General features: G+C 42.3%; 1 pseudogene; it reads right to left on the bottom strand.

The window, feature by feature from the left end:
* Window positions 1-19441: 19441 nt before the first annotated feature.
* LOC134355859 (uncharacterized) lies at window positions 19442-53055 on the bottom strand (annotated as a pseudogene).
* Window positions 53056-72089: the final 19034 nt, after the last annotated feature.

Genomic DNA, 72089 nt, shown 5'->3' with positions numbered 1-72089 from the left:
TGAATAGTCCTTTGCATTTTCTAACTTCATGATTATAACGACAATATTGCAATTCACCTCTTATTTTCAAGAACCTTTATTATACAATCATGGGTTACAGTCACAGATCAGTACTGAGATAAGTTACACACCCGAATGACCGAAGCAAGCTGTGATAATTTGCATCTCACTCATTTTATTCAGCACCCAACTTTTATTTCCATTGCTCATTCTCCTTTGAGACCTTTGTACAGTGACTGGAAATGTTCATGCTAGTGTCTCTTTTTCACTCCATTTCTACAAAATAGGACAGACAGGGGATTCTGCGGCAGCAAAAGAGACAGCAGGATAGTGTGTTGCCTCCTGTGTGCTAGGGTTCAGGATGTCTCAGAGTGGTTGAAGAATATTCTTGAAGGGGAGGGTGAGCAGCTGGAGGTCATAGTACATGCTGGTACCAATGACATAGGCAGGAGAGGGGTAGAGGTTCTGCGTCGTATATTTAGGGAGTCAGGAAGGAGGCTGAAGGGTAGGACCTCCAAGGTGGTCATCTCCAGATTACTCCCGGTGCCACGAGCTAGTGAAGGTCAGAACAGGAAGATAACACAGATCAATGAGTGGCTGAGGAGATGGAGCAGGGGGCAGAGTTTCAAGTTCTTGAATCATTGGAACCTTTTCTGGAGAAGGGGTGACCTGTACAAGTGGGATGGGTTGCACCTGAACTGGAGGGGAACCAATATCCTGGGAGAGAGGTTTGCTCATACTATTGGGGAGGGTTTAAACTAGATTTGCAGTGGGGTGGGAACCGAAGTGAAGAGGCAGAGGATGTGGTAGTGGCGCAAAAGTTGAGACAGCCTGTAGGGTGTTTGTGAGGGAGGAGAAACAGATGATAGAGCAAAGATGCATTCAGCCAGATGGTTTGAGATGTGTCTATTTTAATGCAAGGAGAATTATAAGCAAGGCAGATGAACTTAGAGCGGGGAGCAATATGTGGAATTATCATGTTGAGGTGACTACAGAGACTTGGATGTCTCAGGTGCAGGAATGGCTGCTGAGTGTGCCGGGCTTTAGAGGTTTTAAAAAGGACTGGGAGGGAGGCAAAAGAGATGGGGGAGAAGCATTGCTAATCAGGGATAGTATTACGGCTGCAGAAAAGGAGGAAGTCATGGAGGAATTGTCTACTGCGTCATTGTGGGTGGAAGTCAGAAACAGGAAGGGGGCAAAAATTCGACTGGTGTTTTTTATAGACCGTCACCCAATAGTAACAGAGACATCAAGGAGCAGATAAGGAGGCAGATTCTGGAATAGTGCAAAAATATAAGGGTTGTTGTGATGGGTGGTTTTAACTTTACTAATATTGACTAGCATTTCCTTTGAGCGAGGGGTTTAGATGGGGTGGAAGGAATTTGTTAGGTGTATTCAGGAAGATTTCCTGACGTAATACGTAGATAAGTCAACTAGAGAAGAGGCTGTACTTGATCTGGTATTGGGAAATGAACTGTCAGGTGTCAGATCTCTCAGTGGGAGAGCATTTTGGAGATAGTGATCACAACTCTTTCTGCTTTACCTTAGTGCTAGAAAGGGACAGGGGCAGACTATTTGGAAAAACGTTTAATTGAGGTAGGGGGAAATATGATGCTATTAGGCAGGAACTTGGGAACATAAATTGGGAGCTGATGTTCTCAGGGAAATGCATGGCAAAAATGTGGCAAATGTTCAGGGAAAATTTGCATGGCGTTCTGCATGGGTGTGTTCCATTGAGGCAGGGAAAGAATGGTAGGGTAAAAAAGTCACGGTGTACAAAGGATGTAGAAAATCTAGTTAAAAAGTAAAAAAAAACTTACAAAAGGTTCAAGAAACTAGGTTAGAGCCGATGAAAATTATGAGGGTGCCAGAAAGGAGATCAAGAATGAAATTAGGAGAGCAAGAAGGGGCCATGAGAAGGCCCTTGTAAACAGGATGAAGGAAAACCCAAAGGTGTTCTATGAATACGTGAAGAACAAGATGATGAGCCATGTGAGAATAGGACCAATCTGGAGTGATAGTGGAAACATGTGTATGGAGTCGATGGAGGTAGCCGATGTACTAAATGAATGCTTTGCTTCACTATTCACCAATGAAAAGGACCTTAGCAATTGTGGGCGTGACATACAGCAGATTGAAACACTTGAGTGTATAAACATTAAGAAAGAGTATCTGCTAGAGCTTCTGAAAGGTACTAAGTTAGATGAGTCACCAGAACAGATCGTGATATACCCCAGGCTACTGTGGGAAGCGAGGAAGGGGATTGCTGAGCCCCTATTGATGATAGTGTATATAAATTTTAGTAAGAATTTGATAAGGTTCCCCCTGCAAAGCACATTCAGAAAATATTGAGGCATGGGATCCAAGGAGACCTTGCTTTGTGAATCCAGAATTGGCTTGCCCACAGAAGGAAAAGAGTGGTTGTATATGGTTTGTATTCTGCATGAAGGAGGGTCACCAGTGGTGTTCCACAGTGATTTGTTCTGGAACCCCTCCTCTTTGTGATTTTTATAAATGACCTGGATGAAGAAGTGGAAGGGTGGGTTAGTTAGTTTGCTGAGGACACAAAAGTTTGGGGTGTTGTGGATAGTCTGGAGGGTTGTCAGAGGTTACAGTGTGATTACGATAGGATGCAGAACTGGACTGAGAAGTAGCAGATAGACTTCAACGCAGATAAAAAATGTGAGGTGATTCATTTCAGGAGGTCAAATTTGAAGACAGAATATAATGTTAACAGTAAGACTCTTGGCAGTATGTGGGATGTCAGGGACAGCAGAATTGTGCCTGATGACTACACCTGTAAAAAGTGCATCCAGCTGCAGCTTCTGACAAATCGAGTTAGGGAACTGGAGCTGGAGCTGGATGAACTTTGGATCATTCGTGAGGCAGAGGCAGAAGTAGACAGTAGTTTCAGGGAGACAGTCTCCCCTAAAAGTCAAGAGCCAGGTAGCTGGATGACTGTCAGGAGAGGGAAAGGAAGTAGGCAGAAAGAGCAGAGCGCCCCTCTGGCCATTCCTATCAGCAATGTATACCATTTTGGTTACTGTTGGTGGGGCAATCTACCAGGGACAAGTTGTAATGGTCACATCTCCGACACCGAGACTGGAACCTCAGCTCAGAAAGGGAAAAGAGGAGAGCAGTAGTGATAGGGGATTCGATAGTTAGGGGGGGCAGTTAAGAGGTTCTGTGGCAGAGATCAAGAATCCCGGATGGTCTGTTGCCTCCCTGGTACCAGGGTCCACGATATCTCAGATCGAGTTCTCAGCATTCTCAGGAGGGAGGGTGAGCAGCCAGATGTCGTGGTCCATGTAGGGACCAACGACGTGGATAGGAAGGAGGATTAGGTCCTGCAAAGAGAGTTTAGAGAGTAAGGTGCAAAGTTGAAGGACAGGACCTCCAGGGTTGCAATCTCAGGATTGCTACCCATGCCACATGCTAGTGAGGCTAGAAATAGGAAGATAATGCAGCTAAATACGTGGCTGAGGAGATGGTGCAGGAGGGAGGGCTTCAAGTTTCTGGACAATTGGGCTTTGTTCCAGGGAAGGTGGGACTTGTTCCAACGGGACAGTTTGCACCTGAACTGGAGGGGGACTAACATCCTTACGGGTAGGTTTGCTAGTGCTACTCCGGGCATGTTTAAACTAGATTTGCAGGGGGAGGGGAACCAGAATGTTAGAGCAGATAGTGAGGTGGAGGAGGATAAAGGTCATGCGAGGTCTGCATGTACAGCCAGAAATCAAAGGTTTGTACATGATAGAAATGTTCTCAGGTGCATCTATTTCAATGCAAGGAGTATTGTAGGTAAGGCAGATGAGCTTAGGGCGTGGATTGGCACGTGCGATTATGACATTATTGCTATTAGTGAGACTTGGTTGCAGGAAGGGCAGGACTGGCAGCTTAATGTTCCGGGCTTCCGTTGTTTCAGACATGATAGAGGGGGGAGGTGTGAAAGGGGAAGGATTGGCATTACTAGTCAGGGAAAATATCACAGCTGTGCATAGACAGGACAGCCCGGGGGGCTCATCTACAGAGGCCATATGGGTGGAGCTGAGGAACAGGAGAGATGTGACCACACTAATAGGGTTGTATTATAGACCACCCAATAGTCAGAGAGAATTGGAGGAGCAAATCTGTAGAGAGATAGCAGACTGATGTAAGAAGCAGGAAGTTGTAATAGTAGGGGATTTTAACTTTCCACATATTGACTAGGACTCCCACAATGTGAAAGGGCTGGATGGCTTGGAGTTTGTCAAATGTGTTCAGGCAAGTTTTCTAAATCAATATATATAGAGGTGCTAACGAGAGAGGATGCAATTCTTGATCTCCAGATTAGGGAACCAGACAGGTCAGGTGACAGAAGTATGTGTAGGCAAACATTTTGGGTCCAGTGACCATAATGTCATTAGTTTCAAGTTAATTATGGATAAGGAATGGTGTGGTCCTCGAGTTGAGGTTCTAAATTGGAGAAAAGCCAATTTTGTGGAAATGAGAAAGGATCTAGGAAGAGTGGATAAGTTGTTTTCTGGCAAGGCTGTGTTCTTGGAAGGCCTTCAAAGGCGAAATTTTGAGAGTGCAGAGTTCCTTCATTTTTAAAATCTTTTTATTGATATATAATCTTCTACAGCTATAAAAATTAAAAGTTCAACAAATTAGTATATATATAATTAATAAAGCTGATGAAAAAAAACATATATGCTAATGAAAAAAAATATAAGAAAAAGAAGGAAAAAAGAGAACCCCAACTGACTAAAAAAACCCCCCCAACTACAAAAGAAAAAAAACCATTAGGAACCAACTCCCGGAGCAATACGTCTTACAATCATCTATATATATAAAAGAAGAAAAAACAACAACTGCCAAATCACACTTATATAACATAAAATGGAAGGAAACCATATAAATTAATTCAAATTAAATGATTATATTTGGCAAAAGAGCCCCACTTTCTCTCAAAATTGAATCGGGGATCAAAAGTTCTATTTCTAATTTTTTCCGCACTAAGGCATAACATTACTTGGGAAAACCATTGAATTAGTGTAGGAGCAGAAGTATCTTTCCACTTCAAGAAAATAGCTCTTCTTGCCAACAATGTAACAAATGCAATTACATGTTGGTTTGAAAATGAAATACCCCCAAAATGATGTGGGACTATTCCAAATAGAACAGTCAATGTATTAGGTTGTAAATTAATTTTCAAAGCTTTAGAAATTGTAGAGAATAAAGATTTCCAGAAAGATTTCAATGAGGAACATGACCAGAACATATGTGACAAAATAGCTGCTTCACTTTTACACCTATCACAATAGTTGTCTATATTAGGAAATATTTTAGATAGTCTCTCCTTTGTTAAATAATAACGTTGAACAATTTTAAATTGAAGTAAACAATGATTGGCACATATCGAATAAGAATTAACCATTTTCAGAACTTGCAACCAATCTTTATTAACAAAAGTTATATTAAGTTCTCCCTCTCAATCTTATTTAATCTTTAGTGAGAGGTTATTATGATTATGATTATGAGGACACGCAGTCCTCTTTCATTGTCATTTAGTAATGCATGCATTAAGAAATGATACAATAGCAAATTTCGAAATACAGGGCTAGAGAATTTAAATTGTTTAAAACTAAAAGAGTTGCGAAACTGAAACCAAATCCGTAAGGACTGTTTAATAACAGGGTAGAGATTTAAATTGGGAGTTTTAGCAAGTTGTGAAGGTAATGGAGCTCCTAATAATGAAGTTTAATGAAATTGTTTAATAGCTTTTAATTCCAAATCAGTCCAAGCTGGTTTTTGGCTCTTATCGAGCCAATATAACCAAAAACATAGTTGTCGAATATTAACAGCCCAATAATACAATCTTAAATTAGGTAGCGTAAGTCCACCATCTTTTTTGGATTTTTGTAAATGAAACTTATTAATTCTTGGTTTTTTATTATTCTAAATAAAGGACGAAATAGTAGAATCAATTTGATCAAAAAATTTTTTAGTTAGAAAAATAGGTATATTTTGAAAAATATATAAAAATCTAGGTAAAATCATCATTTTCATGGCATGAATACGACCTATTAAAGAAAGTGTAAGAGGATTCCACCTAGAAAACAATTGTTTAATAGTGTCCAATAAAGGAACTACATTAACTTTAAAAAGATCTTTTCTTTTTATAATGATAATACCCAAATATTTAAAAGAATTCACAATTCTAAATGGGATATAATTATATATAAAAACAGGAACATTTAAAGGGAACAATTCTCTTTTATTTAAATTAAGTTTATATCCTGAAAATTTTCCAAAATCATTTAATAATTCCAAAAGATTAGGAATAGATTCTTCAGGATTCGAAATATAAACCAAAAGATCATCTGCATAAAGAGAGATCTTATGTGTGGTCCCATTTATAGAGATACCATGAATGTTTTTAGCTTCACGAATTATTATAGCCAAAGGCTCCAGTACGAGATTAAATAATAAAGGACTTAATGGACACCTTTGTCGAGTACCTCGTGAGAGTGAAAAAAAAGGAGACCTGAGATTATTAGTAATAACTGTAGCAATAGGGTTCTTATATATCATTTGAATCCACTTATTAAAGTTATTACCAAAGCCAAATTTCTCCAATACATTAAACAAATAAGCCCACTCAACTCTATCAAATGCCTTTTCTGCATCCAGAGAAATAACACATTGGGGTGTTTTGGATAATGGTGAATATATAATGTTCATCAATCTCTGAACATTAGAAAAAGAATAACGGCCTCTAATAAAGCCTGTTTGATCCATAGAAATAATTTTAGATAAAATGTTTTCCAAGCGATTAGCCATTATGTTAGAAAGAATTTTAGCATCCACAAATAATAACGAAATAGGTCTATAAGATGAGCATTCAGTAGGATCTTTATCTTTCTTAAGGATTAAAGAAATAGAAGCTTCATAAAAAGAAGAAAGTAAATTACCTTTCTCAAAAGATTCATGAAGTATTTCCAAAAAGTATGGAGAAAGTAATTTTTCAAATTTTTTGTAAAATCCTACTGAATAACTGTTGAGTCCAGGAGCTTTACCTGATTGCATTGACCATATAGCTTTCTGAATTTCACGCTCAACAATTGGAACATCAAGGGTCTGTTGATCTTCAACAGTAATTTGAGGAACTTGAATCTTATATAAAAATGCCTTCATTTTGGAGGGATCTGCAGGAAACTGAGATTTATAAAGATTGGAATAAAAATCCCAAAAAATATTATTAATATCTTCATAATTACTTACGATATCTCCATTATCTTTACAAATCTTTAAAATTTGTCTTTTAGCTCTAGCAGACCTTAATTGGGAAGCTAAGAGTGCCAAGTTCCTGCCTGGATTAAAGGCAAAGTTAACAGGCATAGGGAACCTTGGTTTTCAAGGGATATTGGTGATCTAGTTAAGAAAAAGAGAGAGGTGTATAGCAGTTATAGGCAACAAGGAACAAATGAGAAACTTGAAGAGCATAGAAAATGTAAGAAAATACTAAAGAAAATCAGGAAGGCAAAAAGAAGACGTGAGGTTGCTTTGGCAGATAATGTGAAGGTAAACCCGAAGGGTTTCTACAAGTATGTTAAGAGTAAAAGAATAGTAAGGGACAAAATTGATCCCCTCGAAGATCAGAGTGGTCGTCTATGTGTGGAGCCTCAGGAGATGGGGGACATCTTAAACAGTTTTTTTGCATCAGTATTTACTCAGAAAACTGGCATAGTGTATATGGAAGGAAGGGAAACAAGCAGTAGTGTCATGGAACATATAGAGATTAAAGAGGAGAAGGTGCTTGCTGCCTTACAGCGAATAAAGGTAAATAAATCCCCTGGGCCTGACAGGATATTTCCTCGGACCTTGAGAGAGACTAGTGTAGAAATTGCAGGGGCCCTGGCAGAAATACTTAAAATGTCCTTCGCCACGGGTGTGGTGCCGGAGGACTGGAGGGTAGCTCATGTTGTTCTCAGACTGGAGGCCTGTGACTAGTGGTGTGCCTCAGGGATCTGTGCTAGGACAATTGTTGTTTGTTGTCTATACCAATGATCTAGATAATAATGTGGTAAATTGGATCAGCAAGTTTGCTGATGACACTAAGATTGGAGGCGTTGTAGACAGCGAGGAAGGCTTTGAAAGCTTGCAGTGGGATCTGGACCAACTGGAAAAATGGGCCAGAAAATGGCAAATGGAATTTAATGCAGACAAATGTGAAGTGTTGCATTCTGGAAGGACAAATCAAGGTAGGATATACACAGTAAATGGTAGGGTACTGAGGAGTGCAGAGGAACAAAGGGATCTGGGAGTTCAGATACATAATTCCCTGAAAATGGCGTCACAGGTAGACAGGGTTGTAAAGAAGGCTTTTGACATCCTAGCATTCATAAATCAAAGTATTAAGTATTGGAGTTGGGATGTTATGGTGAGGTTGCATAAGATTGATGAGGCCAAATTTGGAGTATTGTGTACAGTGCTGGTCACCTAACTATAGGAAGGATATCAGTAAGATTGAAAGAGTGCAGAGAAGATTTACTAGGATGTTGCCGGGTCTTCAGGAGTTGAGTTACAGGGAAGGATTGAACAGGTTAGGATTTTATTCCTTGGAGCATAGAAGAATGAAGGGAGATTTGATAGAGGTTTACAAAATTATGAGGGGTACAGACAGAGTAAATGCGAGTAGGCTCTTTCCACTTAGATTAGGAGAGATAAGTATGAGAGGACATGGCTTTAGGGTGAAAGGGGAAAGGTTTAGGGGGAACTTCTTCACTCAGAGAGTGGTGGGAGTGTGGAACGAGCTGCCATTTGACGTGGTGAATGCGGGCTCACTCTTAAGTTTTAAGAATAAATTGGATAGATACACGGATTGGAGAGGTCTGGAGGGTTATGGACTGGGTGCATGTCAATGGGACTAGCGGACTAGATGGGCCGAATGGCCTGTTTTCTGCGCTGTTGTGTTCTATAGTTCTATAGAGTAAAACAATCTTAAGCAGTTCACTGCCAGGATAGGGTTAAAAATTGTTGCTTGTGCAATGAAAAGAAAACATTGTGAAAAGGTACCATACGATTGAGATCTGTGGAGGTGACATGTTGGAAATGGAATGCTAAAAAGAGCCAATGTCCTGAAGTATGGTAACATTATTTCTTCACCTTCATGAAGTTGATAATGAATGATAAGAGAAGTTAATTCTCCACAAATGTTAAATTTGCACAAATTCTGAAGAAGTATGAATATTTGATCTTGCTGCGAAATTCCAGCACAATCTGTGTGATCTAGAAGCCTTCAGTTTACCTTATAGACCAGTCTGGGAGGAGCTGATTCATCCGGCTTCTGTAAAAGGCAACGGTCAGATCATCAGACTCATCGACACTGGGAACTCTGCTTTAGAGTTGTATCTGGAGCTTGGACTCCAATATATTCACATCAAGCATTCTGCAGACATACAGTGTGTCAACATCTTGACAATATCATCTGCAGATAGCTTTGGATTGACCATTGGATAAGAAATAGTCAATGTATTTAAATGTCTTCCCTCAAGTGATCAGTATATTTGAAAGCAAATTCCACTGACGTCCAGAAGCCTACCTTAATTTCCCTTGTGAACCATGAGACTGAAATAGTGCAGATCAGCAGCAGAGTGAAGAGCAGCCAACGACCAACCTTCCATATCATGAAGCTGAGCAAAGGGGAAGAGATACAGAACTGATGAGACAAAACGAGATGGCTCTGTGTTTGAAACATTTACCTCCTGTTTCCTCTGTAACCTTAGTGGAGTGGAGCTCGGTAGATAAGCAGAGGCAGATGAGTTCAATTAGAAGAGTAAACTAGTGTTGACTGAACGATGAGTTGGAGAAAGGAGAAAAACCTGATTATCATTTGGAACAAAACCAGATTTTCTCGAGGCAGTGGCAACATCTTGCATTACAGTCATTCATTGATACTATTATGATTGTTGGAATTACTGTGTATGCCCGCGAGAAGATGAATCTCAGGCTTGTATAATAAATTTATTTTGAGCTTTGAAATCTTTTCTGCATTACATCTAGTTCAATTACATCCCTTTTTTTAGCAGAATACCAACTTCTCCTCTCATGTGTCATCTCTGATTATTATTCTTCCATATTGTTCACTTTGCCCATTTGTATTCACTAACAATGTGCTCTGGCGATCCCACATGTGGCACAAATACTTTGTGTGTGAACTGTATATTGGTGCATAGTGACAATCGATTGTGATCACTCCTCTTATTTTATCTTCTGCCCATAAAGCACCCAAAACTGAGGGAGAAATTCTTCAGAAAATTTACAGGTAAAATCAAATTTACACAAGTAGATTCAAGATTGTTTAATGTCATTTCTTGTATACAAATGTAAAGGAGAACAAAATCATTGTTCCTCTGGATCTGAAGCAGCACAAAAACAAAAAAATGATAAAGAAAGCAACAATATTAATAAAAGATGTTTTATTTAAAGCCTCTTTTGCACATTGGACATTTGTCGGACTTCGTTGTGTGTGGGTTGTCATGGATTCTATTGTGTTTCTTTCTTTCGTGCATGTGTGAAAGATGATGAATCTCCAGGTTGTTTATGGTATACATACTTTGATAATAAGTTTACCCTGAATTTTGAACTTGGAAAGCGGCTAATGGAATGACTGATGGAATTGAACTCAGGCAATGTGAAATGATGAATTTTGGGAAATTGAACAAGGGCAAAACTTACACAGTAGAGAACTAGGTATGCAACTACACAGGTACCTGAAAGTGGCAACACAGGCGGACAAAGTGCTGAACAAGGAATATGACCAGCTTGCCTTCATTGAATGGGGCATTAAGTACGGTTGCAATGGCATGTTAGAGCTATAAAGGACATTGACAAGATCTCAACTTGACTACTCTGTGTAGTTCCATAGGAAGAATTTGATTAAATTAGAGAAGGTACAGAGAGCATTCACAAAGATGCTGCTGGGACTGGAGGGTTTGGGCTATGGACAGGCTCGGACAGTTTGAAACTTGGATGTGCAAGTTCAACTATGTTTGAAATGCTCCACATTTGAATGGAGTAAGTGACAGATTATAACATTGCATTAAGGTAGTACAAGGGGAAACAGTAAGAGAATGCAGAATAAAGTGTTACGGTTACAGAGAAAGTGCCATGCAGTAGACAATAAGGTGCAAGCCCAGTTAGATTATAAGATCAAACACCCATTTTATCATACTATGAGAGCATGCAATAGTTTTGTAACAGTGAGAAAGAAGCTGTCCTTGAAGCTTGTGGTACATGCTTTCAGACTTTTGTAATTTCTTCCCAATAGGAGGGGAGAGGAAGAGAGTACGTCAGTGGCTAAAAAACGACTGCTATTGAGAGCTGAACGTCCAAGGATATACAGTATATCGGAAAGATAGGTTAGTAGGCAGAAGGGGTGGTGTGACCCTGTGTGTAAGAAATAATATTAAATCATTAGAAAGGGATGACATAGGATTGGAAGGTGTAGGTGTATGGGTTGAGTTAAGAAATGGCAAGGGTAAAAGGACCCTAATGGCAGTTGTGTACAGACCTCCAAACAGCAGCCGGGATATGGATTACAAACTTCAGCAGGAGATAGAAAGGGCATGTCATAAGGGCAATGTCATGATTTGGGGATTTTAACATGAAAGCGGATTGGGAAAACCAGGTCAGTACTGGACCTCAAGAGAGAGGATTTGTGGAATGTCCAAGGAATGGCTTTTAGAACATCTTGCTGTTGAGCCCACGAGGCTGTGCTGGATTGGGTGTTGTGCAATGATCCGCAGGTGATAAGAGAGCTTAAGGTTAAGGAAATCTTAAGGAACAGTGATCACAATATGATCGTTCACTTTGAAATTTGAGAAGGAGAAACTAAAATCAAATATGTTTGTATTTCAGTGGAATAGAGGAAGTTACAATGGCATGAGAGAGGAACTGGCCAAAGTTGATTGAAAAGGGACACTCGCAGGAAGGACAGCAGAGCAGCAATGTCTGGAGTTTCTGCGAAAAATGAGGGAAGTGCAAAGCAGATATATTCCAAATGAGAAGAAATTTTTGAGTGAAGAAGGACACTACCATGGCTGACAAGTGAAGTCAGAGCCAAAGTAAAAGCAAAAGAGAGGGAATACAAGGAAGCCAGAGCTAGTGGGGAGATGGAGGATTGGGAAACTTTTAAAAACTTGCAGAAGGAAACTAAGAAGGTCATTAGGAAGGAAAAAATGAATTATGAGAGGAAGCTGGTAACTAATATCAAAGAAGATACTAAAAGCTTTTTTAAGTATATGAAGGGTAAAAGAGAGTCGAGGGTAGATATAGGAGCAATAAAAAATGCCGTTGGAGATATTGTAATGATAGACACAGAGATGGCATATTTTGCATCAGTCTTCACAGTGGAAGACATTTGCAGTGTACCAGATATTCAAGAGTGTCAGGGTAGTGAAATATGTGCAGTGAAAATTATGACTGAGAAGGTGCTCAGGAAGCTTAATGGTTTGAAGGTGGATAAATCTCCTGGACCTGATGGAATGTACCCTTGGGTTCTGAAGGAAGAAGCTGGAGAGATTGTGGAGGCATTGGCAATAATCTTTCAAGAATAAATAGATTCTGGCATTGTACCAGATGACTGGAAAATTGCAAATGTTATTCTGCTATTTAAGATGGGTGGCAGACAGCAGAAAGGAAACTATAGACCTGTTAGGCTGACATCAGTGGTTGGGAAGTTGTTGGAATTGATTGTTAGGGATGAAATTACGGAGTACCTGGAGGCATATTACAAGATAGGCCAAAGCTAGCATAGTTTCCTGAAAGGAAAATACTGCCTGACTAACCCACTGCAATTTTTTGAAGAAATTACAAGCATGGAAAGCAAAAGAGATGCAGTGGATGTGGTGTACTTGGATCTTCCGAAGGCCTTTGACAAGGTGCCGCACATGAGGCTACTTAGCAAGATAAGAGCTCATGGAATTACAGGGAAGTTACTAGCATGGGTGGAGCATTAGCTGATTGACAGAAAGCAGAGAGTGGGAATAAAGGGATCCTATTCTGGCTGGCTCCCAGTTACCAGTGGAGATCCACAGGGGTTGGTGTTGGGACTGTTGCTTTTTACGATGTATGTACATGATTTAGTCTATGGGATTTGTGGCTAAATTTGCTGATGATACAAAGATAGGTGGAGGAGTGGGTAGCGTTGAGGAAACAGAGCCTGCAAAGAGACTTAGATAGTTTAGGGGAATGGGCAAAGAAGTGGCAAATGAAATACAATGTTGGAAAGTATGGTCATGCAGTTTGGTGGAAGAAATAAATGGGCAGGCTATTATTTAGATGGGGAGAGAATTCAAACTGCAGAGATGCAAAGGGACTTGGGAGTCCTTGTGCAGGATACCCTAAAGGTTAACCCCCAGGTTGAATCAGTTGTGAAGGCGAAAGCAATGTTGGCATTCATTTCTAGAGGTGTAGAATATAAGAGCAGGGATGTGATGTTGAGGGTTTATAAGGCACTTATGAGATCACACTTGAAGATTCATGAGAATGAATCCAGGAATGAAAAAGTTACTGTATGAGAAACGTCTGGGAGCTCTTGGGCTATATTTCCTGGAGTTCAGGAAAATAAGGAGAGGTTCTCATAGAAACATTCCGAATGTTAAAAGGCCTGAACAGATACGAAATGGCAAAGTTATTCCCATGGTAGGGGAGTCGAGGACAAGAGGGCATGACTTCAGGATTGAAGGATGTCCATTTAGAACAGAGATGCAGAAAAATTACTTTTCAGAGAGTGGTAAATCTGTGGAATGTTTTGCCATGAGCAGCTGTGGAGGCCAAGTCAGTCTGTGTATTTGAGGCAGAAATAGATAGGTTCTTGATTAGCCAGGGTAATCAAGAGCTATGGGGAATAAAGGGTATGGGGAGAAGGCAGGTGAGTGGAGATGACTGGAAGAATTGGAGCAGCCCATGATTGAATGGCGGAGCAGACTCGATGGGCCAAATGGCCTACTTCTGCTCCTATACCCTATAGTCTTATGGATAGTTGGGTCTTCAAGTTGATTGGCTGCTTTACCATGTCAGTGAAGAGTATTAAAATCGATTAAAAATATAAATTATTACAAATATCCATAAAGTATAATTATGTATGTATGAACACATGTGTATAACAATCAGGATGTGGGGAGAAGCTGAGGATCTACAGATCCTTCTGCACTCACAGTAAAGGATCTAAGAAAGGAAACACTGCATCTGCTTAAAACTAGCTCTCCTACAAAAGTCAACTCCCTCCATATCCCACACTGGTTTGGACATTGATTGTTGAGTTCTCACTGGTGTCATGTCAAAATCTTTTCTCCTCTGGACTGTGGAACATCTCCAACAGACCCAGCAGAAAGCCTGCAGTGAATGCAAGACCAAATGCTCTCAAATTGGACCCTATGATTAGCGCTAATCAGGCATCCGCTTAAGTAATACAAGTAACATGGAATTCCTGAGCCTATTAAAATAAGCTTAACAAGTTTAAACAGAAAGCACCAGGGTCCATATTACAAAGAGTGAGTCATTCAATAAACACCCAAGGATCTCTAAAGGATTAATGACTCTTGTCAAACTACAATTAAATAATTCAGGTGCTCTAAAAACTTCGAAGCTCAATGGTCTCCGGCTCCCCACATAGGCACAACGAGCTCATTACAGACAGAAAGGATTAATGAGAGTAGGGCAATGGATGTTGTCCACATGAACCTTAGTAAGGCCTTTGACAAGGACCCAGATGTACACTACTCCAGAGGTTTAGATCAACATGGGATTCAGGATTCAGATTCAGGTACCAAATTAAATATAACAGCGGCTTGGTGGAAGGAGTTAGCAGGTTGTAGTGGGGTTTTTCAAATTGGAGGTATTGGATTTTAATAAGGTAAACCAGGGCAAGACATACACAGTAAAATGGTAGGAGAATGTTCAGAAAAGAGATCGAGGCTTCCAGGTACCTTGTTACCTGAAAGTGGTGTCATGGGTAAACAGGGTACTGAAAAAGGCATTTGGTACATTTACTTTGTTGTCCAGGGTGGTGAGTACTGTACAAGATTATTTTATGATGTTATGGCTGTATAAGACGTTAGTGAGATATCATTAGACTCGAAAGGGTGCCGCAGAAAAACCATGAGGAAAATCCTGAGAATGGAGTGCTAGAGTTATAATGGAGGGTTGGATAGGCTGAGACTTTTGCCCTGGAGCTTAGAATACTGATGGGTCATTTAACAGAGGTATATAAAATCATGAGGGGCATTGATAAGGTGAATGATCACTGTCATTTTACAAGGGGAGGGGACAGTAAAGTGAGCAGGTGCAGGCTAAAATTGAGTAGGGAAAGGACCTAAGGAGCAACTTTATATACAGAGGATCTTGGGTATATGGAACAAGCTGCCACAGCAATCCATAGAAGTGGATACAGTTACAAAGGTTAAAAGACATCTTGACAGATATGTGAATAGGAAAGGCTTAGAACAGGGCTTCACAAACTTTTTTATGCCCTGGACCTTTCAAAACATAATTCAGGCACTTCAGTTTATTAACGTGTAATTAATCTGTAAATTTCATTCTCACTTTCATAGGTTATTAAGCATTATGTATACTGCAGTGCTTTACACCTTGGTTTGGAGAAACATTGCCTCACTGGACAGTATACATGTATGTAGTTAAATGATAATAAACTTCACTTGACTGGACTGGACTGGACTTGACCCCAGGTTGGGAGCCCCTGGCAGAGAAGCATATGGAATAAATAAAATTAAATGTGCTCAACTTAGATGGACATCCTGGTTGGCTTGAACGAGTCAGGCTGAAGGGCCTGTTGATCTAATATATAACAAAGACATTACGATTCTGTACATGAGCTTCAATTGCTATGCTTAAATTATTAAATAATTTGGGAAAAGAAATTTATCTTTGATCTCAGGCTTGACGCATGTTCAACAAAATCAGGAATGCTCAGTTTCCAAGATATGAGTTTGTTGAAGTTAATCATGTCAAATATGATAAACACTAGTTAAAGAGAAACAAATTTCTCTCCCAACTGATTCTACTTGGAAGCAGTAGCAGTGAAACCACCTGCAGAGAAAACCTTATACTTTACATTTGAGCTGAAGTAGTTTCTTCCCTTTGTGCAGTTGTCATCAATTCTGTCACAGTCTTTTCACAGAAATCAATTGGCCCAGTTAAAAGAAAATAAAATAAAATTTCATCTGCATTGTACTTGCAAGAACAAGAGATCACAATTGTTAGACCAATAGGTACTTGAGCACGATGGACCAAAGGTGATCTATTACCCGATGAACACTTAAAGATTAAAGATGAGATTTATTTGTCTCATGTACATCAGATCATACAGTGAAATGCATTGTTTACAACAGTGACCAACAGAGTTTGTGCTGGGGGCAGCCTGCAAGTGTTCCATGCTTCTCGCACCAAAATGGCTTCCTCAGGATTTACTCATCCTAACCTGAGTTGAGTCAGTAGTGAAGAAGGCGAATACAATGTTGGCATTCATTTCTAGAGGAATAGAGTATAGGAGCAGGGATGTGATGTTGAGGCTCTCACTGGGAGAACGTACAAACAACTTGCAAACAGTGGTGGGAATTGGACCCTGATCACTGATCGCTGGTGCTGTAATACTGTTACAGTAATTGCTGTGCTCCTGTGCAACCTATTACATTTACTGGTGACACACATCAAAGTTGCTGGTGAACGCAGCAGGCCAGGCAGCATCTGTAGGAAGAGGTGCAGTCGACGTTTCAGGCCGAGACCCTTCGTCAGGACTAACTGAAGGAAGAGTGAGTAAGGGATTTGAAAGTTGGAGAGGGAGGGGGAGATCCAAAATGATAGGAGAAGACAGGAGGGGGAGGGATAGAGCCAAGAGCTGGACAGGTGATAGGCAAAAGGGGATACGAGAGGATCATGGGACAGGAGGTCCAGGAAGAAAGACGGGGGGGGGGGACCCAGAGGATGGGCAAGAGGTATATTCAGAGGGACAGAGGGAGAAAAAGGAGAGTGAGAGAAAGAATGTGTGCATAAAAATAAGTAACAGATGGGGTACGAGGGGGAGGTGGGGCCTTAGCGGAAGTTAGAGAAGTCGATGTTCATGCCATCAGGTTGGAGGCTACCCAGATGGAATATAAGGTGTTGTTCCTCCAACCTGAGTGTGGCTTCATCTTTACAGTAGAGGAGGCTGTGGATAGACATGTCAGAATGGGAATGGGATGTGGAATTAAAATGTGTGGCCACTGGGAGATCCTGCTTTCTCTGGCGGACAGAGCGTAGATGTTCAGCAAAGCAGTCTCCCAGTCTGCGTCGGGTCTCGCCAATATATAAAAGGCCACATCGGGAGCACCAGACGCAGTATATCACCCCAGTCGACTCACAGGTGAAGTGTTGCCTCACCTGGAAGGACTGTTTGGGGCCCTGAATGGTGGTAAGGGAGGAAGTGTAAGGGCATGTGTAGCACTTGTTCCGCTTACATGGATAAGTGCCAGGAGGGAGATCAGTGGGGAGGGATGGGGGGGACGAATGGACAAGGGAGTTGTGTAGGGAGCAATCCCTGCGGAATGCAGAGAGAGGGGGGGAGGGAAAGATGCGCTTAGTGGTGGGATCCCGTTGGAGGTGGCAGAAGTTACTGGCAATTTGGATACAAGGAGATAATGGTTCAAGTACACTTTTTATCCAACAGGATAATGCAGGAGGTTTTCTCAATGAAAAAGCAAGGTCATTTTTTTCTCATGTCTCTTGATGTCTCAACCTCTGAGAAAAATAACTCAATCTTTCTTGAATACAGGTCACCACATTTTGGGAGAAGAAATCTTTCCTAATCCCAGTCTTAAGTGTCTCACCCCTCAGATTATTTCGAAGATTCCAAGCTTACTTACTTACTGTCCATTACACCACTGGTGTTTAGGGCAGCAGTGAAGGTCTCCTACCTCTGGCAGTGTTCGGGGCTTCTTTCATTGTGTCAATAGATTCCTCTCGGTTTTCATTGCTGTCAGTCATGCAAGTCCCAGGTAGAGACCGAGCAATACCGTCAAACTCTGATGGAAAAGGATTTTTCATTCCTGTTTCCATGACAATTTTGTTTAACCAGTCAGGCCTGTCAGTCCTGAGTGAATCCCCCGAATCTGGAGGATTGGGGGACCACTCTAAGTCTGGCCTCTACCCTTTGACCTCTTTGGCATGGGTGACCCGATGAACAGCCAAAGCATAAAGCCCTCACTCCAGCCAATGTAGCTCTCTGGGTCATTGAGGCATGCAAACCTCCAAATCTAACAACAAGTTTGTGGTTCTCTTGTGGTAAGACTCCATAGACTATCCTGTATTCCCTGGCATTGGAAGCATCCTACCTGCATCTGTATCACCGTGTTAAAATATTGCTCATTTCTATGTGATCACCTCTCAGCCTGCTGAACTCCATCAAATAAACCCAATCAACCAAATCTCTGATCTTGTGTCAATTGTGGCATTTCAGAAATCAGTCTGGTGATCCTTTGCTTGCCTTCTTTCTTAACAAGAACATCCTTCATTGAACCAAATCTGCTGACAATGCTGGTGGCCCAAGAGTGAGGCTCGAGTCAATGTTTGACCAATTTAAGCCTCAGGCCAGAAAGGAAAGATCGGGTATGGGCCAAATCGAGGCGGTGAGTCCCGGGCACAAGAGCGTGTCAAAGCAGCAAGAACCCCTACCATCCAAGCCATGCTCTCTTCTTGCTGCTGTCAGAACGAAAGAGTGGCAGGAGGCTTAGATCCCGTATCACCAGATTCTGGACCAGTTATTATCTTCAACCTTTAGGCTCCTGAATCATCATGGATAAATTCACTCACCAGCACTGAACTGATTCTGCAACCAATGGACTCACTTTCAAGGATTCTACAGTTCATCCTCTCAGTATATATATATATATATTTATTTATTTATTTATCTCCTTTACCTTTCCCCATTCCCCTTTCCCTCTCTCACCATTCTGCAAACCTGCCCATTGCCTCCCCCTGGTGCTCCTCCACTTTCCCTGCTTTCCATGGCCTTCTGTCCCCTCCTGTCAGATTTCCCCTTCTCCAGCCCTTTATCGCTTTCATCTTTACTTCACCCCTCCCACTCTCTTGATTTCACCTATCACCTATTACCTTGTACTTCTCCATCTCCTCCCACCGACTTTCTTACTTTGACTTCTAATCTGCTTTTCTTTCCAGTCCTGATGAAGGGTCTCAGCCCGAAATGATGACTGATGTCTCTTTTCAGTAGATGTTGCCTGGCCTTCTGAGTACGTCCAGAAATTTGTGTGTAGTGCTTCCAGCATCTGCAGGTATTCTCTTGTTATTTATTTATTTATTATTTGTTTCTTTTGTATTTGCACAATTTGTCTTATTTTGCACATTGATTGTTTGACCATTTTTGATTGTGTGTAGTTTTACATAGAGTCTGTTGTATTCATTTGTATCTACTGTGAATGCCTGCAAGAAAATGGATCTCGGGGTAGTATATGGTGACAAAAACGTAATTTATTTTCAACTTTGAAGTGGTTTAACTTGGAAGAACTATATTAATGAATGGCCAGAAATATTACCAGATGAGACACATTCACACTCAGCCAGCAAGAGTCAGATCAGAGACAGGAGACCCTGTGCCGAGAGACTCACATTTGAATGGCTGTGCCAAAAGCTTTTCATTCTCTGAAACATGGTGACAACATACACTTAATGCTGCTGAGTGAAGTTCCGACAACACAATATCCAGCACACATCAGTCATTCAGTTGTACTCCATCGACCATCATAAAGATTCAAACCCTCCAGCACCTACCCGTACTGTTGACTTCAATCACATTTCTGCAGGTGATGACACTGTTGGAGATGGACACACTGACCATTCCACTGGACTTTGTTCCATTAACATTTGAGGCGTTGCAATAATACATATGATTGCTGTATTTTATGGATTGGCAATGTAGATCCAGTTTATTTGTGTCAGAGATCTTTGAATCCTCAGATGGCATCTTTTCATACCATGAGTGCTGAATGGGAAGGGATCCATGGACAGACTCACAGGACACTGACACGGAGTCCCCACAACTTGAGCCACTTGGTGGTGAAAATCGAAGCAAAGGAACAGACACGGGTTCTGTGGAAAATAATCAGTGAACATCTGAAAATCAAACACACTAAACATTTCAGCAGTTCTGTATCTCAACCGGGAGACACCAGTTTGGAATCTCAGCAGCTCATCTACTCCACTGTGTCTCGTCATCCTCAGAGCTGCCAGAACGTCCATGTCTGTCAGTATCACCGAAAACAGCAGGACTCCTGATCAGAACAACAGTGATGACACAGAGTGTGTCAGTGTGAAAATCAGGGCTTCAGTCTCTCTCAGCAGCGGGGAAACACTCTAAAGTGAGACCTAACAGTTTGACTCTGGAATGGCAGCATTGGTGGATGTTCCGGAAAACTCTCCATAGGTTGAAAGCAGGAAATTGTCAGATACATACAAAATGAATGGTGACTTTAAGGAGAGAGTGATTGGTTTCAGTGACCTACAGCAGGAAGGGAATCTATTGGTATTGATATTGACATGAAGCCAACAAGGAATCATGTGAGACCTGAGAACCAGGAAGACGATAAACCATAAGACCATCAGACATAGGAGCAGAATTAGGCCATTCAGTCTATTCATGCTGCTCTACCATTCAATCATGGCTGATTTATTGTTCCTCTTCATATATTCTCCTGCCTTCTCTCTGTAACCATTGATGCCCTTACTTATCAAGAACCTATCAACTCTCCCTTAAATATACCCAAGGATTTAGCCTCCACAGCTTCCTGTGGAATTGAATTCCACAGATTCACCAGCCTCTGGCTAAATAAATTCCTCCTCATCTCTCCTTTAAAGAGATGTCCATCAATTCTGAGTCTGTGCCCTTTGGTCCTAGAGGTCCACACTATAGGAAATATCCTCTCCACAACCACCAGGCATTTCAATGCTGGATAATTTTCCATGAAATCCACCCTCATTCTTCTAAATTCCTGCAAGGACAGGCCCAGAAACTTCAAACGCTCCTCATACATTAGGGGAGTTTGACATCACCTGGACTTTATGAGGGGGTGACTGATAATTTCGTGGCCTAAGGTAGAAGGAGTCAATTTTAGAAAAGCTAGCACATTTATTTTTCAACATAGTCCCCTCCTACATTTACACACTTAGTCCAGCGATCGTGGAGCATACGGATCCGTTCTTTGTAGAAGTCGGCATCTTGGACCTCCAGAAAGTGGTCCACAGCAGGGGTGATTGATAAGTTCATGGCCTAAGGTAGAAGGTGATGAGTTGTACAGCTCTCATTACATGCACATGTAGTTCAACTCTTTGAGTGATTATGCAGAAAGTTAATTACTCATTTCCAGGATTGAAGTGTATTAGCTATGGGTTAAAGTTCAACAAACCAGAATTGTTTTTGCTGGTGTACAGGAGACTGAGGAGAGACCTGTGAGAAGTTTATAAAATAATTGAAGTCATAGGAAGGGAAAATAGTCATAACCTTTTTCCCAGGGTTGAAATATCAAATAATAGTGAATATAGTTTTAAGGTGATCTGGGGGAAAGTTTAAAGGACATTTGTAAAACAAGTTTTTTTACAAGTTTTTTTTTACACTAAGAGTGGTGACCCCATGAAACACACAGTCAGACTGGCTGGAAGAAAGGGATATCATAACAATATTTAAGAGGCTTTTAGATGAGGACATGAAAAAGGAGAGATTGGAGGGATATGGACCATATGCAATATGATGGAATGAGCTTAGAATGACATCATGATCAGTGCAGACATGCTGGGCCAAAGTGTCTATTCTTGTTCTGGACTGTGTTCCAAGTTCCCTCTAGTTCCATTGCTCCATTTCTCACAGCAACGGGTCAGATGGAGAGTCTGGCTGCCAGGAAGTGGATAGTCAATGGGTGTTGAGAGGTGGATTACTGGAGCACATTGAGGGGGACAGAGAGAAAGAGCACGTGGTAGGGGAGGGAGTGAGTGATACTTGAAGCAGGGATGGGAAGTGGGATAGCCTGTCCTGGGAGGAATGAACACAGGCTGTTTTGATCTGGATTTGATTGCCTTTTTATGATTTTTGAGGTATTTAGATCATGAGTAACACTTGTTTCTCATTGACCTGTTATTATAAGATTATTAGATTTAGTCTGAATGTAAACTTCTGAGAGTGTAACATTTCATACAGATCAGAGGCAGGAAAATGTGCCGAGCATCCCACTGGAAATCAGTGTCCAGTCAGTGGGTGAGAGCTATATGAGCGGGGTGTCCCAACCCTCACCCGCTCCCTGTGGGATTCTGTACCTCTACAGAGCCTCAGGATGTCGGTGCTGCCCTAACCATTCCCAGAGAAAACATGAATCGGACAATTTGGTGGAGACACCAAGTCAATCAAGGAGAAACCTACCGTCAGATACGTGTAGATACATGTCAAACACTGGATCATATCCAGATGTTGTAATTCCACATCTGTAAATTTCTGTATCTTGAGAGACAAGATTCTCCATAGTAACAGAAAATATTCCCTGGGATGTGTAATCTCTGATTGTCTTTCTTCCATACTGCTCATTTTTCCCATTTGTATTCACTAATGATACGCATAGGAGACCCCACATGCGGCACAAATACTTTGTGTGTGAACGGTACATTGGTGCATAGTGGCAATCAATTGTGATCGCTCTTCCCACAACTCCTCTTACATTATCTTCTGCCCATAAAGCACCTGAAACTGAGGGAGAAATTCTTCAAAAAATGGAAAGGTAAAAGCAAATTTACAGAAGCAGATTAAAGATTATTTTGTGTCATTTCCAGCACACGAGTGTAAAGGAGAACAAAAAAAAATTGTTACTCCAGATCCAATGCAGCACCAAAAAAACAGAAATGATAAAGAACGCGATAATAATGAATAAGGATGTTTTATTGAAAGCTGTTACTGTGTTGTAAGGAAACAGCCCACGCTGTCTATGGGTATAATTGAATTCCAGGGAAACTGAGAAGACAACATCATCATTCCTCATCATATACTCAGAGCTCTTCACAAGTTATTTGATTGGAGTCATCATTGTCACTGCCCACTAATGTCTCAGTGTGTTTCCACATTTCTGAGTCAGTCCCAATCCAGGCAGGTGAGGAAAAGATCAGTCGGGGGGTAACTTACTGGAGGCAATTGTGTGAGACAGGATTTGCCTGAATTTGTAAAGACAAGATCTGATTTGGGATAGCCGACATGATTTTGTGCATGAGAGAACCTCTCTGAAATGAAATTGACTGAGCTTTTTTGAAAGGCTGACCAAAGGGACTGATGAAGGTAAGGAGTTAAGCAAGGCTTTTGACAGGGTCTCACATTGTAGACTGATCTGCAATGTGAGATCACATGGGATGCTAGCTGGATCGATACTGAATAGGCTTGGTGGAACGAGTCAGATTGGTGGTGGAGTGTTGTTTTTTTGACAATATTAGACTTCTTCACCAGTTGAGTGCTGCTGGGATCAGTATTCTTATTTATTAACCAGTTACTTTCACCTATATCGATAATTTGTAACAATATTGTAGGTGACATGATTAATAATTTGTGGACGTCAAAGTAATGTAGTGGACAGTGAAAAGAGTTGTTGAATTTTACAACTGGATCTGGAAAATGAACAAGTGTTCAGCTCCATTTCTCTCTGTCAGCAAGATTCCCTGTACCTGTGCCCATCCCGTCTGCCTGAATTTGACCTGTCTCCTGCTCTTCTCGCTACTACCATTGGGCAGGAGGTGGAGGAGTCTTGGGTCCCACACGACCGGCTCCTGGACCAGCTTCATTCACCTCAGCACCGAGCTGACTCTGAAGCTGTGGATTCACTTTTGGGGACTCTGCGATTCATGATCTGTGTATTATTTGTTTACATATTTTTAGTATTTGCATGATTCATCTTCTTTTACACGTTTGATATTTGTCAGCCTTTATTGTGTGTGGCTTGCCGTGGATTCCATTGTGTTACTTTGTTTTGTGGGTGTTTGCAAGAAGATGAATCTCTAGTTTGTTTGTGGTGTACAGACTTTGATAATAAATTTACCTTGAACTTTGAACTGGGAAAGTGGCCAATGAAATAAATGGCTGATGGAATTGAATTCAGGCAGTGTGAGGTGTTGTATTTCGGGAAATTAAATAAGGACAGTAGAGAACTAGGTGTGCAACTAAATAGGTCTCTGAAAGTGCAACACAGGTGGACAAAGTGGTGAACAAGGCAGATGCCATGCTTGCCTTCAATGGATGAGGCAATAAGTACAGTTGGGATGGCATGTTACAGCTATAAAGAACACTGTCTAGACTTCACCTCAATTGCTGTGTGCAGTTCCAGAGGAAGGGCATGATTAAATTAGAGAGAGCGCAGAAAACGTTCACATAGACCGACCCCTGCAGAACACCATGTATCACTGATAGTAAACAGAAACGCCCCCATTATTCCCACTCTTTGCCTCCTGCCAGCCAGCTAATCTTCTATGCACATGAGTATCTTTCCTGTGGTACCACGGGTGCTTATCATGTTCAGCAGCCTGATGTGTGACAGCTTGTCAAAGGCCTTCCAAAAATCCAAGTAAACAATATCCACTGATTTTTATTTTTCTATCCTGCCTATTATTTCCTCCAAGAATTCCAACATCCTTTTCAGGTAAGATTTCCCCCTGAGGAAACCATATTTTCTCATATGCCTCCAAGTACCCCGAAACCTCATCCCTAATAATGGCCTTCAACATTTTCCTAAACACTCAAGTCAGTCTAACTGGTCTATTATTTCCTTTCTTCTGCCTCCACTCCTTCTTAAAGAGTGGAGTGACATTTCCAATTTTCCAGTTCTCTGGAACTTTCTAGAATCTAGTGATTCTTGAAGCATCTCAACTGATGCCACCACAATCCCTTCAGCTGCCTCTTTCAGAACCCTGGGGTGTAGTCCATCTGTACAAGATAACTTATCTAGTTTCAGACCTCTCAGCTACCAAGCACCTTCTCCTTAGCAATAGCAACCACACTCACTTCTGCTCCCCTGACATTCCCAGATTTCTTTCATACTACTTGTTCCTTCCTCAGTAACGACTGATGCAAATCACTTACTCGGTCTGTCCGCCATTTATCTCTTATTACTATTTCTTGTATCTCTTATTACTATCTCTCCAACTTCATTATCCAGTGGTTTGATATCCACTCTCACTTCTCTTTTACTCTTTTATATCTGAAAACTTTTGGTATTTTTTTATATTATTGGCTAGTTTTCCTTCAAATTTCATCTTTTCTCTCCTTGTGACTTTTCTCATTGCCTGCTGTTGCTTTTAAAAGTTCCCCAATTCTCTAAATTCCCACTAATATTTGCTATATTATATGCCCTTCCTTTTGTTTGCATGACGTGTCACTGTCCCACAACTCAACACCTACTCTCGCATCTTCAGTGCAGAAGCTAGAAATATTTATGCAATGCTCCCAATTTTTCTGGATGTGCAAATCCAACTGTGTTTGAGATGCTCCACGTTTTCCTGGACGAAGAGCCAGACACTAAGTGTTCTCTGCACTTTATTTCTACCCCATGGTGGCTGCAATGTGTGGCTTCTAGAAATGTAAAGATATTCCTTACCCTAACGAGAAGTGTAAGAGCAGCAGTAACAGAGGAACAAAAAGAAATATTTAAATGTATCCTCTCTTGAAAGGAGAACTTACTAGTGCCATTGATTTCTGTCACGTAGCTGCAGATCTCTCCGTTGTTGAAGACTGTCACATGAACCATTGCACTGGATCTTGCTCCAAGCCGATTCGAGGCACTACAGTAGTATTGATGGTGCTGCTGGTTGAAGGATTGACAATGTAGAGCCAGTTCTTTTGTATCTGAAATCTTTGGATGCTGAGATGAGGTTTTTTCATACCATGTGTACTGAATGGGAAGGGATCCCTGGAAGGACTCACAGGAAACTGTCAATGAGCCCCCGATACGTGAGACCTTTGCTGATGACAGATATCGAAGCACAGGAACAGACACAGGTTCTGTGGGAAGGAATTAAATATCCAGACCATGAATAAACATTTGAAAATCAAACACTCTTTGGCTACATTATTAAGTACACCTGTTCACCTGCTCGTTAATACAAATATCTAATTAGCTAATTGTGTGGCAGAAACACTGTCCACAAAGGATGCAGACGTGGTCAAGACATTCACTTGTTCAGGCCAAACATCAGAATGAGGAAGAAATGTGATCAAAGTAACTTTACCCATGGAATGATTGTTGGTGCCAGATTAGGTAGTTTAAGTATCTCAGAAACTGCAGATCTCCTGGGATTTTCACACCCACTGTCTCCAGACTTGGCAAAGAATGGTGTGAAAAACAAAAAGTAACATCCAGTGAGCAGCAATTCTATGAGCATAAAACCCTTGTTGATGAGAGAGGTCAGAGGAGAATGGCCAGACAGGGTTCAAGCTGACGGAAAGGTAACAGGAATTCAGATAATCATGTGTCACAACAAAGGTATTCAAGATAACCATGTGTTACAACAGTGGTCTGCATAAGAGCATCTCTAAATGCACTATACGTTGAACATTGAAGTGGATGGGGTACAGCAGCATAAGACAACAAACATACATCCATTGGTTACTTTATTCTGTACAACAGGTATCTAATAAAGTGATGGTTGAGTGTTTAAAAGCAGCAGCTTGTGAGATATCCGTCAGATGTTAGATGCCTTCAGGAGAAAATGAATTTGTGACGGGGTGCAGTGTAGAGAGAGAAACATTTGGCACTGAGATTAATGCAGAGATCTTTAGGGATGGACATGGTCTGGACAAAGATCTTGTAACTCTGCTGAGACTGCGGAGGAGGAGGAAGGGGAGGAGGAGGAGATTGCATTTCTCCATTCAACAAGTTTAACCCTGGGATCAGCACATCGCCACTCCCCAGGTCATCTAATGCTCTGAACATTCATAAGATCATAACAACATAAGAAGTAGGAGCAGGAGTAGGCCATCTGACTCATCGAGCCTGCTCCACAGTTCAATAAGTTTATGGTTGATCTGACCATGGACTCATCTCCACCTATCTGCCTTTTCCCCATAATCCTTAATTCCCCTACTGTGCAAAAATCTATCCAACCTTGCCTTAAATATATTTACTGAGGTACCCTCCACTGCTTCATTGAGCAGAGAATTCCATAGATTCACCACTCTCTGGGAAAAGCAGTTCCTCCTCATCTCCATCCTAAATCTACTCCCCCGAATCTTGAGGCTAAGTTGCCTAATTCTAGTCTCACGTACCAGTGGAAACAATTTTCCTGCCTCTATCTTTTCCATCCCTTTCATAATGTTATATGTTTCCATAAGATCTCCTCTCATACTTCTCAATTCCAGTGAGTACAGTCCCAGGTGACTCAATCTCTCCTCAAAGTCTAACCTCCTTGTTTCTGGAATCAACCTGAGGAACCTCCTCTGCACTGCCTCCAAAACCAGTGTATCCTTCCTCAAGTAAGGAGACCAGAATTGTACGCAGTACACCAGGTGCGGCCTCACCAGTACCCCATACAGTTGCAGCATAACCTCTCTGCTTTTAAATTCAATCCCTCTGGCAATGAAGGCCAACATTCCATTTGCCTTCTTGACAGCCTGCTGCACCTGCAAACCAACCTTTTGTGATTCATGTACAAGCACTCTCAAGCCCCACTGCACAGCAGCATGATGCAATTTTTTTACTGTTAAATAATAATATGCTCTTTCATTTATCCTTCCAAAGTGAATGACCTCACATTTACCAATATTGTACTCCATCTGCCAGACCCTTGCCCACTCACGTTACCTATCTATATCTAACTGCAGACTCTCCGTACCTTCTGCACAATTTGCTTTTCCACTCAATTTAGTGACATCAGCAAACTTTGATACACAACACTTGGTCTCCTCTTCCAGATCGTTGATGTATATAATCAACAGTTGCGGGCCCAACACCAACCCCTGCAGTACACCGCTTACCACTGATTGCCAACCAGAGTGATACCCATGTATCCCAACTCTCTGCTTTCTAATCGTTAACTAATCCTCTATCCATGATAATATACAGCCCTAACTCTACGGATCCTGTCACGTGATTGGCAGCAATGAATATATCGAGTCAGAATTTATAAACAAACAAACATTTATTAAACCCTGAAAAAAAAATGAAAACCCTAACAGGAAGTAAACGGCTATGTGGCCACTCAGTAAACCGCTACTCAGTACTAGTTCTTAAAGCGATTAATGCGAAACCGGTTCTTAAAGCAATAAATTGAAACACAGTTCTTTGAATGGTAAATTTTAAAGTCCAAGAGTTTTGTATAGTCAATTAGGAGAGACTTTCATGAAGTAACAAATTCCTCGAAGACACGACGTCACTGCCACTCCCAGGCAAATCCTGCCTTGTCCACAGGATTCAAGACGACGAAAATAAAACTTTTTAAAGGCACTGACCTTCCTCTGTAGAATAGACCCTGCACAGCCTTTTCTGCTTCCTTTTTAGCAGAGGCTATCTCATGCAGATCACTCTTTCTTGAATGAATTCAATCATGGTCAATCCTTTCCAAACCTGTCAAACATCTCCTTCAGGGTCCTGTCTTCACTCTCCAATGTTACTGAAAAGATACATTAACAAACCTGGCAGCGATTGGTCAAACCGCCGGCTCAGACTTCTGTACCTTACATTAGAACATAAAATTCCGTTTAAAATCAAAACGGCATCATAATGCAAATAAGCAGCAGAGCGGAGTATCTCATTGATGTTCTAACTGGAAAACTAAATGCGTCACCAGGGGTCTTCCCTTTTATACCCGTGGTGAACATGTCATCACATGACCTCACATTAGCGGGAAAATTGCATCAGGTGACCTCCAAAAGACCATTACATCATTCTCACAAGAAAGTCACAAGATCTCCTTTAGGTATGTAACAATCCTTATCTCATTGATAAGTCTTTTATGTGGCACCTTATTCCCCGAAGTAACCATGGATGAGACATTTATTTTACTGAAGGCACAAAGTTAATCACTGAGAAACCTACCATCAGATACTTGTAGATCTACACTAAATATCAGATCGGCACCTTCTCTTGTAATTCCACAGCTGTACCATCCTGCATCTCCAGAGCGAAGATTATCCACAGTAACAGTAAATATTCTTTGTTTTTGGTTATCTGTGATTGATATTCGTCCACTCTGTCCATGTTGCCCATTTGTTTCCACTAAAACTGAACATTGGTGAGTCCATCCATGGCACCAATGCTTTTGGTATGAGCAGTACATTTCCTCATAGTGACAATCGATTGTGATCGCTCTTCCCACAACTCCTCTTACATATTTCTTTGCCAACAATGCACCTGAAACTGAGGGAGGTATTTTCAGATTTGAGGGGAAAGAAACAACTTAATGCAAACATTTAACTTTGAACATGATGATAAAAGCATGTCCAGGTCACATTCAGCATGTGGACCATGACACCTCAGCTAATGATTTTGATCTGAAGTGCAGTCAGTGCTTTTACTGTGTCAGCTGTGTCAGTGCTCTCTCCCCTGTGTCAGTACATTGCGGGTTCACTTCCCACTCCAGAGTCCTGAGCAGAAACCCAGGACTGACCTTCCAGTGCAGTACTGAGGGAGAGCGAACTTTCAGTTACTTCAGAATATGTCGGCCTTTGAAATGTCGACAAAGATCCCAGCTATGTCATTTGAGATACTTACAAGTGCGTGCGTGTGTGTGTGTGTGTGTGTGTGTGTGTGTGTGTGTGTATGTGTTTGTCTCGGATTCCATGGAACTCTGGGTTTGAGATGGAGGTCGGTAGGATCATTTGAGGCCAATGTCCTGACTTCCTCCTCACTTACAGACACGTTTATAAACTGCAGAGAGAAACCCCTCATGATGTCTGAAACAGTGCCCTCTGGTTCAATCGAAATTTTACATTTTATACCTGTCAATTATTTTATTATTTTATGTGTATTTGGAAGGTGGTGCAACAGTGGTCGTAACTACTTTCATATCTAGAAATCCAGAAGTGATTTCAGTTTCTGTAAGGATACCTTGAAGAGTTAAATACCAATTTATTAATTATATCCTTAATTAAGAAACATATATCAATAATGATAATGATGAACTTCCAGATGTCAAAATCCCATCTAAATTGGAAAGACCTTCATGGACAGAAATCTCTCAACCCCACCCACCCTGGTTTACCTTTGACTCCAGATCTAGTAATGTTCATTATTAATTTCCCAGTGAAATGGCCCAGGAAAGACACTGATTTCAAGACAGTAACGTCAATTGTTGTAGTGATCCCTGCAGAGTGAGATCAGATTCCAGCAATGGTAGATGCGATGTTTCCGCTTAACAGCCTCCAGGACTTTTCTCCAACTGGGCATATTCTCCTCCCAAGTGGGTCCACACTATTCCCCTTTTCTCCTTATCTGCTTCCACCTCTCACCCATCTCCAAACTCCACTCCTTTTCACCCCCATTCCATTTGCCCATTGTGCTTCACACCTCCTCAGTCCCCGACCACCTAGTATACCCAGTCTCACAACTCCCCCTCTCCTATGTACACTATCTCCCTCTCCACTCACACTTGATGCAAAGTTCGACTCAAACCGTTGACATTCCCCCTCCTCTGACGGATGTTGTTTGACCCACTAAGTTCCTCCAGGAGTGAACTCTGAATTCCAGATTCTGTCATCTTTAGTGTCTACAGGCATTCAAGTACTGTTCTGAAAATGATGTATGACCCCCAACCCCAAACCAACATTAATTGTGCAAAAGTCCTGTGCTTATCACTCACCAGGTAGGAAACCAGTCAGAAGAATCCAAGTCCAGAGCATTTTATTCACAGAGACCCAGCCAGGACCTGTCTGCCCTCAGAGAGAAATAACTGTGAAATAAACATGAGGAAGAAGGCAGCAGGAAGTTGTATCAAAAAACTACAGTGACACACTAGGGTGTGGTATGTGACAATCAGGAAAGCTTTTAGTTATTTTTAGGAAGACTGAAACATTTAAACAATTTCCAAAGATTAAACGGAATGATGAGAAGAGTTAAATATTAGGCTTAGAAAATATATCAATGGGATGAGTTGCAACGTAAAAGGCAGACAAAATTGAAAAGAGCGAATACAGATCTGAAGGTTTTGTATCTGAATGTGCGCAATATATAGAACGATTACTTGCAGTACCAGAGGAAAAACATACTGGACCATTGCTACACCACCATCAAGAGTGCCTACAGTGCTATTCCACACCCTCACTTTGAGAAGTCTGATCACCTAGCTGTAGTTCTACTCCCTGAGTATAGGCAGAGACTGACGACTGCAGCACCAGCAGTGAGGACCACGAAGGTTTGGACAAAGGAAACACAAGAGCGCCTACAGGACTGCTTTGAATCGGTGGACTGGAATGTATTCAGGGATTCATCTTTGAATCTGGATGAGTATGCTGCTGTTGTTACCGACTTCATTGAAACCTGTGTGGATGAGTGTGTGCCTACAAAGACTTACCGTACATTCCCAAACTGAAAGCCGTGGATGAACCAGGAGGTACATTGTCTGTTGAAAGTTATATCTGTGGCATTTAAGTCTGGCTACCCAGACCTGTAACAGAAAACTAGGTATGATTTGCGGAGGGCTGTTTCAAAGGCGAAGAGACAATTTCAAATGAGGTTGGAGGCGATATCAGATGCATAGCAACTCTGGCAGGGTCTGCAAGACTTTACTTTCTACAGAGCAAAACTCAATAGTATGAATGGCAGCGATGCTTCACTACCAGATGAACTCAATGCCTTCTATGCACACTTTGAAAGGGAGAGCACAACTACAGCTGTGAAGATCCCTGCTGCACCTGCGGAACCTATGATCTCCGTCTCAGAGGCTGATGTTAGGCTGTCTTAAAAGAGAATGAACCCTCGCAAAGCAGAAGGTCCCGATGGAGTACCTGGTAAGACCCTGAAAACCCATGCCAACCAACTAGTTGGAGTATTCAAGGACATTTTCAATCTCACTGCTACGGGCAGAAGTTCCCACTTGCTTCAAAAAGGCAGCAATCATACCAGTGCCTAAAAAGAATAATGTGGGCTGCCTCAATGAGTATCACCCAGCAGCACTCACATCGACAGTGATGAAATGCTTTGAGAGGTTGGTTATGACTAGACTGAACTCTTGGCTCAGCAAGGACCTGAACCCATTGCAATTTGCCTATCGCCACAATAGGTCAACGGCAGACACAATCTCAATGGCTCTCCACATGGCTTTAGACCACCCAGACAACACAAACACCTACGTCAGGATGCTGTTCATCGACTATAGCTCAGCATTTAATACCATCATTCCCACAATCCTGATTGAGAAGCTGTAGAAACTGGGCATCTGTACCTTCCTCTGCAATTGGATCCTCGACTTCCTACTGGAAGACCACAATCTATGCAGATTGGTGATAACATATCCTCCTCGCTGGCGATCAACACTGGCGCACCTCAGGGGTGTGTGCTTTGCCCACTGCTTTACTCTCTGTATACACATAACTGTGTGGCCAGGCATAGCTCAAATACCATCTACAAATTTGCTGATGATACAACCTTTGTTTGTAGAATCTCAGGTGGTGACGAGAGGGTGTACAGGAGTGATATATGCCAACTAGTGGAATGGTGCCACAGCAACAACCTGGCACTCAATGTCAGTAGGACGAAAGAGCTGATTGTGGACTTCAGGAAGGGTAAGACGAAGGAGCACATACCAATCCTCATAGAGGGATCAGAATTGGAGAGAGTGAGTAGCTTCAAGTTCCTGGGTGTCAAGATCTCCGAGGACTTAACCTGGCCCCAACATATCGATGTAGTCATAAAGAAGGCAAGACAGCAACTATACTTTATTTGGAGTTTGAAGAGATTTGGCATGTGAACAAATACACTCCAAAACTTCTGTAGTTGTGCCGTGGAGAGCATTCTGACAGGCTGCATCACTGTCTGGTATGGAGGGGCTTCTGCACAGGACCAAAAGAAGCTGCAGAATGTTATAAATCTAGCCAGCTCCATCTTGGGCACTAGCCTACAAAGTACCCAGGACATCTTTAGGAAGTGGTGTCCGAGAAAGGCAACGTCCATTATTAAGGACCTCCAGCACCCAGCGCATGCTCTTTTCTTTCTGTTACCATCAGGTAGGAGATACAGAAGCCTGCAGGCACACACTATGCAATTCTGGAAAAGCTTCTTCCCCTCTGCCATCTGATTCCCAAATGGACATGGAAGGTTTGGACACCACTTCACTTTTTTTAATATACAGTATTTCTGTTTTTGCACATTCTTTTAAATCTATTCTATATACATAATTGATTTACTTGTTTATTTATTATGTTTTATTTTATTTATAATTATTTTTTTCTCTCTCTGCTAGATAATGTGTTACATTGAACTGCTGCTGCGAAGTTAACAAATTTCACCTCACATGCCAGTGATAACAAACCTGATTCGGATTCTGAGGTAGATGAGCTTGCAGCCCAGTTGCAGATTGGCAGGTCCGATGTTGCAGGTATCTCTGAATCACGGGTGAAAGAAGATCATAGCTGGGAGCTTAATGTATAAGGATACACATTGAATCGAAAGGACAGGCAGGAAGGCAGAGGGGGTGGTTAGCTCTGTTGATAAAAAATGAAGTCAAATCATTAGAAATAGGTGACATATGGTCAGACAGTGTTGAAGCATTGTGGATAGAGATAAGAAACTGCAAAGGTAAAAAGACCCTGAAGGGAGTTGTATACAGACTCCCAAACAGTAGTAAGGATATGGTCTGCAAGTTACAACAGGAGATAGAAAATGCATGCCAAAAGGGCAATGTTACAACAATCATGAGGGACTTCAATATGCAGGTAGATTGGGAAAATCAGGTCGGTGCTGGATTCCGAGGGAGAATTTCTAGAGTGCCTATGAGGTAGTTTTTTAGAGCAGCTTGTGGCAGAGCCCACTAGGGGATCAGCTATTCTGGATTGAGTTTTGTGCAATGAACCAGAATTGATTGGAGAGCTTAAGGTAAAAGAATCCTAACGGGCAAGTGATAATAATATTGTGGCACCCGCCCCTGTATTTCCAATGACCAGCACTATTTATTGCTCTTGTGTTAAAATGTTTTTGTGGGATCATGGAGGTAAGTTCCAGTTCACTTATTGTTACATTTTAACTTGGGTTATACAGCTATTCGCTTGCATTTGTGGTCAACCTAACTGTAACCGGGGTGTGTGATGGTCACTTGCCCGTCTGTATGAGACTGGTGAGTTCACTCTCCAGGTAATGGTGCCTGGTCTGTTTTGTGTTTATCACAGTAAAACAGTTGTTGAGTTTAACGAGCTTCCTTGTCTGTCATTATGGACCAAATGCTCAGCACTTTGGTGTTAGGAGTGGGATACAAGATTGATAATGAGATTGAAGAGCTGCGACATCGTACAGAGAGCCTTAAGACCCGGGGAACAGGTTGAGGGACCGAGCAGTATGCCCGCCCCACATCGGTTTCATGAAGATGAGACCCAGAGGAAGGACCTGGGAACTGAGCATCATGCCTCAAGGTCTATCCTGAAGCTTCCCAGACACAACGATACCAGTCAAACCTGCCTCATGGCACAACAGGTAGAACCCACCGAGGTGGCGGTGCACCTTTCCGTGGCGCTGGAGGGGGAGTACCTGTGGGCCCTGTGGACCTAACAACTGGCTGTGCAGCGTGCCTGCGGGGCCCTCACAGCAGCTCTGGAGTGGTGTTTCAAGCAAAGGCCGTTGGTGGAAGCAATGAGGGAAGAACTGTGCAGCAGACGGTGTCTTTTGGCAGAAAGCCAGGGGGTGCTCATGGTAAACCTCATCCATTGTGTTCAGCATGGCTACCTCCCAGTTCCCTCCCGCAGCCCAGGAAGAGCTTGTCCTCCACATCCTTGAAATGCCGGAGCACCTTCGGTAGCAGGTTTGCCTGACAGCACCACCATCGCTGGCCAAGACAGAGAGGGCAGAAGCAATTTTGGCGCCCCAAAGCATTCCAGCATCGCCCTGCCCCCCCCCCCGTGAGCACTGGATTGTGTGATCGAGGCAAAGGAGGAGCCTGTGAGATAGGTCCGACCAGTGCCGCGCCGACCTCACTGCAGGCCACGAAACGATCGCTTCTACCGGTTCGATGAAGCAGGCCATTTGGCCCGGGACTGCCCCGTACCAGCACCAGCACCGTCACCATGCCACAGCCCAGTGAGGCCATCGGGAAACACCGAGCAGGGGGGCTTCACCTGAGACCTCCAGTAGAATCTCTCCATTGTCGCCCCTCCGGGCAGGCCGTTGGAGTGAAGAGCAAGGCTTATACGTGGACTGCACGGTGGAGGGTATCAGATGCAGTGCGTTGGTGGACACGGGGTCAACCATCACCGCCATCCGTCCCTGTGTTCTCCCGAACACAGATACCTATCCACACCTAGGTGGACAACGAAGGCGTTCAGTTGCCCACAGTCACCAGCGAGTGTGCGCCGATGAGAGGGGTGCGGTTCCTGCGCATCGCAGTGGGGAGAAACACAGTGGAGCATGAGGTGTGGCTCGGTGATATCCAGGAATCCTGCATCACTGGCCTGGACCTGCTGTCCCGCTGGGGGGGCGGGGGTGCCTGTGTGGACTTGCCGGGGGCAATACTCCATCTTGGTGCTGAAGCCATGGCTCTCTAGCTGTGGAATTCATTGAAAAAGAAGGCTGCTTAGGCACTCTGTTGAGCAATGCAAGCTGCAGGAGTTAAACAGTTTGTGCACAATCGTTGGAGCTCAAGGAACAGAGTCTTCTCTCCACCATTCGATCTCCTCTGAACTCCTTGACCCTCGGACTGGGACCAACCACGGTGGTCTACCAGAGTGCTTCCTGCACGTCCTTCCTCTTTGCCTCTTCTTGCTGAAAATCCACGCGCACTCACTCGGGTTCCCACACGTACAGATAGAATGACATGACTTCCATTGGTTAGTTCCCCATTATCTATAATTATAACTCAAACATCTCAGCTACCAAGAACATTACCTCATCAGTTAACATGACAGAGAAGCCATTTCATTATAACCTACAAAGAAGCCATTTAATTATTGGCAGTTAACAGGTAATATTACAGTTAATATTACTGAGAACGCTACATACGTCATTGGGAATATTTGAAGTGGATGTTGGTGGTTCTTGTTTAGTAAGGGTGTCGAAGGTTATGGGGAGAATGGGGCTGAGGTGGATAATAAATCAGCCATTATAAAATGGGAGAGTAAATAGATGGGCGAAATGGCTGAATTATTTTGCTGGATTATCGTCTTCTGGTCTTACGGTCTTAAGTGATGGAACACTGCAGGCAGATGATGGAACAACTTGTTTACATGAGGCATCCATTGGTACTTCCTTAAATTCTGTTTTGTAAGTCAAGTAAAGAGCATGGATGTTCTCAACATATCCACTGAGAATTGCCTTGGGATGTCCTCAGAAAGGGAAAGGGACCCTTTCAGAATCAGAATCAGGTTTGTTTTCACTGTCTTCTGATGTAAAATTTGCTGTTTTGCAGCAGAAAAAAAAAACGAGCAAGTTCATTCCCTCAGACTATTAATAAATTTGGGTTTAAAAGGACCAGATTCACAAATGGGACCACTGTAAATAGAATCATCTCAGGCTAATCAAACCCCATCAGATAACCCTGACCTGTAGAGGTCAAGAGCTCCTAACAGACTCTAGTGTTTTTGCTTCACATCCTCACACAGCAGGTGAAGGATATTGTGTCATATTCCTCCTTGTCAATGAGGTATTTAAAAGTTCAAAGTTCAGATTAAGTTTGTTATCAAAGAACATATGTCACCATATACTACCCTGATTATAATTACAATAATGCAGTTCATGTTCTGTTTTATTTCCAAGACATTTTATTCTATGTATGTATACTTATGGGTTTTCAGACACATGTTAGTACTGAGAAAAGTTACATTGTCTGTTTGCAGGTTTACACCCTGATGACCAATGCAAGCTGCAATAACTTGTAGCTCACTCATTTTAATCAGCACCAATTTTATTTTCAATCTTGTGTCTCTTTCTCACTCCATTTCTTGAACATGCGTTACAAAAGGACAGTAGTCATGCACCTTATCGAAGTTCAAAAAGAGCTGCTGCATACTTCTTGGAGAAACGTCACTCCGGGACAATATCTCCTGCACCATCAGTCTTCAGGACAAACATGTCACTCAGGATTTGGACTGATATTATTATAATTATTTAGTTTTGTGACTCCATGTGCTATTTTAACTATATGTGCTGTGTGGTGTGTGCTGTGTGTTAATGTATGGACTGTGTTTTTCACCTTGGCTCTGGAGGAATATTGTTTTGTTTAGTTACATGTGCATGGTTAAACTTGAACTACAGATTGAACTTGAAAAGTTATGAATAAGTCTTTGTATTTTCGAACCATGATTATCACGACAATAATGCAGTTCACATCTTATTTTCAAGACCCGTTATTGTACATTCATGGGTTACAGTCACAGATCAGTACTGAGAAAAGTTACACCATCTATTTGCAGATTCACGCCCTGATGACCGATGCAAGCTGCAAAAGTTCGCAGCTCACTCATTTTATTCGACACCCAACTTTTATTTCCATTGCTCATTCTCCTTTAAGACCTTAGGACAGGGACTGGAAATTTTAAAGCTAGTCTTTCTCACTCCATTTCTATAAACTAGGACAGATAGGAGATTCTGCAGCGGCAAAGGAGACAGCAGGATAGTGTAAACAACAGGAATTCTGCAGATGCTGGAAATTCAAGCAACACACATCAAAGTTGCTGGTGAACGCAGCAGGCCAAGCAGCATCTGTAAGAAGAGGTGCAGTCGACGTTTCAGGCCGAGATAGTGTGTTGGCTCCTGTGTGCTAGGGTTCAGGATGCCTCAGAGTGGTTGCGGAATATTCTTGAAGGGGAGGGTGAGCAGCCAGAGGTTACGGTACATGTTGGTACCAATGACATAGGCAGGAGAGGGGTAGAGGTTCTGCGTCGTATATTTAGGGAGTCAGGAAGGAGGCTGAAGGGTAGGACCTCCAAGGTGGTCATCTCCAGATTACTCCCGGTGCCACGAGCTAGTGAAGGTCAGAACAGGAAGATAACACAGATCAATGAGTGGTTGAGGGGATGTTGTGGGGAAGGGTTTCAAGTTCTTGGATCATTGGAACCTTTTCTGGGGAAGGGGTAACCTATACAAATGGGATGGGTTGCACCTGAACTGGAGGGGAACCGATATCCTGGGTGGGAGGTTTGGTCATGCTGTTGGGGGAGGGTTTAAACTAGATTTGCAGCGGGGTGGGAATCGAAGTGAAGTTGCAGAAGATGTGGCAATTGGTGCACAAGTAGAGACCTTTAAACTGTATTTCTTTAGTGAATGTGAGCCCCTGACACAATCGTAACAGAATTTGATCAGCCTGACCGGTTTATGTTTGGACATTCCAATTTGTTCACACTCACTTTCATTCCTAACTGCAATTCAATTGCATCACTGTCTGTGGTTTCCATTGAAACAGCAATTTTAGCTGCTCTCTCTTGAATATGAGTTCTGCTTCAGTTAGGAGCCATTTTTGACTGCTTTCTTGTAAGATTCCACAAAATAAATAATCTTTCAGTGTATCATCGAGCCCATCATTGAGCTGACAATACTCAGATAATCTCTTCAATTCAGCCACAAACGCCGCAGTGGACTCCCCTTCTTTTTGATTCTGCAAATGAAACCTATAGCATTCTGCCATCAACAATGACATTGTTTCTAAATGTTCCTGCACTACTTAAGAATATCATGAAAGCTAATTTCTGGTTTGGTTGAAGCAGTCAAACTTTGAAGCAAATTGTTTGCCTTTACAGACAAAGCACTCAGCAAAATTGGCACACATTTCTCATTGTCTATTACAGTTGCTTCAAACTAATGTTGAATTAGCTCAGTATACATATTCCAATTATCTTCTGTGGAATCAAACGAGCCAATCTTTCTGATATAGCCAACTATTTCTGCTGTTTTAAATTATGTTTATCACCCAGTACTAACTCTTTATGAATGGATGAATTCTTCCAATTTCTGACATTTTTCAAACTTGATCATGTTCTCCCTTCAGAAGAACATGTTCTGTGCTGCTTTTCTTTTATTAAACTTGACCATCTCTGCATATGCTGGGCTTCTTTTTTTTTTGTTCAATTCTTTTGGTGCTCTTCAAAAGGTCAACAGACTTCTAAGGTTCGTTTTAAAAATACCTTGTCACAAGTGCTGCATTTTCTAACTTCAGAATATCAGACTAATTCAAAAGAAAATACAGGGGTTGGGGAATGTGGATCTAACCTCATTCTTCACTTCAAGTGAGGGCTGCATGTATCACGTGAATTGCATACATCATTGCACTGGCACATATTTATACATTTAACCCCTAATGAATGATTTACATGAACAAAGTTTATATATATATATAGATACACACACACACACACACACACACACACACATATATATATATATATATATATACACACCCACAAGATCACACAAATAGAAATTAAATATTAAATACACAGAAGTCTCCAATAGCTAGGATCAAAGGACAGTCCTGGAATAGAGGTCATCCCTTTAGAACAGAACTGAGGAGAAATTTTGTGGCCAGAGGATGGTGAATCTGTGGAATTCATTGCCACAGATAGCTGTGGAGACCAAGTCATTGGGTATATTTAAAGCAGAAGTGGATAGGTTCTTGATTAGTAAGGGCGTCAAAGTCTTCAAGGACAAGACTGCAGAATTACGTTGAGTGGGATAATAAATCAGCTGTGATAGAACGGCAAAGCAAACTTGAAGCAATGAATGGCTTAATCCTGATCCTTTGCTTACACAGTATCTTATGGTCTTAACTCCATCAAGAAAATCCAGGAGCCTGAATGTGATCTATTCGCCATGTATAATGTCACTGTAGTGAAGAATACTAGCATTATTTTTTCACCTTCATGAAGTTAACAATTGAATGACAAGAGAAATTAATTCTCCACAAATGTTATATTTGCACAATTTCTGAAGAGGTATGAATATTTGATCCTGGTACAAAATTCCAGCACTATCTGTGTGATCCAGAAGCCTTCACTTTACCTTATAGACCAGTCTGTGGGGAGCTGATTCATTGCATCTCTGTAAAAGGCAACGGTCAAATCATCAGACTCATCGACACTGGGAACTCTGCTATACAGTTGTATCTGGAGCTTGGACTCCAATATATTCGCATCAAGCATTCTGCAAACATACAGTGTGCCAACATCTTGTCAATTTCATCTGCAAATAGCTTTGTATTGACCATTGGATAAGAAAAAGTAAATTTCTTCCCTTAAATGATGAGTATGTTTCAAAGCAAATTCCACTGATGTCCAGAAGCCTACCTTAGTTTCCCTTGTGAGCCATGTGACTGAAATCATGCAGATCATCAGCAGAGCGATGAGTAGCCAACGGCCCATTTTCCTTATCATGAAACTGAGCAAAGGGGAAGAGATACAGAACTGATGAGATGAACTGAGATGGTTTTGCATTTGAAACATTCATCTCTTGTTTACTCTGTAAGCTTAATGAAGTGGAGAGTGCAAAGTAAGCAGAGCAGAGAATTTCAAATAGAAGAGTAAACTAGTGTTGACTGAATGGTGGGTTGCAGAAGGGAGAAGAGCCTGATCATCAGTTGTAATAAAACCAAATTTTCTCAAGGCAATAGCAACATTTTGCATTGTGGTCATTCATTGTTTCTGTTGTGGTTGTTGGAATTACTGAGTATGCCACGATAAAATGAATCTTAGTGTTGTGTATGGTGACATATTCCTGTATATACCTTACTTTGAACTTTGAAATCCTTTTCTGCAATTCATCCAGTGTAATAATATCTGTTTTTTTAGCAGATTACCAATTTCTCTACTAGGATTCATGCCAGAAACCTTCTTTACTACCCCTTCTTTTTCTGACTCCACTTTCAGGGAACCATGTACCTGAATTCCAAGATCCCATTGATCTTCAACACTTCCTAGGACCGACCATGCACCATGAAAGTCTTACTTGATTTGACTTTTGAAAATACAAAACTTGGCACATTTCTGAATTAAACTCCAGTTTGCTATTCCTCAGCCCAAAAACCCAGCGAATCAAGATTCTTCAAAATCCTATTCACTGTCTGAAAAACAATCTGTCTGAGTGTCATCTGCAAATGATATTTTTTCTCCAATTATTGTTATTGAGACTTTGGCTAACCCTGCAAGATGTTATGTTATTGCTTGTTGCTCTGCCAGCAATCTTTGAGTCAGTGAATGTCAATGAATATCAGAGTAAGGGAAAGCAGCATCCTAGGGTTTGGCAAACACAAAACTCATCTCACAGCATGGGAGAGGGCTAGTGATGGAATAGTCGTGGAGAATACTGCATGACAACCCTTTGAATATAACAAATGATTCTTATTTCCAAAGGATAAACTTTATAGCAAGAGATTAGGCTTGCTGTCCTTGGAGCAGATGGGGTGGAGAGTGGATATAGTTGAAGGATGGGAAATTATGAGATGTACAGGTTGGACAGACGACAGCAATTTTCCTCATTCTCAGAGGTGAATAAAACAAGATGACATAGATTTAGAAGGGATTTGAAGGGATTGTTTTTACCCAGAGAGTGGTGGAAACAGAATCACAGTCGGTGTTTGTGACGTGTCTGAATGAGATCTTAAGTCACAACTCCATAAAGGCACTGGGCCAGGTGCTGGAAGATAGAGTTTACATACAGTATTGTGCAAAAGTCTAAGGCACATGGAAAATAATTCTGTAAAGTGAAGATGCTTTCAAAAATAATGAAACAAAAAGTTTTTAAATATCTAAAAAGTAACTATAATGTGCAGTTGGCAGGAAGAAACTACATCAAATCAATATTGGGTGTCACCACACTTTGCCTTTAAAACCAATTCTTTTCAGCACACTGTCATGCAGTTTTATAGGAAAATTGTCTGGTAGATTATTCCAAGCATCTTGGAGAACTTGCTAACTTCTTCTGCAGACTTTGGCTTGCTCACTTGGTTCTGTCTCTCCAGATAATCCCAGACAGCCTCAATTTTGAGATCAGGGCTCTCTGGAAATGATGCCATCTGAAACTATATAAAAAAAAATCAAGGGTGCCTAAGACATTTGCAGTGTTCTGTAGATGGATGTGCAATGGAAATCCACATGGTCTTTGTCTGTGTTGTACCACTCTAGGACCATATGATTCTGTTACACAACAGCATTATCTGAACCCTGAAGCTTAAAGTTCAATGTGGATTTATTATCAAAATACATTATCTGTCACCATATATAACCCTGAGATTCAATTTCTTGTGGGCACACTCAATAAATCTGAAGAATAATAACCACAACAGAATCAATGAAAAAACAGCCAACTAGAGCGATCAACTAGAGTGCAGAAAACAACAAACTGTGCAAATAGAAAAAGAAGAAATAATAATATTAATTAAATAAGGAAAAAAAATCGAGAACATGAGATGAAGAGTTCTTAAAAGTGAGTCAATTTGCTGCGTGCACATTTCAATAATGGGACAAGTGAAATTGAGTGAGGTTATCCCCTTTGGTTATCATTATCCGTTCCAATAATCTACTTCCAATAAAAACCTATATCAATTTTCATGTCTAAGTTATTGCAGAATATTTGGAGAGATTAATTTACCTTGGATTCTTGGTCTTAAAACATGTAGTAGAGAATTAGTTATACTACTGGATGTGGAAATGAAAACAATATTCTCACAGACATTCAGTTTAAATGAATAAACTTGTAATTTCCACTTTAATCTCCTCTTTTACAGGAACAGGGCCAATCATATCACCAGCAATGAGAACATTGTACATTTAAGCAGAACTGGATCAAGTGACTTACCTTGCAGTTGATACTGTTGTAAGTGTTTCACATGAATATTCACATCCTATTGAGGCAAGGAAAGATAATTCAGTCTCACGTGTTTTCCAAGTGCAGTCAAGCAAGGGTACATGATTGACGTGTGGAAACTCATGCCTCAATAAAGGGCTGATTGGTTACATGGAGGTGAGTAATTTCTGTTTCCTGTATATATCTGAACACCGATGTTCCTGGGGAAGTTATGGGGCTTTGATCGCTGGGATTGCAAACCCTATTTAATCCTGTGCAAGCAGAAGTGAAAGTTCCAGCCAGGCGAATGACACCTGCCAGCTCTGGGAGATCTGTTCTTGGGGGTCTCAACATCCACCAGAGGGACGAACTCATCTCTGCACTGAGTGTATGTGGAGATACTGGACCAAGTACAGTTGTTGATACAACAGGATAATGCTTCTGTTCTCAATGAAAAGACAACTCCTGATATAATACAAAATACTGAAGGAATTCAGCAGCTCAGGCAACATCTACGGAAAGAATAAACAGTAGACATTGCAGACGAAAATCCTTTCTGATGAAGGATTTTGGCCTGAAACGCTTACTGTTTATTCCTTTGCATAGATGCTGAGTTCCTCCATCATTTTGGATATGTTGCTCTTGTTGTCCATCAGCTGCAGAATCTCTTGTGTTCCTGTTCTAATAGTGGGCAGACAAATGTCAGTAAACATCATAGAGTTATACAGTATGGGATCAGGCCCTTCAGCTCGACTCATTCACACTGACCTGCCTGAGCTAGTTCCACCTATTGTATTAGTCCCATTTCCCTTTTCTGTATATGTGCTGATACAGTACTCTGCCTTCAAATGTCATCTTCCAAAATGTATACCTTCACACTTTTCCAGATAGAACTCCATTCTGCATCCTGTCTATGTCCATAAGACTACAAGGATCAGAAGACGTAGAAGCAGAATTAGACCTTCAGCCCATCAAGCCTGGTCCACCATTTTATCATAACTGATGAATTGTCTTCTCAACCCCATTCTCCTGCCTTCTCTCCATTACCTTTCATGCCCTGGTTAATTAAGAACCAATCAACTACTGGCTTAAAGACACTCAGTGACATGGCTTCCACCATCGCTTGTGGCAACAAATTCCTGTCTCACCAACCTCTGGTAAGGAAATTGCTCCTCATCTCTGTCCTAAGTGGACATCCCTCTCTTTTGAGTTTGTGCCCACTAGTCCTCGGCTACCCCACCAACAGAAACATTCTCTTCACATCCACTTTCAACATTTGATTGGTCTGCTGCAGCCATTCTTCCTGAGTTCTTACGTGGTTTAACCTGTTCAATTCCCTCTATTTTCCATGAAGCAAACCACTAGAAACTTTAGAAATCTACAAGAAGCGAGTTTGGGTATTTGCTGTTTTTCAAAGATGAGAAAATCTCAGTCAGCAACCAGAAACATCAGCCACTTAGATACAAAGCTACCATACTCAGCAAGATAGGATACCCTCTGGTTTAAGTCTCACTTCTCAGCTACTGAACATGGCATGACATTCTCTGCAAGACTTGTCACAGCAGAGACAGAATATTCCAGAAATGCTTGAATGCAGCCTTAAGAACATAGATTAACACTCCCACACCACTACTCAGCCCTCCACAAAACCCACCACCACTACTTTATCATTTCATATCAGCCACCTGAGTTACAAGCACAATTGTGCCTAGTGGCACTTTATGAACATGCAATAAATGTATATAAAGTGCCTTTTGTATTTATATTTATTGTGTTTATTTATGACTGTGATCTATATCTTAGACTGTTTTATTTGTGCTGCATCAGATCCAGAGTAACAATTATTTTGTTCTCCTGGCACTTGTGTATTGGAAATGACATTAAGCAATCTTGAATCTTGCAAACGGTACATGATACTCAATCAATCTCCCTAATGATTCACACCCTCCACCACTTACCAGTGCCAGTGAATCGAATCACAAAACTGCAGTTGTCTCCTCTGTTTTATATGGACACATTCACTATTTCACTAGTCTTTGCTCCATGAATATTTGAGGCTGTGCAGTAATATTGATGGTGCTGGTGTTTGAAGGATTGACAACTTAAATTCAGTTTAGTTGAGTTTGGGATCTTTGAATCCACAGAGGAGATGTTTTCATACCACGTGTACTGAATGGGAAGGGATCCCTGGACAGACTCACAGGACACTGACACGGAGCCCCCACCACACGAGACATTTGCAGAAAAGAGAAATTGAAGCACAGAATCAGACACCGGTTCTTAGGGAAAGAATCATTGAACATCAGAAAGTCAATAAAGATGCCATAGGTGGGGATCTGAACTCCACATCTGTCGTGGCTCTGCATCCTCCCAGATGCCTGAACTGCCACATTTGCCATTATCCTAAAACGCAGCAGAATTACAGATCAGGACAGCAGTGATGACACTGAGGGTGTGTCAGTGTGAAAATGAGAGTTACAATCTCTCTCAGCATCAAGGAGACTGTCTCCAGTGCTGTTTGGAAAATTCAAGGCAAGCATTGCTTTAAGGTGCCATCTTCAGGCACACAGACAGAACAGATACAAGAGCAATATTAGAGACGCATTTAGACTAACCCACTAAAAGGAGTAGAATTAGGCCATTTGGTCTATTGGGTCTGCTCTGACATTCAATAATGCTGATAAATATTTTCCTTCTCAAACCCATTCTGCTGCCTTTTCCCTGAATCCTTTGATGCCCTCACTAATCAAGAACCTATCATACTACACTTTAAGTATACCCAATCATTTGGCTTCCATTGCCTTCCGTGGCAATGAATTCCAAGAATCACTACTGTCTGGCTCAAGAAATTCCTCCTCAGCTCCGTTCAAAACGAATGTCCATCTATTGCCTCTCTCCCGCAGTCTAGACTCCTCCATGGTTGGAAACGTGCTTTCTACGTCTTCTCTATCTAGTCTTCAATATTTTATAGGTTTCAATGAGATCCCCTCTCATTCTTCTAAATTCTAGTGAGTAAAGGCACAGAGCCATCCAATGTATCTCATATGTTAACCCTTTCATTCTGGGGAACACAGTCAGTGGTACATGGCGGGCTGAAGGGCCTGTTTCTGGCCTGGAAGGTTCATGTTCAAACTTCTTCTGTAATCCCATTGCAGTATTTTCCATACGGGAATGGGCCGGGTGGTGAGGTCGGCTGCTGGGTGTGGGTGGTCAGCGGGTGCTGAGTGTGGGGGCTCAGAGTGGCATGATTTGGGGGAAGAAACACAGAGAGAGAGACAGACACAGAGAGACAGAGAGAAAAAAAAAACATGGAGCAACTGATCAGTGGCCACTTTATTATGTACAGGAGGTGTCTAATAAAGTGGCCCCCGATCGTTGAAAGGCAGCAACTTGTGAGATATTGTCACATGTTTAGTGGCTTTCAGGAGAGAATGAAATTTTGACTGGGTTCAGTGACCTACCATATAGAAGGAAACATTTGGCACTGATATTAATGCAGAGATAGTGAGGGATGGACAGGGTGACAACAAAGATCATGAGACATTAACTTTATGGAAGGAACGAAGTTAATCCCCGGGAAACCTACTATCAGATACTTGTAAACGTACATTAAACATCGGATCGTGACCTGTTGTTTCGATAGCACAGCTATACCATGTTGTATCTTCAGAGCGAAGATCCTTCATAGTAACAGTAAATACTCCCTGCGGTGTGGTGGGGCTGGGCTGGCCTACTTCCAGAGGACTGAGGAGTCTGCTGAGCTCTGACAACTAATTTCCTTTTAATATTTATTAAGGTATTTAGACCACGAGCGACATTTTTATCTCACTGATCTGTTGTTGTTAGATTATTAGTTTATGTCTGAATGCAAACCTCTGAGAGGGTGACATTTCATACAGTTCAGAGGCAGGAGAATGTGCCGAGCCTCCCCCTAGAAATCGGTGTCCAGTCAGTGGGTCAGAAAACATGAGTAGAGTATCCCGATCCCTTCGCACTCACAACAGGCCTCAGCACTGCTGAGGAGCTTCAGGATATTCCTGCTGCCCAGACACTTCCAGGAGAAAACATGGATGAGACATTTCAATGGAGACATAATATAAATCAATGAGAAACCTACCGTCAGGTACTTGTAGATGCACATCAAACACTGGATGATTGCCAGATGTTGTAACCCCACATCTGTAAAGTCCTGTATCATTAGAGACAAGATTCTCCATAGTAACAGTAAATATTCCCTGGGATGTGTTATCTCTGATTGTCATTCTTCCATACTGCTCATTTGTCCCATTTGTATTCACTAACAATGTGCATTGACGACCCCACATGCGGCACAAATACTTTGTGTGTGAACGGTACATTAGTGCATAGTGACAATCGATTGTGACCGCTCTTCCCACAACTCCTCTTACTTTATCTTCTGCCCATAAAGCACCCGAAACTGAGGGAGAAGCTCTTAAGAAAATGGATACGTAAGGCCAAATTTCATCAAGCAGATTCAAGATTGTTTAATGTCATTTCCACTACACAAATGTAAGGGAGATCAAAATTATTGTTACTCTGGATTTGATGCAGCACAGAAAAAGCACAAACCATCAAGAATGCAACAATAATAAAAAAAGTTGTTTTACTTAAAGCTGTTGCTGTGTTCTAAGGAATTTGCCACACTGTCAACCGGTATAATTAAATTCCACATAGACTGAGAATATAGCAGCATCATCCCTCATCTTGTGCTCACAGCTCTTCACAAGAAATGATTTTTATTTCATTAGGGTCATCATTTTCACTGCCCACTAATGTCTCCGTGTATTAGTATACCACTCAATCCCATTCTTCTGATTTTTTCCCATAATCTTTGATGCATTTACTAAACATTTACCCTCTGGCTAAATAAATTCCTCCTCATCTCTCTTCAAATGTATGGAGTCTGTATGTTCTACATGTGGAATGCATTGAGGTTCCCTGGGAGGTCCCGTTTCCTCCCATAGTCCAACGACATACAGCATAGTTTAATTGGTCTTTGTAGATTGGCCTCTGATTGGGATATGGGTTAATCACGTTTGTTGAGGGTTGCTGGGCTGGTGTGGCTTGAACGGCCTGAAGGGCCTGATCTACACTCTATCGATCAATTAATAAAATAAAGGGACGTCCTTGCATAGTGAGGCTGATTTGTCAGGCAAGATTTCCCCATTGGAAACCCTATTTTATCATATGCTTCCAAGTATCCCAAACCTTGTTCTTAATAATGGACTCCATCATCTTCTCAACCACTGGAATCATGCTAACTAGTCTATAATTTCCTTTCTTAAAGAGTGGAGTGACATTTCAAATTTTTCAGTCCTCTGGAACATTCCAGAGTCCAGCTAATCTTGAAAGATCACCACGAGTGCCTGGACAATTTCTTTAGCTACATCTTTCAGAACCTTGGGTGTAGTCCATCTGGTCCTGGTTAGTTATCTACCTTCAGACCTCTCAGCTTCCCAAGCACCTTCTCCTTAGTAATAGCAACCACACTCACCCCTGCCCCCTGACATTGCAAATTTCTGTCATTCCCACCAATTTTTGAAATACTTTATGTCCTTCCTTTTCTTTTTATGACAATGTCGCTGTCTCATGACTCAACACACATTCCAGCCTTTTCAAAACAGAAGCCTGAAGTATGAATGGAATGCTTTGAATTTGTCCGGAGGTGCAAGTCCAACTATGTTTGAGATGCTCCACATCTTCCTGGAGGAAGTAACAGACTTAATTGTTCACTATACTTTATTTCTACCCCATGGTGGTTTCAATGTGTAACTTCTACAAATGCAAAGAAATTCCTTACCCTCACTAGAAGTATAAGAGCAGCAGTAACAGAATAACGTAAAGAAATATTTAAATGTATCCTCCCTTGAAATTAGAACTTACTGGTGCCATGGATTTCTGTCACATTACTGCAGATCTCTCCATTGTTGAAGACTGTCACATTAACCATTGCACTGGATCTTGCTGATCCAGATTCGAGGCACTGCAGTAATATTGATGGTGCTGCTGGTTGAAGGATTGTCAATGTAGAGCCAGTTTATTAGTATCTGAAATCTTTGGATGCCCAGATGAGGTTTGTTCATACCATGTGCACTGAATGGGAAGGGATCCCTGGAGAGACTCACAGGAAACTGACACTGAGCCCCCGAGATGAGAGATATTTGCTGTTGACAGATATCGAAGTACAGGAACAGACACAGGTTCTGTGGGAAAGAAATGAACAAACGGACACTGAATGAACATCTGAAAATCATGCACTCTTCTGGCACTTCATTAGGTATGCCTGTTCACTTGCCTGTTAATGCAAATATCTAATTCATCAATCATGTGACCACAACTCTGCCCATAAAAGCATGCAGACATAGTCAAGGGGTTCAGTTGTTGTTCAGGCCAAACATTAGAATGAGGAAGAAATGTGATCTAAGTGACTTTGACCATGAAAGAATTGTAGGTGCAAGAGGGTTCTTTATTGAGTATCTCAGAAACTACTGATATCCTGGGATTTTCACACACAACTGTCTCTAAAGTTTACAGAGAACGGAACAAATAACATGAAAAAAATCCAGTGAGCAGCAATTATGTGTAGAAAAGTGCTTTGTTAATGAGAGATGTGAGTGGAGAATGGCCAGACAGGTTCAAGCTGACAGAATGGTGATAGCAATTCAAACAACCACACGTTACGACAGCGGTATGTGGATGAGCATCTAAAAGTACAACACATCGATCACAGAAGAAGAAGACCACGAACATACACACAGTGGTCACTTTATTATGTACAGGAGGTGTCTAATAAAGTGACCCGTGATTGTTGAAAGGCAGCAACTTGTGAGATATCTGTCACATGTTTGGAGGCTTTCAGGAGAGAATGAAATTTTGACTGGGTTCAGTGACCTGCCATATAGAGGGAAACATTTGGCACTGATATTAATGCAGAGATAGTGAGGGATGGACAGGGTGACAACAAAGATCATGAGACACTTACTTTATGTTTGGCACAAAGTTAATCCCTGAGAAACCTACCATCAGATACTTGTAAATATACATTAAACATCGGATCGTGACCTGTTGATTCAATACCACAGCTGTACCATCCTGTATCTCCAGAGTGAAGATCCTTCATTGTAACAGTAAATATTCTCTGTTCTGGGTTATCTGTGACTGACAATCGTCCACTCCGTCTGTGTTGCCCATTTGTTTCCACTAAAACTGAACATTGATGAGTCCATCCATCGCACCAATACTTTGTGTGTGAGTGGTACTTTGCTTCATAGTGACAATCGATTGTGATCGCTCTTCCCACAACTCCTGTTACATTTTTCTCCGCCCACAATTCACTTGAAACTGAGGGAAGCACTTTCAGATTTCCAGGGAAAGGAACAACTTATTACAAACAAATGACTTTGAATATGACATTAAAAACAGGTCCAGGTCACATCCGGCACGTGGTCCATGACACCACAGCCAATGATTTTGGTCTGAAGTGCAGTCAGTGCTGTTACTGTGTCAGCTGTGTCAGTACATTGTGGGTTCACTTCCCACTCCACAGTCCTGAGCAGAAACCCAGGGCTGACCTTCCAGTGCAGTACTGGGGGAATGTGGCATCTACAACTTTCAGTTACCTCTGATTATATCAGCCTTTGTAATGTCTACAAAGACCCAGCTTTTTTCATTTGGTGTGTGTGTGTGTGTCTTGGATTCCATGAAATTCTCTGGATGAGACAAGATTGGTAGGATGATTTGAAAACATATTTCAGTTCCCTCAAAAAGGCCAAAGTCCTGAAATCCTCCTCACTTTCAGACAAGTTTATAAGCTGCAGAAAGAAACCCCTCATGATGTCTGAAACAGTGCCCTCTGGTTCTGATGGAAATTTTATATCTTGTACCTGTCAAGTATTTCTATGTGCAGTTAGAAGGTGCTGCAACACCTCCAAACTCCACCTCTTTTTCTCCCCATTCCATTTGCCCGTTGTGCTTCACCCCTCCTCAGTCCCTGAACACCTAGTGGACCCAGTCTCACACCTCCCCCTCTCCTATATACACTATCTCCCTCTCCACTCACACTTGATGCAGGGTCTTGACCCAAACCATTGACATTCCCCCTCACTCTGACAGAAGCTGCTTGACCCACTGGGTTTCTCCAGGAGTGTACTCTGAACTCCAGTTTCCGACATCTTTAGTGTTGACAGGTATTGAAGCACTGTTGTGGAAACTGTGTACAACCCCTAAACGAACACTGATTAAGTGAATATCCAGAGTTGTCTGTCACTCCCCGGATAGGAAACCAAACAGAAGAATCCAAATCCACAGCATTTTATTCACAGAGACTCAGCCAAGACCTGTCTTTCCTCAAAGAGAAATGACTGAAATAAAAATAAGGAAGAAGGCAGCAGGGAGTTTCATCAAAAAAACCACAGTGATACAACAGGTGTGTGGCATGTGACAATCTGAAAAACTTCTAGTTACATTAGCAAGTCATGAACATTTAAGCAATTACCAACGACTGTATGAAATGCTGAGAAGTGTTAAAGTATTAGACAAAAGCAACAATGTTCTAATCTGATGTAAAAATAAACATTTGGGGGTGTGCTGACACAGTGTATTAATCTGAAATGTCAACCACTCTGTCTCCACAGATCCCACCTAATTCCCAAAGTTCATCCAGAAGCTTTATTTTGTGTTTGGTTTAAAATGTTAGCCGTGGTGAGTCATTGGGAAAAAGTTAATGGCCGTGGGATCCTCGAGGCTGGGGTTCTTGGAGCTTGGCCGCGGGATCATCGAGGCTGGGGTTCTTGGAGCTTGGCTGCGGGATCCTCGAGGCTGGCGTTCTTGGAGCTTGGCTGCAGGATCCTCGAGGCTGGAGTTCTTGGAGCTTGGCTGTGGGATCCTCGAGGCTTGGGTTCTTGGAGCTTGGCTGCGGGATCCTCGAGGCTGGGGTTCTTGGAGCTTGGCTGCGGGATCCTCGAGGCTGGGGTTCTTGGAGCTTGGCCGCGGGATTATCGAGGCTGGGGTTCTTGGAGCTTGGCTGTGGGATCCTTGAGGCTGGAGTTCTTGGAGCTTGGCTGCGGGATCCTCGAGGCTGGGGTTCTTGGAGCTTGGCTGCGGGATCTTTGTCTTGAAATGCGGAGGCTGATAACTCAGAGACTGGAGCTGAGAGACAGACTGGGAACTAAACATCAACATAGAGCCAGGACTTATCCTTCAACAAGCCAGGACTCATCTTTAACACAACACTAACATGAGACAGGACAGAACATAGACATAGAGCAGGGTATCCTACAACAAGCCGGGACTCAACTTCATCTCCACACCAAGGTGGGACAGGTAATGGCAGAACGGCGGGACTTACCCAACAGAGGCGAGGACAAAACAAGACAGATCCCCCCCGCAGGGCATCGGCAAAACAGCCTGACTTATCCCCACGGAGGCGAGGACAAGACAAGTCAGGACCCTCCGCAGGGCAATGGCAGAATGGTCTGACTAACCCCACAGAGGCGATGACAAGACAGATCCCCCCACAGGGCAACAGACAAACGGCCCGGCTTACCCCATGGAGGCAAGGACAGGAAGAGACAAACACCAAAGAATGACAGACAGTTCCATATCTGCTTCGGGGTAGCTCCGGGTCTCAGTTCAGCCAGCAACCTCAGCTGGCTACAGAAACAGCCGGATCCCTACCTAGCTCAGAGTGGTTGCAGCCATTCAGCTGGCCCAGGAAACAGCGGAATCCATACCGCAAAGACTAGTCCAAGTGGCAACAAGGCTCCATGAAGCAGTGGTCCTCCAACCAGGCCTAGAGATCACAAATGGTTTCACTAGCCTTCCATCAGCAAGTTGCTCCAAGGGGGACTGACGAGACAAACCAGCACGAAGTCTGAGGGAGCTTCAGTACAAGGGGTAATGATTCTCATGTGTCACACATATTGGAGAAGTAATAGAGAATCAGAAACAGATTCAGGTTTTATCACCGACATAGTGTATGTTTTGAAATTAGCTATAACAGTCCTAACGGGAATATTCAATGATTACCATTGGAGCTGGACACAGAGTCACCACTTATCGGCGCCATCTTGAATTTCAACTGAGCAATATTAATTGTTTCACCTTAATTTCATTGTAAGCAGATGCAGGAAGTCCAAAGCAACACATGGGAAATGCTGGAGGGAATTTAGAAGGTCAGGCAGAATCTGTGGAATTGAATAAATAGTTGACATTTCGGGCCGAGACTCCTCTTCAGGTCTGAGAAAGGTATGGGAAACTCTCTGAATAAAAAGATGAGGGAGGGTAAGGAGGCTATCTGGAAGGTGATCGGTGAAGCCAGATGGGTGGGAAAGGTTGTAAAGGCTGTCAAAGAAGGAATCTGACAGGAGAGTAGAGTGGACCATAGGAGAAAGGGAAGGAGGAGCAGACCCGGGGGGAGGTAACAGGCAGGTGAGAAGAGGTAAATGAAAAGCCTTGGCCCGAAACCTCAACTATCTGTTTCTTTCCATAGTTTCCACCCGGTGTGCTAAGTTCCTCCAGCATTTTTTGTGTGATGCTTTTGATTTCATGTCATGTGAGGAGATCCAAGAATGCAGCTTATTTGTATTTTCCTGATATTTTGTTGCTGACTTTGCAAATGTTTATAAACACTTAATCACACATTGTATACAAATAGATAAATGACAAAATAATTCAGTATACAGGGAGAGCTTTTGTAATTTTGGGTTTGTTACATTTGTTTTAGGGGAAACAGTGCAGCATATTAGCTGTGAATATATATCTGCATAAATTCTGTACATGTATAGTATGAGTGCTGACTCTATTGTATCAGTCACTGCTGTCATCAGTCTAATGTTCACCCTAAGCAAAGGATGTGGTCAGAACTTCTGTTTTCTTTACTTGTCTTACCAATCAGACTATAGAGAAGTACCGATGGTTGCTAAACATCAACAAGTTGTTCTGGTCTCTTCCTGCATTGCCCCATCACTTCTTAGAAAATGTCTCAACAACCATGGGTCAATATGCTGATGAGAACAAGTGCAGAGACACAAAACATCTTCAGCAAAACATTTTTGTTTCAGCAACTAGATCACTGAATAACAATAACAATTTGGTGAAGAAAAGTCAAAAAGCCATTTAGCCAGTGTGTTTAAATCTAATCCCAATCCTGTGCACACCTGTAAATACAACGGTGAGATTGTGAAACATTTTCCTTTCTGTTGTTGAGAAGTCATATAAAAACTGCAGCTTGATAAGTTATTGATCAGACTGCACGTGGAATATGGTGAACCATCTTGGGACCATTATCTTAGAAAGGATGCGCTGTAAATGTAGAGTGTCCAGAGGAGGTTTCTGAGAATGATCCCAGTAATGAAAGGGTTAATGTATGAGGAATGGTTTGTACTTGCTGGAGTTTAGAAGAATGGGGGCGAGGCAGTGGTTCTCATTGTAACATCTTGAATAGTGAATGGCCTGAAACCTGGATGGAGTGATGTGGAGAGGATATTTCCCTGACCAGAAGGTGCTGATTCTGTGGAATTCATTTTCACAGACAACTGTGGAGGGCAAGTCCTTGGATATATGTAAAGTAGAGGCTGATAGGTTTTTGATTAGTTAGAATGTCAAAAATTACGGAAAGAATGTGGTTGAGGGGACGAATAAATGAACCATTATAGAATGGCGGTACAGACTCAGTGGGCTGAATGGCTTTCTTCTGCTCCTATGTGTCTTATGGTCTGAAGTGATTGGGCAATGCAGGAAGAGGATGGAACAGTTTGTTTACGTGAGGTACTTCCCTTTATCCTGTGCAGATTGGCAGTCAGTCTTAGTGTGTAGTTTTTCAGCTTTGGTCAGGTGCATGATCACTGATCTTTCGTAACACATTTTGTAGAAATGAAGTGAGAAAAATACACAACATGAAAAATTTCCTGTCACTGTATACGTAGAGCCACAAGGACTTGATGTTTCAATCCCTATGGTAAGTTGGCAATCTCGATGTTGGCAGTGGGCTTGGAGTGGTGACAAGGAAGGAGGGTAGGAACATCATCAGGGTCATCAGGTGGGCACCCTCCTTCTTTGAGGTTTCGTTGATAAGCCCACAATGTCTCCAGAGGGCACAACGGTGCTACCTGGCATCCCAGATACACGCCCCTCAGTTCCATACCCTCCTGTCTTCATCTTGCAGCCCAGTTGTTGTCTTTCCTTTTAATCCAAATCTAATTGCTGCTTTCTTCTGCTGCATTTGATAAGGACTTGATTGCTTGTTGGAGGGAGTGACCCCTCACCCCCATCTTCTTCAATAAACTGGCTGTAGATATATAAAGGCCTTAAGGAGAATGAGCAGGGGAAATAAAAGTTGGGTGCTGTATAAAATGAGTGAGCTGCAAACTTTTGCAGCTTGCATTGATCGTCAGGGCATGAATCTGCAAATAGAAGGAGTAACTTTTCTCAGTACTGATCTGTGACTGTGACCCATGAGTGTACAATAAAGCATCTTATAAATGAGAGAAGGTGAACTGCATTATTATGGTGGCACATATGCACTTTGATAAATTTAATTTGTATTTTGAACTTTGAAATACTCCACTGACAATGAGGAATATCGCTTAATATCTTCCACCAGAGATGTGAGGTTGTGAAGCAGTAACACCAGAGTCTGTTTGGAGCTATTGACCTCTTCAGCTCAGAGTTATTTGTTGGGTTTTGATTAGCTGTAGAATAATTCCAGATGCAGTGGTCCCACTTGTGAAACCTGAGCTCATTTATAGGCTGAGGTTAAAGAACTTGTTTTAGTTGTTTTCTGCTGCAAATCAACAAATTTAACATCAGAAAACAGTGAAAATAAATCTGATTTTGATTTTGAAAGAGAATGTTTTCCTGATCCAGCACAACCCAAAGCAAAGGATATGGTTAGAACTTCTGTCCTCTTTACTGGTCTTACAAGGCAGGATAACGGGAAGTACCAGTGGATGCCTCACATAAACAAACTGCTCCACTCTCTTCCTGTATTGCCTAATCACGTCAGCACATAAGACGATGAGGCATTGGGGCAGAAGAAGGCCAGTCAGCCCATTGAGTCAGTTCCACTCAAAGCATCAGCTGCATATAAAACTGAGAAGAAAGAGTAATTCTGAAAATTTGAGAGAAGAAAACTAGTTCTGTTATTTGTAGGAACATAGAACATATGGTGCCTTTAAAAAGTATTGATCCCCATTGGAAGTTTTCTGTTTTATTGTCTTACAACATTGAATCAGAGTTGATTTAATTTGGTTATTTTTGACACTGATCAACAGAAAAAAGACACTATTCTGTCAAAGTGAACAGAAATCTCTACAAAGTGATCTAAACTAATTACAAGTACAAAACACAAAATAATTGATAGTATAAGTATTCACCCCCTTGAATATCACACATCAAATCATCACTAGTGTAGCCAAATCGATTAGAAGTGACATAATTAGTTAAATAGAGATCTGTTTTAGGAGACTCGTGTGCAGTCAAGATGTTTGAATTACACCTGTATCTGGAAGGTCCAACTGCTGGTGAGTCAGTCTCCTAGCAAAAACTACACCATAAAGACTAAAGAATGCTCCAAGCAACTCGATGAAAAGATCAGAGATGGATACAATAAAATTTCCAAGTCGCAGAATATCCCTTGGAGTACAGTTAGGTCAATTATCTTGAAATGGAAAGGATAAGGCACAGCTGTAAACCTGCCTAGTGCAGGCCATCCTCAAAAACTAAGTTCTGCAACCGTGTCAGAATGGGACTAGTGAGGGTCCCACTGAGAGACTTATGACAACCCTGGAGGAGTCAGAATCTTCAGCAGCAGAGATCGGAGAGATTGTACATGCAACAACTGTTGCCCGGGTACTTCACCAGTCAGTTTTATGGGAGAGTGGCAAAGAGAAAGCTCACGTGAAATCTTGGCTGGAGTTTGCCAGTAGGCATGCTGGAGATTCTGAAGACAGCTGCAAAAAGGTACTATGGTCTGATGAAAACAAAGTGAGTTTTTGGTTATCAGACTGAACACTATGTTGATGCAAGCTAAACAATGCACATAATCAAAACCACATAATCCCTACCGTGAAGCACGGTGGTGGCTGCATCATGCTGCGGGGATACTTCACTGCAGCAAAAACTGGAAGGCTGTTGAAGTAGAGGGTAAAATGAATGCAGCAAAACACAGGGAAACCCTGGAGGAAAACCTGATGCAGTCTGCAAGAGAACTGTGACTTAGGAGAAGATTTATTTTTCCAGCAAGACAATGACCCAAAGTATAAAGCCAAAGCTAGACAGGAATGGCTTAACAACAAGAAAGTTAATGTCCTGGAGTGGCCAAGTCAGAATCCAGACCTCAATTCAACTGAGAAGTGGTAGCTGAACTTGAAAAGGGCTGTTTACTCATGATCCCCATGCAATCTGACAGAGCTTGAGCAGTTTTGGAAAGAAGAATAGGGAAAAATTGCAGTATCCAGATGTGCAAAGCAGATAGAGACCTATCCACAGAGACTCAAGGCTGTAATTGCTGCCAAAAGTGTATTACTAAATATTAACTTGAAGGGATAAATTCTTGTGCAATCAATTATTTTCTGTTTTATATTTGTAATTAATTTAGATCATATTGTAGAGATCTGTTTTCACTTTGATATGAAAGATACTGTACTTTTTCTGTTTGTCAGTGTCACAAAAGCCAAATTAAATCCACTGTGATTTATGTTGGAAAACAATAAAACATGAAAACTTCCAAGGGGGGAGAATACTTTTTATAGGACTGTATGTGTACTGTATGTGCCTATATAAGAGCCTCTAAACGTCTCTACCAGCATGCCTGCAGTGTATCCAGGGACCCACCACTCACTGTATATAAAAAAACCCTACCTCTTACATTTACCATAAACTTTCTTCCACTCACCTTAAATGGATGCCCTCTGGTGTTTGTCATTGTCACCATGTGAAACAGGTGCTGGCTGTCCTCTCAATCTATGCCTTACACTCGACAATGCTTCAGGCGTGATTGAACCAGATTCAGTCCCCTCAACTAGTGAAGTCCAGCACAACATATATCTTCTGTAACACTTTTTTAATGTATGCAGAAACTTTGAGGACTGAACAGACTTGGACCACAATATCCCGCTGTACCTCCTCATTGTTAAGAATTCTGTCACTAACCTTGTAATCTGCCTTCAAGTTCTATCACACAAAGTAAATCACTTTGCATTTTTCAGTGATAAAATCCACCTTCCACTTCTCCACCCAGCACTGCATCCTGTCGAGCTCCTCTTGTAAGCAGCACTGGGGCTCCACAGGGGACTGTCTTGTCTCCCTTTCTCTTCACCATTTACACCTCGGACTTCAACTACTGCACAGAGTCTTGTCATCTTCAGAAGTTTTCTGATGACTCTGCCATAGTTGAATGCATCAGCAAGGGAGATGAGGCTCAGTATAGCGCTACGGTAAGAAACTTTGTCACATGGTGTGAGCAGAATTATCTGCAGCTTAATGTGAAAAAGACTAAGGAGGTGGTGGTGGACCTGAGGAGAGCTAAGGCACTGGTGACCCCTGTTTCCATCCAGGGAGTCAGTGTGGACATGGTGGAGGATTACAAATACCTGGGGATACGAATTGACAATAAACTGGACTGGTCAAAGAACACTGAGGCTGATTACAAGAAGGGTCAGAGCCATCTCTATTTCCTGAGGAGACTGAGGTTTTTTAACATCTGTCGGACGATGCTGAGGATGTTCTACTAGTCTGTGGTGGCCAGTGCGATCATGTTTGCTGTTGTATGCTGGGGCAGCAGGCTGAGGGTGACAGCCACCAACAGAATCAACAAACTCATTCGTAAGGCCAGTGATGTTGTGGGGATGGAACTGGACTCTCTCTCAGTGGTGTCTGAAAAGAGGATGCTGTCCAAGTTGCATGCCATCTTGGACAATGTCTCCCATCCACTAAATAATGTGCGTTGGGCACAGGAATACATTCAGCCAGAGACTCATTCCACCGAGATGCAACACTGAGTGTCATAGGAAGTTATTCCTGCCTGTGGCCATCACATTTCACAGCTCCTCCCTTGGAGGGTCAGACACCCTGAGCCAATAAGCTGGTCCTGGATTTATTATCATCTGGCACAATTTATATATTATTTAATTATTTATGGTTTTATATTGCTATATTTATACTCTATTCTTGGTTGGTGCAACTGTAACGAAACCCAATTTCTCTTGGGATCAATAAAGTATGTCTATGACTATGACTAAATTACGACAGCCTTCTGTACCATCCAGAACACCGACAATCTTCGTGTCATCTGTAAAGATATGTATATATGTTGGACTTTTGAATTAAGGTACATTACAGAGGCTTATTCATATGTAGAAGTGTCCATAAATCAGGAGTACTTAACCTGGACTGTATCGCCTTTTATCTTACACATCATTCTTCTGACCAGATCTTCTTTCTACGCTGATAGTCTTCAACATTAATCCAGATCTGAGGAGGGGTCCCTGACCTGAAACTGGGTTCAATGAAGGGTCTCGGCCAGAAACATCCACTGCTTATCTCTTTCCATAGATGCTGCCTGATCTGTTGAGTTCCTCCAGCACTCATGTGTGTTCAATCAGCATGTAGCAGGAAGATTGAAAATCTGCTGAATGGTGTCAGAACAACTACCTCCCACTCAACATCAGCAAAACCAAAGTGCTGATTATTGATTACAAGAGGAGTTATCTGAAGGTCCATGAGCCAGTCCTCATCAGGAGATCAGAGATGGAAAGAGTCAGTAACCTTATATTCCTTGATATTAACATTTTAGAGGATCTGTCCTGGGTCCCTCGTGTATCTGCCATGACAAAGAAAGCACGGCAGTGCATTATTTACTTAAAAGTTTGCGAAGATCAAACTGTCATCTAAAACTTTGACAAAGTTCGATATATCCACAGTGGAGAGTATTCTTACAGGTTGCATCATGGCATGGTATGAAAACACTAATGCCCTTAAATGGAAAAACCTACAAAGGTACTGGGTAAAGCCCAGTCAATCACAGATAAACCCCTCCTCACTGTGGAACACATTGTTACACTAAAAACAGCATCCGTCACCAATTAAGCCATGCTCTCTTCTTCCTGTTGCTGTCAGAAGCAAGTACAGGAGCCTCATGTCCCACACCAGCAGGTTCAGGAACAGATATTATCCCCTAACCATAGGGCTCTTGAAGCAGAGTGAATAATTTCACCTATTACTAATCTGATTCCGCAACCTCTGTACTCACTATCAAAGATTCTACAACTCATGTTCTCAAATATTATTTTGTACTCATTTATGTATTACTATTATTATTATTATTATTATTTTGTTTTTCTTTTAGTATTTGCACTTTTTTTGGTTGGTTGTCTTTGTTCGTGTGTGGTTTTTCATTGATTCTATTGTATTTCTTTGTATTTACACTGAATGCCTGTAAGTAAATGAATGTCAGGATAGTATATGGTGACATATACAGTATGCACTTTAATAATATATATAAGTTTCTTTCCTGAGAATGATGCAATAATTTGATCAACATAAAAATAAAATTAATTGAAATTGGATATATTTCCAGTCAATATTCAAAGCTCTTAAAAACAAATGAAGAATGGATTAAAAGTTGGGCGTTGAATAAAATGAGTGGTTACAGCTTGCAATGGTCAGTGGGGTGTGTATCTGCAAATAGAAGTTGCTGTTTTTCTCAGAGTTGACATGTAACTGTAACCCGTGGATGTACAATTAGCCTTGGAGCTGCTACTTGAAGGGAGCTGTTCGCAAATGTAAGAATCACCATTGTATGATGACAAAGTGCGAAATGTTGAAAGATTCTTTGTAATCAGATAATGATGTGGTATAGCATAAATTTCTTCACACAGTGGCTGAGGGAGAGAAGAATGAGAGCAAAGGCCACATATACATGGAAAACTGTGGCAGGTCACTATTACACAGCAAGTTACAACATAGAATAAAACTGCCATCTACACCCCTATTCTGAGTTTATTTTAGTTGTCTATCTTTCACCATTGATCAAGAGGATGTAATTTTCTTTGATAAATATGTTTTAAAGGATTCACAGTTTAATGCATCAAGTTTCAGTAACTGACAGACTGTAGTTTCAAGATCAGGCACCTGAATCAGCATGGATAACTTCACTCACTCAACACTGAACTGATCACTACACACAACCTAAGGGCTCACTTTCAAGGACTCCACAGCTCGTGTTCTCAGTGTTTATTTGTTTGGAGATTCAGCACAGAACAGGCTCTTTAGGCCCAATGAGCCACACCACCCAGTAACCCACCAATTTAACCCAGCCTAATCCCAGCACAGTCTTCACTAATTTCATTTGGCACAAGAAGATGGATTTTGCTGTATGCTTCGATGTTTTCATGTACACGTGACAAATAAAAAGCCAATCTTTTTAACAAAACTGACTATACATGCAATATTTCCTTCCTCTCCATGTAGCCCATTTATTTCCACCAAGACTGAATATTGGTGACCAATATTCCACAGCACCAGTGCATTGTGTGTGACTGATTTACTGTCGCATAGGGGCAATCAATTGTGATTGCTCTTCCTACAACTCCTCTTACCCCATCTCTCCATCTCCACATCTCCATCTCTCTCTAACTAAAAGGAAGATGAAAGTGAGAGCAAAATTCTTGAGGATCTGAAGACAATTCAGAAATGGAGCACAAGAGGGTGAGAGACAACATGATCGAGATGTACAAAATGATCAGAGGCATAGATCAAGTGTCTATCCAAAGTATATCTCAGGGCAGAAATGGCTAAAGTGTGGGGAATAACTTCAAGGTGACTGGAGGATAGTATTGAGGGGGCGTCAGAGGCAGGATCTTCACATTGTGCTGGGTGCATGGAAAGCCTTGCCAGGAGTGATGGAATGTGCAGATACATTTAAATAATCTCTCAGGTGGGCACATAGAGGATAGGAAAGTTACAGAAGGGAAGGATTAGTCTGATCTTCAAGGAGGGTAAAAGACCCTGTACTCTGCTGTAATGTTCTATCTTCTATGTTCCATAAGTGTTGGAAACAACCCAGTCCATGACAGGGAAAGGCCACCCCACCACTGGACAAACACATTTACAAGGAGAGCTGCCACAAAAAAGCAACGGCCATCTTCAAGGACCCCCACCGTCCACGCTCTTTTCCCACTACTACCATTGGATAAGAGCTGCAGTCACCTTAGGTCCCACTGCCCCAGGTTCAGGAATAGTTAATACCCTACAATCATCAGACTCCTGAACCGAGGTAGATAACTTCACTCACCTCAACTCTGAACTGATTCCACAACCCATGGACTCAATCTCACTTTCAAGGCTTCTACAACACATTATCAGCATAAAAATAACATCAACAATATTTAGATTTTTATTTGCACTGTCTTCTTTGCACATTGGTTGATTGTTAGTCTTTTGTTTGGGTGCAATTTTTTCATTGATTCTATTGTATTTCTTTGTTCTACTGTGAATGCCTACCTGAAAATGAATATCAAGGCAGCACTTTGATAATAAATTTCCTTTGAATGTTGAAGTCTAGCAGTAATGGAGATGCTGCTTTCAAATCAGATGCCTTCCAACTACTCAAATGCACACAAAGATCACTCACTGATGTTTCATTAAGAGTCCCAGCTGTAATGGCTACACTTTTCATTTAAACAACACTGGCCTTGAGTTTTTCAGATGACATTTGGGTGTGAGGATCAGTGGAATCCCTTAGTCTTCACAGTACCGTCAACCATCCATCTGACCACACTGCTGTCTGATGGTACCTCAGGAGTGAAGACAGTCACTCCAATCCCCCTCCAATCTACTAGAGCCTGAAAAGCCAAGCCCAAAATCTCATTGGACAGACTCCTCTTCCAGTATTTCCTGCTCCCTTGAGAATTTTTAGCAAACTGGATTCTGAATGATGAGAGTTTGAAAACGGAGAGAAACTCTGGTATAGCAAATGGAGAGAAACTCTGGTATAGCAAACAGAGAGAAACTCTAGTATAGCATGAAGTCTGTGGACCATTTTGGGACTTAGCAGAGCAAACAAAGGCACTGATAAACAAAGTCTCCTTTGTCTATCCTGCCTGCTATTTGCTCAAACAATTTCAATGGATTTGGGAGGGTAGATTTCTCCTGAAAGAAACCATGTTGATTTCAGCGTATTTTATCACATGCCTTCGAGTACTCTGAAATCCCATCCTTAATAACAGATTCTAACATCTTACCATCCATTGAAGCCAGGCTAGTTGGCCTGTAATATCCTGCCTTTTGTCTCCCTCCCTTCTTAAAGAGATGAATTACATTTTAAATTTTCAGTCATCTGGAACCATAGTTAAAAGATTACTTCTAATGCTTCCACAATCCCTCCAGCTACTTCATTCAGAGCCCTGGGATGCAGTCCAGATAACTGATCCTATTTCACAATGCCCTCTCTCCTATTCTGCTCCACTCAGGTTCAGTGCAGGGTCTTGACCCAAACCATCAACAATCCCCTTCCCCCAGATGGCTGCTGCTTGGTCTGCTGAGTTCCTCCGGGAATTTTCTCTAAACTCCAGATTCTGGAATCTTTCGTGTCTACATATATTCACGCATTGTTCTGGAAATGATGAATGACCCCTAGTCAAAACAAATTATGAAAATATCCCATGCTGGTTGCCACTCACCATGTAGGACACAAATTAGAAGAATCAAACTCCACATCATTTTATTCACAGAGACCCGGTCAACACTTGTCTGGTCACAGAGTGAAGTAACTGTCAAATAAAATTAAGGAGGAAGGGAGAAGGAAGTCCAATTATGTAACCACACGTCATCAGTTGATGTGTGATATGTGATCATATTTCAAGTTCAACTTTAAATTTAATGGGGGAGAAAATAAGTCTAACAGCATTATTTCAGTGGAGTAAAGAAAGTTACAGTGGAACGAGAGAGGAGTTGGCCAAAGTAAATTGGAAGGAGATGCTGGCAGAGATGACAGCAGAGCAGCAATGGCGTGAGTTTCTGGGAAAGATGAGGAAGGTGCAGCACAGATTTATTGCAAAAATGAAGAAATACTCAAATGAGACGATGTCATGGTCCAGTCCGTGAAGTCCGCATTCCGGTTCATGGTCTGGTCCGTGGACCCAGGACTCTGGGTCTTCCAGCTGTCCCTTGTTTGAGTTAAACATTGGCACCTGATTCCCATCTTTGGGTTTGCAATATAAGTAGCCTTCGGATTGAGTGTAGGCTGCTGATCTGTCTTGTCAGTCCCCCTTGGAGCAACCTGCTGGTGGAAGGCTAGAGCAGCCAATTGCCATCTTTAGGCTGTATTGGGGAACCATCCCCTCACGGAGCTTCGCTGTCAGTAGTCAGAGCTGTCTTTGCGGTATGGATTTGGCTGTTTCCTGGGCCAGCTGAGTGGCTGCCAGCCACTCCAAGCTAGGTAGGGATACAGCTGTTTCCATAGCCAGCGGAGGTTGCTGGCTGAACTGAGACTTGGAGCTACCCCCGAGCAGAGATGGAACTGTCTGTTGTTCTTTGGTGTTTGTCTCTTCTTGTCCTTGCCGCTGTGGGGTAAGTCAGGCTGTCTTGCTGTTGCCCTGTGGGGGGTCATGTCTTGCCTTGGCCTTGCCTCCGTGGAGTAAGTCAAGCCATCTTGCCATTGCCCTGCGGGGGGGTCATGTCTTGTTTTGTCCTCGCCTCCATGTGGTAAGTCAGGCCGTTTTGCCATTGCCCTGCGGGGGGTCATATCTTGTCTTGTCCTCGCCTCCATGGGGTAAGACAGGCTGTCTTGCCTTTGCCCTGCGGGGGGACATGCATTGTCTTTGCCTCTGTTGGCTGTCCTGCCGTTACCCAACAGGTGGACCTGGCCCACCTTGGTGTGGAAAAGTTGAGTCCTGGCTTGTCTTAGGATAAATCCTGGCCCTATGTCTATGTTCTGTCCTGTCTCAAGTCAGTGTCGTGTTAAAGATGAGTCCTGGCCTGTCGATGGATAAGTCCCAGCTCTATGTTGATGTTTGGTTCCCAGTCTGTCTCTGAGCTCTAAGAACCCCAGCCTCGCGGCTCCCGCAGCCAAGCTCCAAGAACCCCAAGCGTCGAGGATCCCGCAGCCGAGCTCCAAGAACCCCAAGAGTCGAGGATCCCGCAGCCGAGCTCCAAGAACCCCAAGCGTCGAGGATCCCGCAGCCGAGCTCCAAGAACCCCAAGCGTCGAGGATCCCGCAGCCGAGCTCCAAGAACCCCAAGCGTCGAGGATCCCGCAGCCGAGCTCCAAGAACCCCAAGCGTCGAGGATCCCGCAGCCGAGCTGCAAGAACCCCAAGCGTCGAGGATCCCGCAGCCGAGCTGCAAGAACCCCAAGCGTCGAGGATCCCGCAGCCGAGCTGCAAGAACCCCAAGCGTCGAGGATCCCGCAGCCGAGCTGCAAGAACCCCAAGCGTCGAGGATCCCGCAGCCGAGCTGCAAGAACCCCAAGCGTCGAGGATCCCGCAGCCGAGCTCCAAGAACCCCAAGCCTTGAGGATCCCGCAGTCAAGCTCAAGACCCAAGACCTCAGCCTGTCTCCAATCTCAGGCTTCTAGACCCCAGCCACATCCTGTCCTGAAGCCATGTCATGTCCTTGCCTGGTTCCGGGGTCTGAGCCCGAGGCAGTACCCAGATTCTGGGTCCTTGTCCAGTCTCGGGCTTGGAGTCCAAGCCTTGTCTCCTAGTCCATGGTTCCTAGTCCTGGTCCCGCTTTCCCTAGCCCAAGTCTGCATTCTTGTCCCTGCTCCCTGCCTGGATCCTGTCACGTCCCTACTCTAGTCAAGTACTGTTCCTTGTACTGCAGTGTCTGTGTCTCGCATTTGGGTCTGTTCCCAGCACACCTCTGTGACACAAGATAGTACAACCGTGGCTGACAAGGGAAGTCAAAGCTAATGTAAAAGCAAAAATTAGCAGGAAGATAGAACATTGGGAAGCTTTCAAAACCTACAGAAAGCAACTAAAAGAATCATTGGGACAGAAAAGACAAAATACGAAAACAAGCTACCAAGAAGCTTTTTCAAGTATTTATGAAAATAAAAGAGTGATGAAAGTGGATAATGGACTACTAGAAAATGATGCAGGAGAAATAATGGGAGACAAGAAGATAGCAGATGAACTAAATGAATACTTTGCCTCAGCCTTCACCATGGAAGACACTAGCAATGTGCCAGGTGTAGAAGGGTGTGAGGGGAGAGCAGTGAGTGCAGTTGTTATTACAAGGAATGAGGTGCTCAAAAAGTTGAAAAACCTAAAGGTGAACAAGCCACCCAGACCAGATGAACTGCACCCAAGGGTTCTGAAAGTTGTAGTGGTAGAGACTGTGGAAGCCTTAGTAATGATCTTTCAAGAATCATTGGGCTCTGGCATGGTGCCAGAGAACTAGAAAAATTGCAAAAGTCATTCCACTCTCTAAGAAAGGAGGGAGGCAGCAGAAAGGAAATAATTGACTATTTAGCCTGACCTCAGTGGCTGGGAAGATGTTGGAGTCAATCGTTAAGGATGAGGTTATGGAGTACAGTTGTCCCCCGCTTTTCGCATGTTCGCTTTACCAAACCTCACTGTTACAAAAGACCTACATTAGTTACCTGTTTTGTCTAACAGAAGGTGTTTTCACTGTTACGAAAAAAGGCAGCCCGCGAAAAAAGCAGCACGCAAAAAAAAAGGAACGGGCGCCCCGAGCAGCTGCACCTCCCCCGGATTCGGAACTGCATTCCAGCCGGCTTTGCTTAAACATGTACCTGTGAGCAGCCGTTAGCAAGATGAGTTCTAAGTTATCGGAAAAGCCTAAAAGAGCTCTTAAGTGTGTTATGCTCAGGGTAAAACCAGACATAAATAAACGTTTCGATCGTGGTGAACGAAGCAAGGACAAAGTGAGATTGGCTTGTGGAAGTTGACAAACATGATATCCCATGACCAAGAACTGATAGATGAAGAGCTGATGCAATTGGAAGAGGAAAAGATAACAATCAAAACCAAATGCAGTAGCGAATGGACTGAAAGTGAAGTCGTCCAGGAACTGAACGTGAAGCAACTGCGTGAGATTTTCACTGCAATGATGAAGTAAAACGACTTGAATTTTGAAAGGGTACGTTGGTTTAGGGCATATTGGCAAGATGGTTTGAGTGTTTACAAAGAACTGTATGATAGAAAAATGCATGAGGCTAGCAGTCAAGCATATTGTCATTTTTCAAGCTTTCCACATCAGCCACAGCAGACGGTGAACCTCGACCTTCAACAGAGAGGCAGGCAGACATAGAAGAAGATGACCTGCCTACCCTAATGGAAACAGATGACGATGAGATGACACTCCAGTGTCCCACCACCCCAGCCCCCGGACCGCGGGCCGATACATTGCCGCAGAGAATGCAGCGGTAGTCGGGACGCACTCAGCACATCTTCAATAAAAAAAGCTGAAATAAACAAGCTAATTAATCAGGTGCCGCCCAGCACATAAATGTCGGCCCAGATCAGAGGCGATCGCTGATTGCATCGCCTCTGATCTGGGCCGACCTTTATGTGCCGGGTGGCACCTAATTAATTATCTTCTTTACTTCGACTTTTCTCTTAAAGATATGCTGGGTGCGTACCGACCACCGCTGTACCCCTGCATGCTTCGCAGATCGGTATCGGTCGGTGGTCTGGAGGGTGGGGGCCACTGCACCACCCCAACCTCCGACGACTCAGTCTAACACACCATCATCAGTGTGCTCTGCGCTGTCTTCCCAATTCTGGTAAGTGATACTACACTGTACATACATTATTTCTACTTTATATAGGCTGTGTATTTTTATGCATTATTTGGTATGATTTGGCAGCTTCATAGCTTAAAGATTACTGGAGAGTGTGTTTCTGCCAAGAGCACTTGCCTGAGATTTTTCCAAGACGCCTTGCGCCGTGTTTCTGCCGAGAGCGCTTGCGTGAGATTTTCGCTACAGACAACAGTGCAGGCAATGATTGTAGAGAAGTATTTCTACTTTATATAGGCTGTCTATTTATCATATCATTCCTGCTTTTACTATATTATACTGTTATTTTAGGTTTTGTGTTATTTGGCATGAGTTGGTAGGTTATTTTTGGGTCTGCAAACGCTCACAAATTTTTCCCATATAAATAAATGGTAATTGCTGCTTTGCTTTACGACATTCCAGCTTACGAACTGTTTCATAGGATCGCTCTATCTTCGGATGGCGGGCAGGATGGGCAGGAGGAGAAGATGGAGGCGTGACACAGCGCACGCTGCCTTTCCAGTGAAATGATATCATATTTGTTAAATAGAGGCCGTGCACAATTCTGATTTGATGGAGACAGATGTGAGAAGCATGGAGGAACATCTGGAGAATCTTCTGAAATGCCCCGTTCGCTGCTGCTGCTACTATGCGATCGAGAATCTCCAGAGGGAAGGCCCCAAATCCTTGGTATTTCCTGTTGCTGGCGGCCGGGGCTGGGGTCGAAGTGCTCGGCAGAGGTGGTGTTCGGTGTCGGAGGGCTGGTCGGAGGCTTGAAGTTTTCAGATGACTCAGAGTCGGACTGTGGTTTGGTGCTTCCAGGATGCTGCATCGGCAAGTTTGCGGCACTAGAAACTCATGGCATGGAGAGTTTTCTTCCTTCTCCCGTCTGTGTGAGATGTTGGGACTGTCGAGAGACTTTGAACTTTTTTTTACCATGCCCATGGCCTACTCTTCATCAAGTTACAGTATTGCTTGCACTGTTGTAACTATATGTTATAATTATGTGTTTTCTGTCAGTTTTTCAGTCTTGGTCTGTCTTGCGTTTCTGTGATATCACAATGGAGGAACATTGTATCATTTCTTAACACACGCATTATTAAATGACAATAAAAGAGGACTGTGTCCTCATAATCTAATCTAAAAAAAACCTGTACTTAGTGACACAGAACAAGATAGGGTAAAGTCAGCATGGTTTCCTTAAGAGAAAATCTTGCCTAGTGAACCTGTTGGAATTCTTTGAGGAGATTACAAGTAGGATACAGAAAGGAAATTTAGTGGATATTGTATATTTGGATTTTCAGAAGGCCTTTGACAAGGCGCCACACATGAGTCTGCTTACCAAGTTAAGAGCCCATGGTATTACAGGAAAGTTACTAGCATGGTAGGAGGCTCCGAGTGGGAATAAAAGGGTCCTTTACTTGTTGGCTGCCAGTGACTAGTGGTGTTCCGCAGGGGTCGGTATTAGGACCGCTTCTTTTTATGCTGGATATCAATGAATTAGATGATGGAATAGATAGCTTTGTTGCCAAGTTTGCAGCTGATATGAAAATTGGTGGAGGTGCAGATAGTGTTGGGAACACAGATAGGCTGCAGAAGGAATTAGAGAGATAAGGAAAATGGAAAGAAAGTGGCAAATGAAATACATTGTTGGAAAATGCATGGTCATGCACTTTGGTAGTAGATATAAATGTAAAGCCTGTCTTCTAAAAGGGGAGAAAATCGAAAAATCGGATGCAACGGGACTTGGTAGTCCTTACGCAGAACATCCTATAGGTTACTTACAGGTTGAGCCAGTGGTGAGGAAGGCAAATGCAATGTTAACATTCATTTCAAGTGATTATATAAGAGCAGGGATGCAATGCTAGGGCTTTATAAGGAACTGGTGAGGCCTCACTTTGAGTATTGTGAAGAGTTGTAGGCTCCTTATCTGAGAAAAGATGTGCTGGCATTGTAGAGGGTTCAGAGGTGGTTCATAACAATGATTCTAGGAATGAAAGGGTTATCATATGAGGGACATTTGATGGCTCTGGGCTTCTACTCACTGGAATTTCAAAGGATGAGGGGTATCTCATTGAAACCTATTAAACGTTGAAAGGCCAAGACAAAGTAGATGTGGAAAGAATATTTCCCATGGTAGGGGAGTCTAGGAAAAGACAGCACAACCTCAGGATTCAGGGGTATCCATTTAGAACAGAGATATGGAGAAATGTCTCTGGCCAGAAGGTGGTAAATTTGTGGAATTTGTTACCACAGGCAGCTGTAGAGACCAGGCCTTTGGATGTATTTAAGGTGCAGACTGAAAGATTCTTCATTGGCCATGGTATCAAATGTTATAGGGAGAAGGCCGGGGAGTGGGGCTGAGGAGGGCAAAACAAAGGATCAGCCATGACTGAATGGTGGAACAGGCTTGATGGGTCAAAAGCTCCTACATCCTACGGCCTTATGAAAAGCAGCACACACAAAGTTCTTGAGGAACTCAGCAGGTCAGGCAACATCAATGGAAATTAATATACAGTCGACATTTTGGATATGACCCTTTATCAGGACAGAAAATGAAGGGGGAAGACATCAGAATAAAAAGTTGGGGTGAGTGGATGGAAGGTGATAGGTTAAGCCATCTGGAAAGGTAAGGTAGAGGGCTGGTGAGGAAGGAATATATTCGCAGTGGAGTGTGGACCAAAAGAGGAAGGGAAAGAGGAGGGAACCCAGGGGAAAGTGATTGGCAGGTGAGAAGAGGTAAAAGGCCAGAATATCAAAAGCTCTTAATTATATTTAACAAAATAAAAGACAATTCCCAATGACAGATAGGAATGATGAGAAAAATCAAATTGTTAGACACTAGCAACAGCAGATGTTATGATCTGGAGCAAAAATAAATTGCTGGAGGTGTCATGAAGCAGGGGCTTAATCTAAAATGTTGATCACTCTACATGAGCTGATGTTCTCTATCTCTAAGTTCCCCCAGAAAATTTTTTTCTTGCTCGAGTTAAAATGTCATCCATGATGAGTCATCGAGTAAAATGTTCATGGCAAAAAGTTATTTGAGGAAGAGAAACAAATGAGAGGAAGAGAAACGACATGGTCAAGAAGTTCAGTTGTTGTTCAGAACAAACCTCAGAATGCGGAAGAATTGTGATCGAAGTGACTTTGTAGAGTGTTTGCAGGTGCCAGATGGGGCCGTCTGAGTTTCTCAGGAATTCCTGAACTCTTGCAGTTGGCACACAAAACAGTTTCTAGAATTCACAGAAAATTGCCCCTTAAATTTCATTATTACATCCTCTCCCACTATCTAATCTAGCAGTACATTCCAGGCACGTACGACTACATCAGGATGCTGTTCATCGACTACAGCTCAGCATTTAACACCATCATTCCCACATTGCTGATTGAGAGGTTGCAGAACCTGGGCCTCTGTACCTCCCTCTACAATTGGAACCTCAACTTCCTAACCAGAAGACCACAGTCTGTGTGGATTGGTGATAACATATCCTCCTGGCTGACGACAAAACTGGCGCACCTCATGGATGTGTGCTTAGCCCACTGCTCTACTCTCTGTATACTGGGCATAACTCAAAATACCATCTACAAATTTGTTGACGATACAACCATTGTTGATAGAATCTCAGGCGGTGACGAGAGGGCGTACAGGAGTGAGATATGCCAACTAGTGGAATGGTGCCACAGCAACAAGCTGGCACTCAACGTCAGGAAGACGAAAGAGCTGACTGTGGACTTCAGGAAGTGTAAGACAAAGGAGCACATAATAATCCTCAGAGGGATCAGAAGTGGAGAGAGAGAGAGCAGCTTCAAATTCCTTGGTGTCAAGATCTCTGAAGTTCTAACCTGGTCCCACCATATTGCTTCAGTTGTAAAGAAGGCAAGACAGGGACTATACTTTATAAGGATTTTGAAGAGATTTTCATAAACTTCTGTCTGATGTCTCCTCAGTCTCCAGAGAAAACAATCCTCTCCATAGAGCTTATATGCTCTAATCCAGAAAAAAAGCAGTACAACTTCTTCTTCAGATGCTCTAAAGCAGGGGTCGGCAACCGATTTGCCTCCGTGGGCAGGATCGCATATTAATGAGCGGACGGTGGGCCAGATAAATGCCATAAAAAACTTGAAATATGGGAATTATCCTTTTAAATACATCTAGTTATGTTTTGCCTCAAATTAATGAATAACACATGCTAGAAAATCATTTGTGCTTAACCAAGGATGCCAATTAGTAATCAAAGAACTCGGTTTAGTTTTTCTGTCCTACCATTGCTGGTGCCCCATCAGTTGTGATGCCAATTAGCTTCAATGCATTAAGTTTCATTTCTGACATCATTTTCAACAAAGCTTCAAAAATGTC

Source organism: Mobula hypostoma, chromosome 13, assembly GCF_963921235.1.
Source record: "Mobula hypostoma chromosome 13, sMobHyp1.1, whole genome shotgun sequence".
Taxonomy (NCBI): Eukaryota; Metazoa; Chordata; class Chondrichthyes; order Myliobatiformes; family Myliobatidae; genus Mobula; species Mobula hypostoma.
This window is presented reverse-complemented; position numbering and strand designations above follow the sequence as displayed.